This window comes from Barbus barbus (genome assembly GCF_936440315.1).
Source record: "Barbus barbus genome assembly, chromosome: 18".
Classification (NCBI taxonomy): domain Eukaryota; kingdom Metazoa; phylum Chordata; class Actinopteri; order Cypriniformes; family Cyprinidae; genus Barbus; species Barbus barbus.
The window spans coordinates 20,509,497-20,560,193 of NC_136746.1; the positions used below are offsets into that span (position 1 = coordinate 20,509,497).

At 38.5% G+C, this 50,697-nt stretch overlaps 5 protein-coding genes across 10 annotated transcripts; 1 reads left to right on the forward strand and 4 right to left on the reverse strand.

Moving 5' to 3' along the window:
- Window positions 1-14,989: 14,989 nt before the first annotated feature.
- Window positions 14,990-16,498, reverse strand: LOC306884520 (delayed-rectifier potassium channel regulatory subunit KCNS3-like; the record flags this gene model as incomplete). Its single annotated transcript, XM_079440452.1, has 1 exon — window positions 14,990-16,498. The coding sequence occupies one exon, from the start codon at window positions 16,496-16,498 to the stop codon at window positions 14,990-14,992; it is 1,509 nt and encodes a 502-aa protein (XP_079296578.1).
- Window positions 16,499-18,893: 2,395 nt separating this feature from the next.
- LOC306884515 (WD repeat-containing protein 35-like) lies at window positions 18,894-36,410 on the reverse strand. 2 transcript variants are annotated; one of them, XM_079440444.1, is made up of 29 exons: window positions 36,140-36,410; window positions 35,798-35,915; window positions 35,582-35,653; window positions 35,406-35,498; window positions 34,904-35,032; window positions 34,202-34,335; window positions 33,861-34,026; window positions 33,626-33,774; window positions 32,963-33,088; window positions 32,697-32,882; window positions 32,540-32,566; window positions 32,164-32,220; window positions 31,998-32,058; window positions 31,116-31,260; window positions 29,786-29,855; window positions 29,446-29,499; window positions 29,255-29,364; window positions 28,915-29,131; window positions 27,125-27,205; window positions 26,820-26,956; window positions 25,083-25,286; window positions 24,069-24,215; window positions 23,788-23,920; window positions 23,553-23,663; window positions 22,397-22,561; window positions 22,105-22,245; window positions 21,663-21,819; window positions 20,613-20,853; window positions 18,894-19,492 (listed from the first exon to the last, which is right to left on the reverse strand). In XM_079440444.1, the coding sequence occupies exons 1-29, from the start codon at window positions 36,161-36,163 to the stop codon at window positions 19,342-19,344; spliced, it is 3,606 nt and encodes a 1,201-aa protein (XP_079296570.1). In that variant the 5' UTR covers window positions 36,164-36,410; the 3' UTR covers window positions 18,894-19,341. The 2 variants fall into 2 exon arrangements, with proteins under 2 accessions (XP_079296570.1, XP_079296571.1); XM_079440445.1 differs by lacking the exon at window positions 32,164-32,220.
- An 807-nt stretch (window positions 36,411-37,217) lies between these two features.
- Window positions 37,218-41,315, reverse strand: LOC306884522 (matrilin-3-like; the record flags this gene model as incomplete). Its single annotated transcript, XM_079440454.1, has 6 exons — window positions 37,218-37,267; window positions 37,464-37,565; window positions 37,928-38,059; window positions 38,293-38,868; window positions 39,695-40,057; window positions 41,147-41,315. The coding sequence occupies 6 exons, from the start codon at window positions 41,313-41,315 to the stop codon at window positions 37,218-37,220; spliced, it is 1,392 nt and encodes a 463-aa protein (XP_079296580.1).
- A 438-nt stretch (window positions 41,316-41,753) lies between these two features.
- Window positions 41,754-44,347, forward strand: LOC306884529 (mitochondrial transcription rescue factor 1-like). Of its 3 annotated transcripts, XR_013785450.1 has the most exons (5): window positions 41,777-41,841; window positions 42,487-42,914; window positions 43,154-43,226; window positions 43,415-43,742; window positions 43,827-44,322. XR_013785450.1 is itself a non-coding variant. In XM_079440462.1 (4 exons), exons 2-4 carry the CDS (start codon window positions 42,496-42,498, stop codon window positions 43,595-43,597), a joined length of 675 nt encoding a protein of 224 aa, XP_079296588.1. In that variant the 5' UTR covers window positions 41,754-41,841; window positions 42,487-42,495; the 3' UTR covers window positions 43,598-44,347. The 3 variants fall into 3 exon arrangements, 2 of the variants coding, with proteins under 2 accessions (XP_079296588.1, XP_079296589.1); XM_079440462.1 differs by having other exon boundaries at window positions 41,754-41,841; window positions 43,415-44,347; XM_079440463.1 differs by having other exon boundaries at window positions 41,797-41,836; window positions 43,415-44,322.
- Window positions 44,348-44,351: 4 nt separating this feature from the next.
- On the reverse strand, window positions 44,352-49,520 carry LOC306884518 (BEN domain-containing protein 3-like). 3 transcript variants are annotated; one of them, XM_079440449.1, is made up of 4 exons: window positions 49,297-49,520; window positions 48,548-48,602; window positions 47,311-47,465; window positions 44,352-47,146 (listed from the first exon to the last, which is right to left on the reverse strand). In XM_079440449.1, the coding sequence occupies exons 2-4, from the start codon at window positions 48,597-48,599 to the stop codon at window positions 44,894-44,896; spliced, it is 2,460 nt and encodes an 819-aa protein (XP_079296575.1). In that variant the 5' UTR covers window positions 48,600-48,602; window positions 49,297-49,520; the 3' UTR covers window positions 44,352-44,893. The 3 variants fall into 3 exon arrangements, with proteins under 3 accessions (XP_079296575.1, XP_079296576.1, XP_079296574.1); XM_079440450.1 differs by lacking the exon at window positions 49,297-49,520 and adding an exon at window positions 48,382-48,459 and having other exon boundaries at window positions 48,544-48,600; XM_079440448.1 differs by lacking the exon at window positions 49,297-49,520 and having other exon boundaries at window positions 48,548-48,698.
- Between the last annotated feature and the right edge of the window lie 1,177 nt (window positions 49,521-50,697).

A 50,697-nucleotide genomic window follows, 5' to 3' on the forward strand; every position in this document is an offset into this window, starting at 1 on the left:
TCGTCACCAGCACGCTGTCCATCTTGTCCCTGCGCCACCATCCCATCCGAGAGACTGTACTGTATTTGTGTCATCTGACCATTAAATGTTATTACTCACCTGCATCTTTGCTTCCGCCCCGTTCCTTGTGACAACTAATAGTAATAATAATAAATAATAATAAATGGAGAGTCATCACATTTATCACAATTAAAGTATGGAGTAGTGAAGTGACATTCAGCCAAGTATGGTGACCCATACTTGGAATTCGTGCTCTGCATTTAACCCATCACGCGTGCACACACACAGCAGTGAACACACACACACCGTGAACACACACCCGGAGCAGTGGGCAGCCATTTTATGCTGCAGTGCCCGGGGAGCAGTTGGGGGTTTGGTGCCTTGCTCAAGGGCACCTCAGTCGTGGTATTGAGGGTGGAGGGAGCGCTGGACATTCACTCCCCCCACCTACAATCCCTGCCGGCCCGAGACTCGAACCCGCAACCTTTGGATCACGAGTCCAACTCTCTAACCATTAGGCCACGACTTCCCCAAGGATCAGTACCACAAGGATCAGTCCTAGGTCCTCTTCTATTTTCAATATACATGCTGCCTCTTGGTAATATTATTAGAAAATACGGGATTAGTTTTCATTGTTATGCTGATGATACTCAACTATATATCTCAACAAAACCAGATGAAACTTCTAAACTATCTAAGGTAATAGATTGTGTAAAAAATGTAAAAGATTGGATGACCAATAATTTTCTCCTATTAAATTCAGATAAGACAGAGATATTACTTATTGGACCAAAAAACAATACACAGAATCTCTTGGATTACAATTTGCAACTAGACGGATGCGCCGTCAGATCCTCTAAAGTCAAAAATCTACAAAAACAGCATTCTTCCATCTTAGAAACATTGCCAAGCTTTGAAACATGCTACCTGATTCTGATGCAGAAAAGCTAGTTCATGCATTCATGACCTCTAGACTGTAATGCACTGCTAGCTGGTTGCCCTGCATCCTCAATAAACAAGCTACAGATAGTCCAAAATGCAGCGGCTAGAGTTCTTACCAGGTCAAGAAAATATGATCATATTACCCCAATTTTACAGTCTCTGCACTGGCTAATTCAGTTCCGTATCATTTACAAAATATTATTACTTTCCTATAAGGCCCTAAATGGTTTAGCTCCTGCGTACCTAACTTATCTTCTACCACGCTACAATCCAACCCGCTCCCTAAGGTCGCAAAACTCTGGACTTTTGGTAGTACCTAGGATAGCAAAGTCCACTAAAGGAGGTAGAGCTTTTTCACATTTGGCTCCCAAACTCTGGAATAGCCTTCCTGATAACATTCGGGGTTCAGACACACTCTCTCTGTTTAAATCTAGATTAAAGGGGGAAGTCGTGGCCTAATGGTTAGAGAGTTGGACTCGTGATCCAAAGGTTGCGGGTTCGAGTCTCCGGCCGGCAGGAATTGTAGGTGGGGGGAGTGAATAACCAGCGCTCTCTCCACCCTCAATACCACGACTGAGGTGCCCTTGAGCAAGGCACCGAACCCCCAACTGCTCCCCGGGCGCTGCAGCATAAAATGGCTGCCCACTGCTCCGGGTGTGTGTTCACGGTGTGTGTGTGTTCACTGCTGTGTGTGTGCACGTTGGATGGGTTAAATGCAGAGCACGAATTCCGAGTATGGGTCACCATACTTGGCTGAATGTCACTTCACTTAAAGACACATCTCTTTAGCCAAGCATTCACATAATGCATTTTATAATCTTGTACTGTAGTATATCTGATCAAATGTACATTATTATTATTCTTTAGCTTGGGTTGAACAAATTATTTTTTGCTTAGATGGAACAGCAGCTACACTAATTATGTCTCTATTTGTCTCTGTTTCTGCCACGGGATTAACATCCCGTGGTAATTAGGAATGACAGAAGCTTCAGTCTGGATCCAACCCCTAAATGATCTGAGATGACCGAACACCTGAGAAAAGATAATGCCAACCCCTCAGAGGACCTAAGAGGATGTCAACGCTCAGACAACATACAGAATTACCAAATGACCACTGGAACTAGTTGAGACCTTACAATCTGACTTTGCTGCAGTTGAAATTGAACTGCTGGTTCGTTTGGCCAGAGGAGAACTGGCCCCCGACTAAGCCTGGTTTCTCCCAAGGTTTTTTTCTCCATTCTGTCTCTGATGGAGTTTTGGTTCCTTGCCGCTGTCGCCTCTGGCTTGCTTAGTTGGGGACAATTCATTTCCAGCGATATCGTCGACCTGATTGCAATTTTTTCTTTTTTTTCTTTTTTCATTTTACACTATTGACACACTATTTCCTTTTTTTTTTTGGATATTGTGCAGTTTCTTTGACACAATTTACATTGTTAAAAGCGCTATATAAATAAAGGTGACTTGACTTGACTTAATAATAATAATCATCATCATCTTTATTATTATTATTATTATTATTATTGCTATCATTATCATTAATGATACTACTACAACCCGAATTCCGGAAATGTTGGGACGTTGTTAAAATTTGAATAAAATGAAAACTAAAAGATTTTAAAATAACATGAGCCAATATTTTATTCACAATAGAACATAGATAACATAACAGATGTTTAAACTGAGACATTTTTATAATTTTATGCACAAAATGAGCTCATTTCAAATTTGATGCCTGCTACAGGTCTCAAAATAGTTGGGACGGGGGCATGTTTACCATGGTGTAGCATCTCCTCTTCTTTTCAAAACAGTTTGAAGACATCTGGGCATTGAGGTTATGAGTTTCTGGAGTTTTGGTGTTGGAATTTGGACCCATTCTTGCCTGATAAAGGTTTCCAGCTGTTGAAGAGTTTGTGGTCGTCTTTGACGTATTTTTCATTTAATGATGCACCAAATGTTCTCTATAGGTGAAAGATCTGGACTGCAGGTAGGCCAATTCAGCACCCGGACTCATCTACTACGAAGTCATGCTGTTGTAATAGCTGCAGTATATGGTTTTGCATTGTACTGCTGAAATACATGTCGTCTGGAGGGGAGCATATGTTGTTCTAAAACCTTTATATACCTTTCAGCATTCATAGTGCCTTCCAAAACATGCAAGCTGCCCATACCGTATACACTTATGCACCCCCATACCATCAGAGATGCTGGCTTTTGAACTGAATGCTGATAACACACTGAAAGGTCTCCGTCCTCTTTAACCCGGAGGACACGGCGTCTGTGATTTACAACAAGAATGTCAAATTTGGACTCGCCTGACCATAGAAGACTTTGAAACAGTCCATTTTAAATGAGCCTTGGCCCACAGGACACAACGGCGCTTTTGGACCATGTTCACATATGGCTTCCTTTTTGCATGACAGAGCTTTAGTTGGCATCTGCAGATGTCACGGTGGATTGTGGTTTCTGGAAGTATTCCTGGGCCCATTTAGTAAAGTCAATGGCAGAATCATGCCGATGAGTGATGCAGTGTCATCTGAGGGCCTGAAGACCACGGGCATCCAACAAAATTATTCGGCCTTGTCCCTTATGCACAGAGATTTATCCAGTTTCTCTGAATCTTTTGATGATGTTATGCACTGCAGATGATGAGATTTGCAAAGCCTTTGCAAACTGATGCTGAGAAATGTTGTTTTTAAAGTATTCCACAATATTTTTACGCACTCTTTCACAAACTGGAGAGTCTCTGCCCATCTTTACTTCTGAGAGACTCTGCCTCTCTAAGACATCCCTTTTATAGCTAATCATGTTACAGACCTGATGTCAATTACCTTAATTAGTTTGTAGATGTTCTCCCAGGTGAATCTTTTCAAAATGCCATGCTTTTTCAGTCCTTTGTTGCTCCCGTGCCAACTGTTTTGAGACCTGTTGCAGGCATCAAATTGGAAATGAGCTCATTTAGTGGATAAAAGTGTTAAATTTCTCAGTTTAAACATTTGTTATGTTCTATTGTGAATAAAATATTGGCTCATGTGATTTGAAAGTCTTTTAGTTTTCATTTTATTCAAATTTAAAAAACGTCCTGATATTTCCCCAATTCGGGTTGTACTACTACTAATAAAAATAATATCACTAATAATAATAATAATAATAATGCTTGCCTTATAGACTATAGTGCTTCTCCAGAGTACTCTATAAAACATATATACCATAATAATAATAATAATAATAATAATAATAATGAAAAGAATTATTATGATTAGTTGTATTATTAGTATTATTATGATGATTACAACAACAAAAAAATACAAAAAACTAATAATAAAAAATGAAAAACAAACAAGCAGTTCTTATTGAAGCACTGAAACTACATCAAGAAAGAAAGAAAGAAAGAAAGAAAGAAAGAAAGAAAGAAAGAAAGAAAGAAAGAAAGAAAGAGTAAGATTAAGTTACTACTGTCATAGTGATGGGTGTATCAACTGCTTTGTTAACTCAGTAAATTTTTATTGATTGTGTCCTCTGACCCTAAACTATGTGGTTATGACTACATCCGACAGCTTTGGCAGCCTCCAATATTCAGAATTATTGATCAGAATACTTCACATCTAATGAACACAAACTACCAATAGTGCCATGTTATCCACACAAACAGCAAAACACACATACAGCTACTGCACATCATAGCCATTTAAATAGCACACGTATCTCTATCAGGGCTGCTTTATGCAGATAACATGCAGAGAGCAAGTGCAGAGAAGCTGTTTTATGTGCCGTCAGCATTTATTCGCATCTGAAGGTGAAAGACTGATTTATAGAGCTGCTGGACCACCAGAAAGCATCAGTCAGACAGGAGGTCATTTAGCTTCATGTCCAGTTTGGTTAGAGATGTACAGTATATCCATACTTTGCTTGAGTGTGTTTGTATGCATGTGTAAGACCTAAAGTCCAGTTGGATTTGTGAGCAGTGAAAAAACTCTCAACTAACCTTCTCATATCCTTATCATAGTAGTGCAAGATGGAACTCAACGCAGCCAGGATGCATCTGGATTGACCTGGTCATCATTTGCCTGTGACTCATCCTCACTACCATTGAAGACAGAAACAAAACACGCTGACAAAGTGATGTCACGCTTATGTGAGATTTAAGTGGCACAGCCTTCGATTGATCCCGCAGAGAGTCGTGCTGACTGCTGTTTCACTCACCTGCCTGCCTGAACAGTTTCTGCAAAGTAATGCAAAGTTTGCCTGCCAAATGCTGTATCCTCATGGGACAAGAGGAAGAAGGTGTCCTGCTGCATACGTGCACCTGAAACTTAGAAGTGAACATTTCAGTTCAGATCAAATTTGTAAAACAGAATTCAATCTGACAGTTTGATATTTCTGTGAAATATGATTTTTTTTTTTCTGGAGGCATCATTTACTCACCTTTATTCTGTTCCAAGAACATAGTCTTAACTGTTTTTTATGAAAAGAAATTGATGTTTTTATTCAACAAGGACACTTGAATTTGATCAAAAGTGACAGTGAAGACATTTAGAATGTCTTACAAAAGATTTCTATTTTAAATATTTCAAGTTCTTTTGACCTTTGTGGAAATATATATTCCCAAATATATGTTCTTATATATATGTTTCCAAAAACTACTAAAATAAAATATTAAGCAGCACAACTGTTTTAGACAGAAATGTTTCTTAAACACCAAATCAGCATATTATTATGATTTCTGAGGGATCACTTGACATTGAATAATACAGTAATGGCTTGCAGAAATTTGGTCCTTGCCATCACAGGAATATATTACATTTTAAATATATGTGACCCTGGATCACAAAACCAGTCATAAGTAGCACGGGCATATTTGTAGCAATAGGCAAAAATACATTGCATGTCTCAAAATTAGATCAAATTAAATAAGATATTAAATAAAGATCATGTTTCATGAAGATTTTTTGTAAATTTCCTACCATAACTATATTCAGTCTTAATGTATGATTAGTAATATGCATTGCTAAGAACGTCATTTCTCTCCGACACGCAGTAAGAGCCGCTAAACACAGATACAGAGAGAGAATTGAGTCTCATTTCCAGCTCAATGACTCTCGACGGATGTGGCAGGGACTGAGGACCATCTGTGCCTTCGGAAACAAATCCGGAGGTGAGAGCAGATCCGTTGCTGGCCGACGAGTTAAAAACCTTCTACGGCCGCTTCGATTGCAACGGCGGCGGCGCGACTCTGCCGACCAGCGCGTCAGGAAGCAGCAGGCAGAGCAGCGATGATTCTGTAATCACCGTGTCAGAGGATGAGGTTCGGAGGGCGCTAAAGAAAGTGAACGTCAGGAAAGCAGCCGGACCTGATGGGATAACCGGCCGTGTTCTGAGGTCCTGCGCCGATCAGCTCGCTGGTTTGTTCACGTCTATCTTTAATGAGTCCCTTGCTACCTCCGTGGTTCCCACCTCATTCAAAAAATCCATCATTATCCCTGTGCCAAAGAACAATAAACCCTCTTGCCTGACTATCGCCCAGTTGCCCTCACATCTATAGTCATGAAGGTTTTTGAGAGACTTGTAAAGAGCCACATCTGCTCCTCCAGACCTGATACTTTGGACCCTCTTCAGTTTGCCTATCGCCCAAACAGATCTACGGACGATGCCATCTCTCACGTCCTCCACTCTTCCCTCACACACTTGGACAGCAACAATGGGAATTATGTAAGGCTGCTATTCATTGACTATAGCTCAGCTTTCAATACTATAGTCCCCATCAAGCTGGCTTCTAAACTCACAGACCTCGGCCTAAACTCCTCACTTTGTGACTGGATTCAAGACTTCCTCACCGGCAGACCTCAAGTGGTGAAAGTTGGCCAGTTCACCTCAAACTCCATCACCCTGAACGTATAGGAGCCCCACAGGGCTGTGTCCTGAGTCCCCTGCTCTACTCTCTCTACACGCATGACTGCGTGTCCTCTCACAGCTCCACATCTATTATCAAATTCGCTGATGATACTGTGGTTCTGGGCCTCATCTCCAACAACGATGAGACCGCATACTTGGACGAGGTAGAGAGACTCACATCATGATGCCAGGACAACTGTCTCTCCCTGAATGTGAGCAAAACTAAAGAGCTGATTGTGGACTTTAGGAAGAGAGGGTGAGTAGCTTCAAGTACCTCGGTGTAAACATCTCCGAGAACCTGACTTGGACTACACACATCCAAACACAGGTTAAGAAAGCCAGGCAAAGACTGTACCATCTGCGACAGCTGAGGAAATTCAGGGTCTCACCAGCAATCCTGAAAACTTTCTTTTCTGGGACCATAGAAAGTGTATTGACTCAGTGCATCTCAGTGTGGTATGGAAACAGCTCCAATCAGGACTGCAAAGCACTACAGAGAGTTGTGCGCTTAGCTGAGCGCATCTCAGGGTCTGCTCTCCCCTCTCTGCTGGACATCTACCTCAAACGCTGCAAAAATAGAGCTGTCAAAATCATTAAGGACTCTAATCACCCTGGTAACCGACTATTCACTTTGCTTCCATCTGGTAAGCGCTTCCGTAGCCTGATGGCAAAAACTGAGAGACTTAGGAGGAGCTTCTTCCCCCAGGCCATCAGGCTCCTAAACTCTAACTCTGTGTCATAACATCACTTGACTCCATGTAAATATCAATAAGCTATTCATAATTTTTCTCTACCTCATATTGCTGCTAATTACATACCCTGTACAACTTTTTTGCACTTTCCTCTTTATTACTATTTAAGTCAACAACATACTGACCTGCACATTTATATTTACATTTATATTTTTTATCTTTTATTTTATTTTATTCTTTAATTTATTTCTACTTTTCCTTAATATTTGTATTCTATATAATTGCACTGTCCTTGGAGCGGACCTGACCTACATTTCACTGCTGGTTATACTCTGTATAATTGTGTATGTGACAAATAAAAATCTTGAACATTCCATTAATGCATCTCTCTCTTTCTTTTTCTCTCTGCAAGTGTTTAAATACACAGAGCACTCAGAAAGACTAAAAGAACCATTAAAAAATATTGTTTGCGGCATTCATCCCTAAAGATTCAAAGACAGGGTTAAAAGCAGTGTCAGAAGTCTGTCAAAGAGAAGATCAATACTTATACTGCAATTTTTTTTTTTTTTTTTTTTTTTTTATTCAATGCTTAGAAATCTTCAGCAAGGAAACTTTTTAGACCATAAGTGGAGATACTGTTTTTAACTCGTGAAACATGTTGGAATGGAGGAATGGAGAATGGAGAATGCAAGTGCGAAGAGCTGCCATGCAAGGGAAGATTTTCAAATATATGTCCAAAATATATACTACTTTCTAAGGTTCCTGGTATTTTGTTGTTTTTGTAGCTCCACAGTGTGATTTCACACAATAAGGAATATTCTATGTTATTACAGAAGGACAAACATCTATCCTGAAACATTCACATGTGTATAAAGCAACACAAGCAAAGATCAACAAAATCCATAGAGCATTTCCCCTCTAGAGACATGATTTGTGCTTTTAATTAGAGTCAAGTCATCCGAGCAGCGTAGCATTATGAAACACCTCGCACACACTGCAGATCGTGCAGTCTGCAATAATGCCAACAGCTGCAGAAGTGACGCGGCCTTAAAGAAAGAGAAAGTGTTAGTCATCAGTAACCATTTCACATGTGTGTGCACATCACAGTGAGCGTTAACAACTTTCAGACCCTAATTAAATGGGAATTGATCTCAGGAGTGCAGGGGGAAGAGGAAGAGAGCTGTGAGATGCATACTGTATGCGCCAAAATGGGACGGTGTGTGTGTGTGTGTTTGAGCTTAACATTCACAAAAACCAATGACCTTTCGTCCTAACTCACATACTCATACTAGTATGATTACATGAAACATGACATTTAATGTTCACCTTTAAAACAATACATAATTTTCAGGCCGTACTGTGAGTATGTGAAAGACTAAAGGTGAATTTCGACCTTTTTCGTACACCCCATGATGCTGTGCATGGATAAGGAAACTGTAAATAATTAGCAAAATTTTGTATTTTCATAGCAATATTACCGACATGATTTCACTGTCATAATATATGACTTTTTTCATATTGTTACAGATGAATTCAAAGGAAAGCTCATTCAGTCAAACTGACGGATAAGGATTATCTGTAGTGCAATTTTATGATTTGAAATGATTTGTTTGACTTTTTAAATGGAAGTTTCCCAAAATGGAAGTGCCTCCCATAGTTTAATTCGCAGAAGGCTCATTAGAAAAATGACGGATAATTAATAATACAGCTCACGTACACACACCGACAGATGCGAGAGAAACCAACAAACATACACACTAATTTCCATGTCCATATGTTGAATGAAACTGCCCTCACATTGAAGAAAAATGCTTACTGTGTATTCATTTCACAGCCCATTACCTGCTTGAAATGGAATAAACTGGAGAACCCTAACCTCCATCTGCTGGGGCCACCCGGTTTTCCCGCTCTCTTTCTCTTTCTGGCCAGACCTCGACATCATTCCTGATCATTCTCTGAAGGTTATGAAGGAAACTCCGGGATATTTCTCTGAAGGAGACTGAAAGTTAACATGTGAACATGTGCAACCTGGTGTCTCGCAGACACACATTTCCTAATTCTCACTTTGTAAAACAAGGTGCGGATAGCACAGTTACCCAGGTCTCACTTTTCAGAGTGTGAATCTCTTCAGGAACTCCTGTTCTGCACGCCATTGATTTGATGCACACACACACCTACGCCTGTTTTTTAGTGTTTGTGTCAGTGAGTTCTTTGTTGTGTCCTCTGCCATGTTCTAATCAGATATTGGCTGACATTGTTGATGTTTGGCTGTGATAGGCCATTCTCTGATCTTTGACTCAGATAAACAAGCACAAGCTGCTGATAAAGCAAATATTGGATTCTGACGCTATCAACTTTCTCACTTTCACTAAAAAAGCAGCAAAGGCACAGTGTGAGCATTAACCAATGACCCAGAGTTTGTACACTCTTAAAAATAAAAGGTTCTTCACAACAATACCATAGAAGAACCATTTTTGGTCCCACAAAGAATCATTCGGTCAAAGATTTACCTTTTTATAATCTGAAGAACCTTCTTTTGCCATAAAGAACCTTTTGTGAAACAGAAAGGTTCTTCAGAGATGTTAAACCATTTAGACAAAAAAAGGTTCTTCTGTGGCATCGCGAAACACCTTTATTATTAAGAGTGTAATTTATTCAGAATTAGGACATGCTGTCAGATCCCTCTCGGGAAACAAGGGAGCGCGGAGACAAGGGGATTCCAATATATCCTTTATTTTTAACCACAGACAGCCAAGGCGCTTGGGGAGAGACGAACATATACGACGTTCAGACCGGACACAGGGGCTGGGAAACACAGGGCTTATAAACACTAGGAAATCAAAGGGGAAGAACAGAAACAGGTGCGGAGTAATTAAACAGGGCTAGGGACTAATCAACTCATAATGACAGGGAACGAGGAAGGTCAGATATAGACACGAGAGGAGGGGGAAAACAAGACACAGGACTGACACACACATAGTACTATTTAAAGTTTTCAAAAGTGACATTAAAGACATTTACAAAACAATTATTTGAAATAAATGTTGTTCTGAAGGATCATGTGACACTGAAGACTGGATTCATGGCTAATGAAAATTCAGCCTTGCATCACAGGAATAAATTACATATTAAAGTATATTAAAATGGAAAACAGTTTTGAGGTTTTACAATATTATTGTTTTACTGTATATTTATCAAATAAATGTAGCCCTGGTAAGCAAGAGAGTTATTTAAAAAAAAAAAAAACATAAAAACTTACTGCCAACTATTTTAGTATTATATAACCTTTTATTTAGCTTTTTCCAATTAAGGAAAACAGTGTCCCAAAATTAATATTTGTATCATCAACTACTTAACTTTAGACTGGCTTGGCAGTCCAAACCACCATCCACTTGTGTTATATGGAAAAAAAAAAATCTCAAAAAGTTTGCGTAACAAAAGAAAATGATAAAGGTTGGTATGACACAATAGGTTGGGTAAATGATGAATAACTTCTGAGTAAAGAAACTTATTTTGTTAAGCATTCAAACAAGGAAACAAGATCAATACATATACATACTATGTGGACAGGTGACCTCCAGTTGATGAGAACAGTGTGAAGTGTAGAACCGCCCAGCTGAAGACCAAAGGGGGAGATGGAACACTGGTCAAGCATGTGACTTCTTCAACATTCCAAATTCAATTCTAGAACTCCAGGTGATTGAACACGACATCACACCAGCCCAGCCAAAGATCTATAACATCCATATCAGCCCTGCGGAACAGATGGGTCTGGCTTTAGTAAAGTGGTCTGACAGCTGACAGGCAATCTTCAGATTGTGAGAAACAGGAGTCTGTTCTGAGCTGTTAGTACAGCTTCAGCAGGAGTTGGAATGCCGTCAGTTTCTTTGATCATCAAGAAGATTGGGAATGTTGCTTTCAGGGTAGCTGTATTGATTTTGTCATGTCACAGATTTAATTGAATCATTCAGTTTAGCTCATCAGTGTAATAGATAGCATGAACCACTTATGTTTATAATCTATCATACACATTTTTGATTAGTATTATTATGCTGGTGTCTAAATAAACATGCTGTCTTTTGTGAATAACTGTAAAAGTGACATTACTCTTCCAAATGGTTAGTGAGTCGAGTCAACTTGTTGGCTTGTTCACTGTGATACTTCTCATACCTCAAAAAATCACCTCTCTGTTTTCCCCAAAGCTTCAGACACTTCTTTTCACAGCCTTTTTACTCTATTTTCATCCACTGACAGATGATTCCATCCAATTTCCTATGTGTGAGGTAAGAAAGAATAGAAGGGAAAGCAAGAGACGAGAGAAATGGAGAGAGAGAGAGAGCAGGATGTGAACTGACCCATATAGAGGAGATGGTAAATTGCTTGAGACAGGACTTTATTCAGCAATGAAGATGTTATGCTTCCAAACTCACCTGTTACACTGTCATTCGGCTGATGATTTATGCAACAGTTGGATTAATTATATGTTAAAAAGCAGTTTAACTGGACATTTGTAGGTGCTGTTAAGCTGGTTTATCACCCGAGCAAACAAAGAAGTTTTATGACCAGCCATCAACATAAGCAGCTAAAGGTAAAATGTGTCATTTCTGCGGTCTGATTGAGCAGAGGCGCTTTGGCGTGTTAACCTTGTCAACTAAATTAATGACAAAAATGTTCATTGACATTGGGTTTTCTGATTAAATAAAGATGAGAGGAAAAACATCATGATGATACATAACAATTTTGAATTAAAACTTACTCTTGATGAAAATGTCAAGGAGAAAATAACACTGCTAGATTATTGTATTAACAGTACACATACAAGGTTTTTGAAGAAATGTAGAAACAATATTACTGTTTCAAATAATCTAATCATGTCATTGTCCTGCTTTCATCAAACTAAAATTAAATGCATAATTAAAATAATGTAAAGTCACCTGTTCAAATGTTTAGGGTCAGTAAGACTTTTTAATGTTTCTTATTCTCATCAAGGTTGCATTTTATTTTAATATATATATATATACATACTAAAATAAAAATATAAAAGCTCATCCCAAACTTTTGAATGGTAGTGTATTTGTGTATTTCTGCCACAAGACAGACCAAATGTCTTTCTCCAAAAAATAGAAAATGGGGAGAAAATGGAGAATTTCTTTTTGCAGTTGTGTTTGGTGCCAGTAGCGATGCAGAAATTGCACATTTCACTTCTGAAGAACTTTAGCTTTCTCCTGGGTGAAAACCCATATCCTAAACCACCAGCTCATATTGTAACAGAACAAAGATAACGTCAGAGGAACAGTGCTGTGATTGCATATATATTTTGCAACAACATGCTCAGGTTTGTGTGAGTTGTCCAAACCAATGGTTTGAACAAGAAATGTGACTCTTTGCGGTGGCCTCATATTTCTTGCTTGGAGGAGAGAGAGGAGTCACCCTGCCACAGTACACGGCATGTAATCAATTTCTAAAAGGAAATTATTTATTGAAACCTTTTCCTATATACTAACAAACAATAACCACATTTCACTCTGTATTTTTTAAGCACTCTAATTGCAAAATCGCTAAATCCCCAGTATAAATGTAAGAGTGTGAATGAGAAGTGTAATGAAGGACATTTTTCTATTTCCAGTCACATTCCCCTTGAAACTTGACCGAATCTCTGAGTTTGCTGAAGCTGAAAGGGTCAGTTGCACCATTCGTGTAACTCATGAGACATTCAGGTCTACCCCTAAACACTTGAGCACACAAGTGTGACATATTGATCAATGGGCACGTCTCAGAGACCGATCTATCCAAGTTAAAGCCACTTGCCAAATGGATGCCGTTTCAGCAGTAATACATCCCCTGTGGCAGACAGCCCTAACATTTGGACCTCGCTTCCTGCTAATACAGCCTACTGACATAAGTCACTTCAAAAAAATGAGAGAGACAGCAAGATGGAGAGAGAATGTGTTCCCTCCGTGCAGAGGACAAAGGATAGCCGAACCTGGTGCTCCATAAGGCATTATTGATAATACACTAATGCAATAATGCATAAGGCATTATTCATGAGACATATGAGAAGGTGGGACAAACTTACATCTTTTACATTTTAAGCTTTTTAATTAAGTGTTTCTTTACAGTAAGCGAAAATTCACTTAAAAAACTTTTACTCATGTCCTTCCAAGGCCGCATGAATGCCTTTCTTCTGTGAAAAAAAAAAAAAGCTATTTTGAAAAAAATAATTCTTTCCAATCAACTTGTATAGAAATCATGCTGACTCATTCACAAATCAGGATTCAACTTACGTCAATTATGGTTCTCAAATTAATAGTCCACTGGAAGCAAAGGCTTTAAAAAAAAAAATAATAGCAATAATTTTAGCCTGCTGACATAGTACAGCTTCAGAAGATTTAGAGAATTGAGCACAACTCCTATCAACTACTCTTTCGTTGTTTATTTACTTGTGTTTAAGCCCTCTATGGAGCCAGGTGTTTTTATAGTTTATACTATAAACTGCATTGTATTGAAAAGAGCTGCATTTTATGTTTCACATCAAAATAACAGAATATGAATTTCAAACGAGATGGGGTTTTGTAGATTACATAATTTTCATTTCCGGGTGAACCGTTTCTTTTAAGATCCTTCATCTCTCTACAGACCCATGCATTGATTTCAGAACAAAGAGCAGAGACTTAAATGGACTGTACATCAACACTTTATTCAACTGTAACATCTCTTTCCTGCTTTCTTCTCTCCTTTCTCTTGTGGCCTCTCCTCTCTCTTGTTGAAATATGCATGCACTCTTTCCGTCCTTCCCTCTCTGATGGACACATTAGGGAGTATGGTGTACACCAACATGCCATCTGAAGTCCAGCATTTTAGATGATGTCATTGCCTATAAAACATTTAAGCATAGTTCTTTTCCCACAGGCACTGCAGAAAGGCTTGTAATTAAATGAACAGCTTGTCCGAAGAATTAAAAAAAAACACCTGTCAATCAGTGCTGTTAATTGGGTATACAGCATCACTGTTACTGCTAGCCTGTTGTATAGATTAGTGTCCATAACAGGTTCTGATCCATAAATAATGGAAAGCTCGAGATATTTTCACCCTGAGAACTAAAGAGAAAAAGTGCTTTTGATTGAAGTAGGTCCAGGAGTTGCTCAGTAAGAAACAAGAGCCTCGAGTCTTACGGTCCTGTAGTGTTTCCCTCAACATGTGCTGCAAATCTAAACAAGGAAGTTTATTTTTGTTTCTTCTCACCCTATTCATTTGAGGTTGTGCATATTACCATTTATGTCTGGTTTCCTCAAATCTTGCCCTGGAGGTACAATGCCCTGCATAGTTTAGCTCCAACCCTAATCAAACACACTTCATCAAGGTCTTCAAAATCCCCAGAAAAATCACAGGTAAGTGAGTTTGATCAAGGTTTGAGCTAAAATCAGCAGAGTAGTGGCCCTCCAAGACCAGATTTGAGGAACCCTGATTTATGTTGCTTTGTCAGCCTGTGGCATCCCAGTAGGGCAGACAATTTCAACATCCTGAATGCTGGAAGCATCAGTGACGTCTCCCTCACTCCCTGTGCTACTCTTGGAGGACGTGCTGCGCACCAGAGAAGTCATCTTTTGTCCGTAGACGTCTCCTATGTAAAGAAAAGGCATGCTGAGATTTGGCAGTTTTTCGTCCTCTGGTTGGAGCTGGTCGGACTCCACCAGGGCTTTCTGTCTCTGGTAGTACTTGGAGAACTTGTTGAAGATGATGCTGATGGGAAGCGCGACTACAAGCAGGCCGCAAATGATGCACAAGGTGGCGATGAGTTTCCCGGCCAGAGTGATGGGATACGTGTCGCCGTATCCCACCGTGGTCATGGTGATCGTCGCCCACCACCAGCCCACCGGTATGGTCTGCAGTTCTGACTCTTCATCCTCTTTCTCCACAAAATAGATGAGCACTGAGAAAATGGAGATTCCCACGGAAAGGAAGAGAATGAGGAGTCCGACCTCGTGGTAGCTGTGACGGAGCGTTGCCCCAAGCGACCGCAGCCCGACCGAATGCCGTGCCAGTTTGAGGATCCGAAAGATACGCATGAGTCGCAGTATTTGCACGACCCTTCCTACGTTCTCAAGCTCCTCGCTTTCCTCAGCATCCATGGTTTCGAACACCAACGTGGCATAAAATGGAACAATAGAGGCAAAATCAATTATGTTTAGCGCATTGCTTAGGAATTTGCGCAAACATGGTGTGACAGCTAATCGGAGGACGAACTCGATAGAAAACCAGAGGACGCAAAAGGTCTCAAACACAGCAAACACTGGGTCCTCCACTTCTTTGTCATTAACGTCCACCTGGTGGAACTCAGGCATGCTATGAACGCACATGGCTATAATACTCATCAGTACCACACTCAGTGAAAACACCGCTATTATTTTCGCTGAGCATGAGTATCCCGGGTTTTCCAGTCGTAGCCAGATTTCCTTACGCCTCTCTGAGCACCAGGTGCCCTCAAACTTTTCCAGGTCTTTATCAAAAGCCGACAGTTCCTCCATAGATGAATCTAAGCTGTCCTGCAGCTGGTTCTGCAGGTCATCATCATTTCCCCAGTCTTGATCCCCTGCGTACACTTTCTGTTCTTGAAATCTGTTGCTGCAGCAAGCGTCCAGGTGAAGCTCCTTGATGCCCCAGTATTCCAACTCCTGGCTGAAGCTAAACACACACAACTCTTCCATCAGGTGAATCTTTCCAGTATGATAGAAATTGAGCACGTAGCGGAAAAAATCTGGATTTCGGTCGAAATAATACTCGCGTTCGGCTGCTGCATAGTCATCGCAAAGCTGGAGAATAGCAGCCTCTGAGCTGCAGTAGAGAAGTTGGGCCAGTCGCGTGTGGGGGAAGCGTTGGAGGACCACTCGTTCCACTTGCTGCTTAAAGCCGCCAACATTGAGGTTGATGAAGCTCTCCTCAGGGCCTTGGCGGTGCAGGACCTGCCCATACACCATGATGGATGCCAGAACATGAAGTAGTAAGTGGGACTGTTGAGCTAAGCAGTTTTGGAGAGACTCAGCTATGGCTGCATGCCTATAATGGAGGAAAAGAAAAGCCTGATTACTGACCTGTTGCTATTGAACAAACATAAATTCCTTCCTGCTCATCAAAAATGTCATCTTTCACTGTACTGTACTCAACTGTATGACAAGACAAAAACTTAATCCGATTTAAATACGCAGACAGAAAGACAGCTAATCTATTATATACTGCTTCTAACTGTAACAACTGTGATGGGATAAAAGCATTCTGGAGCCCAATCAGCCTTTATAGCTGCTAATGGATATTGATTTTGCACAGTGTCGTAAACAAAACCTCAGTGATTATTATGAGCATTTTTATCACAAACTCTGACTTTCTTTTCCAGCAGTACGGGCACAAAGTCATGTGAAGATTTCAGGACATTCAGTGAACACTTGACAGTTCTGATGTGCAGTGCTTCTATAAAGTTTAAAAAATTTATATTTTTATTCTGAGATGATGAAACATTTAAAATAGGGTCTAAATGTCTGAGACCACTAGTGACCACTACTTTTTTATTATTATTAAAGAAGTAAAAAAAAAAATAAAAAAAAAAAATAAAAAAAACACTATCTTCAACATCAAGCGAGAGAGGCTGAGTTGAAAATGAAGAATTGTTTTGCATTAAAAAAATTATTATAATAAAGTCAGCATATGTGTTTGATTTTCAAAAAGCATTTGGTTTATCCCTCTTTTGCTTTAATGGCAGCAGCATAAACTCAAGTTTGTGTAAAACTCGATGATCACGTTCTCCAGCATGATTTGAGAAACATCCAAAGAGCATCTTGTAATTTAATGGAAACTGTCTGTAAATAGTGAAATTAAGAACGTCACAAATTTACTTATTTGATTAGTGACCTATAAATGGTGCAAAAACTTAAATATTTCTTCTTAAACGTCATATAATTTCCTTTTTCTTTTTTAATGTATTATTTCAAGCTTTAATTAAGATTTTCAACTCCAGATTTTCAATATTCTTCAGAATTTTAGAAGTGTGTATGCATGCAATAATTCAATTTGTAATGCATAAAACGTAAATGAGATTTGATAGCAACAAAAGTAACTACAGAAAAACGGCATTCCCACTAGACCTCAAAACACCAAACTGTTCAATTTGGGAGCAACATCAAATTTCTAAATGACATATTTAAGTTTCTGCGAGGTGCAAGTCCGCGCGCTCTGCCTGGTGGAACTCCGGCTCAAAGGGCAGCAGTGGAGTTAAGTTCAGAAGCAACACTGCGTAACCCAGAATGCACAGAAGCAAATGTCACAGTTTACCTGTCTTCCTTTCTTTTCTGACGGCATCAATGAACTGCAAAGACGTTCGGTGTGGATATTGCCATCTTCCAGCGCCTTCCTTGGTAGAGTCGAGCCCGGTGTGCGCTCGTTCGCAGTGTTTGCCCCATGTCCCGCAGCAGACTGTGTCGGGTGGGACACTTGGCACACAGTGTGCCGCTAACGCACTCTCGGTGCCTCGGGGCAGCTGCGCGTCCGTGCGTCACTGGCCCGTGGCAACTGAAACGCGCTTGCGCTTTGCGTTACAGGACGCGCCTCCACATGCTCCACGGAGGAACAATGATTGAGTGAAAAACAATCGGAGGACAGAGAGGTGAAATCAGGGCTAGAGACCACCCGTGAAGGGCAGTTAAAGGATTAGAAAATTAATAAAAGCCTGAGATTAAAGATCCCTTGAGTTACTGCTGAGGAAGACAGCAGAGGTCGGATGGATTTTGTGAAAAGAAAAGTGTGTAATTTTAATAATTTTTTCAGGACGGGTGAATATCAGCATCGACGTAGGCTACTGCAGTTACTTTAAGGAGTGTGAAGTTATTATATCATGTAAAAAGCGAGTGGTTTGTCAACACGTTGACTTTCTTCAGTGAAAGTATTTCTCCCTGCGCAGCACCTGTCGCACGTGCAGAGAGGAATTGACAGATGATGCCCTCTAGAGGCCGTCAAGAGTACGCCGTTTTAATGTTACTCTGTAAAGTATGTTTTGTTTTTTTAAAATATGTTCACCCTAAAAAAGAAAAATGGAAAGAAAAATAAAACTATTATTTTCCAATAAAAAAAACAATGCCGTCACCTATGCTCAGCGAAAACACTATAAATGTATGCAACAAGTGTGAGAATACATTCTGCCAGAAGCATTATTAGTAGCCTACTCGAGAGCGTCTGTAGAGGGCAGCAGTGCGTGACATACGAAAGATACTATCTCTAAAAGTTTCACTGGACATGTGCCTAAAATTAAATATGCAAATTCTCAATTCAAATCAGAACTGACAAAAGTGAACAGCAAAAGTCCAAGAGATTTGAGGCATTTTTTTCCAAGTCTTTTTGTAAATATAGGAACATTTATTTTAGATTACAAGGCAAATTGGTGTTTATAGCTATTGTTCAATCAATGCTAAAATAACAGGATACACTGAATCCATTTCATTTTTTTTTTTTACTAAAAATCGTTACTAATACACACATACAGTTATTAGCCAGAAGATTAATTCCTAATTTTGCAAAGAGTTAAACAATGTTTAACTCATTTTTATTTAAATTTTCGAATTGAGTGGAATGTGATGAGTCATATAAGAATGTCTTTAAGAATGTACATGAAAATGCCATATATAAAAAAAGAATACATTTACATGATAATTTGTTTGAACATTCAAATTACATATATTTTAAGCCTCTCTTGTGGCAGAGTTTGAGTCCCACAGTGCATCAAAAAGACTGACATTTGAAGGAGCAAGAGTTGAGCTTGGGAAAGAGATGGGAAAATCTAACCAACTGGGGAGTGACAGAGAGGACAGAAGTTGTGTTGTGTGATCTCCTGCTCCACAGCACAGTGCTTACACACACTGCACATCCAGAACTGGTACTCCGATATCACTCTTCCTGTCACTATACAGGTGGGCAACTTGCCCTCCGGCCTGAGAAAGAAAGGAAATAAAAAGAGAGATAAAAAAAAAAAAGACAAAAGTCAGAATGTCACATGTTAGTTTAGCACTATTTTACAAATATAATTGGGACTGTTATTTCACTGACTCACATTTAAGTTTTGTGCTGATTACTATTCACCTTACTACTGGTGTAAATATTGTGGTATAATGGTAAATTATCTGGGCCAGGTTCTGGCCCTTAAAAATCACTTAACTCTGTTATTAAAATAACTTTTATTCTAAAACTTTACCCTATAATGGTGTGTGATGTGTATATGCGCTTCTGGCATTTGCAGAGAATGAATTATAATAGGCTGTTTCAATGAGATTCAATGATACAGTATCGTTCAAAATTTGGGGTAAGATTTTTTTTTTTTTTTTAAAGATGCAGCAAGTGACAGTAAAGGCATTTATAATGTTACAAAAAATTATTTAAAATAAATGCTGTTCTTATGAACTTTCTACTCCTTAAGGAATCCTGAAAAACGAAAATATCACAGTTTCCACTAAAATACTTTGATAACATAGTAAGAAATGTTACTTAGGCCCCAAATCAGCATATTAGAATCATTTCTGAAGGATCATGTGACACTGAAGACTGGAGTAATAATGCTGAAAATCAGCTTTGCCATCACAGGAATAAATTACATTTTAAAATAAATTGTTAAATGGATATTTTAAATTGAAATAACATTTCACAATAATACTGTATTTTTAATGTAATAAATGTAGCCTTGGTAAGCTTAAGAGACTTCTTTCAAAAACAAAAAAATCTTTCTGACTCCAAACTTTTCAATGGTAGTGTATTCAGTAATCTTCCCACTGTTTTACTACAGTTTCCAGGAAGAACTGTGCTGATGTAATATTTTGAATGGTCTGGAAATTTCCAGGCACCCGGCACACCGCAGTGATACGGGCCTACGTCATGCATGTTGACCCTTATGCCACTCATCTCACACTACTTTACACTTGCGTCACTGTGACCTCACAGCTCTATCTATCAGCCGTGACGAAGGATCCGCCTCAGTTATCGGTTAAACGGGGCCTGAGAATGTTTCCAGTGGTTGTTCACTCTTGTAAAGTACATCTGGCTGTTGCCTTCCTATCTTACCCATCAGTGAGACTGTCTCGCTGGCTTTGCCGGGTGTCTCGAGGACTGTGTTTGGTGAAGATCTCCAGGGCCAGGTCTTCATAAAGCTGCCTCTGATCTGGAGTCAGTGTTTCCAGAGACTCCAGCTTAATAAAAGCACGTGAGCAAGTACCAAACGCACAGTTGGCAGATGAGCAGATGGCTAGCAGAGAGTAAATCTCCACAGCAGGGATAATGTCCTCATAGTCACGGAGATGGAGAGCTGGAAATAGAGGATAAAGCAATTATTGCATTTCTTCATATATGAAGAACAAAAGATTTTAATAAGAGACACCTTTGCTGCTCACTGAATGTTAAGTTTCATACTGTACAATATAATGTTGTAATGCCTAAATTCACTTGTAGCATTTTAAACAATTGAGCTATGTGTTTTTACTGTTTTTTTTTTTACTTATTTAGCCAAAATTATATAGAATTTTAATATTGGCCATTTATTGGTTATCTGTCATGACAAAAATAATGATCAGTTGATTAATATATATTTTCAGAATATCAGTTTATCCCTAACTTTAATAGATTTAATTAGATCATTTTAAGATTTTAATATTAGTATGCAATGAAAACACTGCTAACTGAAAGACCCACTAACCCACACAAATACATGCATGCATGCACACCTCTTTTCCAGGTGGTCCTGGATATGATATAATCTGTGGTTTAAACATCTTGTCTAGACCTTCATGTAAGCAAACGTTTTTTGTGAGTGTGTATGTGTGGACTGAATACTATAAAGACTTCTCCGAGTTTGTTTTTTCAGTTCAGGTAAGCGATTTAACACTTTATGAGCGCAGACAAGGCCAGACATACCATGCATGCATTCACACACACACAGATTGTCACATAGATTCCTCCGAATAATTATATGGACATTATCATTTTCAGCAAATGTATAATTTTGTAAAATGTATAACAACAGATTGCACCTCAAAATTTAAGTTTGAGTGACTAAATAATGTAGTAATATTCTCCTAGCAAGTGTGTATATGCTATCACATGGGTTTTAAGTATTACCTGTCCTCATGGCCGCGTCCACCTTGCCTTCGTACAGCTGTCTCTGCGCAAGCAGGAAGAAATGATAGGCCTCTGCCCCACGCCAGGCGTCATCCAGGATACGGCTGTCTGAAGACGTCTCATCTTCCTCTAACAGCCCTGCTAATGCACTGGTAGCCTGAAATAAATCACACACACAAATTACCCACCACTAGGCTGTAAATGAGCCCTTCATCACAACTGATTTCCTGTCCCTCTGGTGCTGTTGGACTCTGAGGCAGGCTGCAGCTGCAGACCACACCAAGAGTTACCAACTACCACAGCTCTGTGCAAAGATCACAAATGATAATAAACCTGTACTTGGTTAGTCCTGTAATGCATTTAAACTACATCCAGCACCTGGAAACAAGTAACAGGAGTTCAGAATATGTACTTTATGAGGATGTGTGAACAGTTAGATTACCTCCGATTTCTTGCCCTTGATTTTGCTTTGCTGTGAACTTTTGATCTGGGTGTGGAAGTTCTCCACCAGCAGGGCGGCAAGCACATACAACTTCTTCACTCGCAGTGGTCGTGTTCTCTTTTTTGCCTCTTCTTCTGCAATCTGAGGTGAAATAAAGTGTGTCATTAAAAATATTTTACGGTTACAAAATATCCTGACTTTAAATGTGAAGAGTGTACATTTTTGCAATTCCATCATCACTGGTTTCATCCCCACTGACAATGTTTTCTCATGCAAGTTGATACTAACATACCTTAAACATGAGTTTGGCGGCATCCAGGAAGTGATGGGCTTTTCTGTAGAGCTCTACAGCCTCTAGAGTTTTGTTTTTCTCCAGCAGATGCGAGGCGTATTTGGACAGCAGAGGCCCAATTTCCTTCATACTGTGGTCTTTGGCAAGTTCAACAGCTTTGTTCCACTGAAATGTGCATACAATTAAATAATACTATTTGTCATATGCAAACATGTAAACATTGATCACAGACAGGTTTCATGAGCAGATGAGAGTGATGACGTTACAGCTGCATCTGGATCTTTGAGTAGAACTGATGATGAGCACTGTGATCTCTCTGAACCTCTCATTTAAACTAATGGCAGAAACATCATTATCTCTAAATGGCCAAAAAAGCCAAAGAAAAGGCAATGAGTCAGAATGTATTCAGTGAAGAGAGGGAGAAAGAGGTCTTTTGAGAAATGCATATTAAATAGGGCTGTCAAAGTCTTTAAAGCAGATAACAGATAATAATTATTTAATTCACTGTGTGATTTCTAAAGACTGATGAGAAATGTTGCAAAAGAAACAGCATAAGTGTGCGTCTGTTTATGTGTTGTTTTCAGATCAGTACGTTTTGGAGAAAATACCTTCTTTATTGAATCATTTGTTTAGAGATGATATCCAGAGAAGTTGAACAAATGTAAAGCTTTATGCAGACTTTGTACAGTTGAATTAATTTATAAAAGACAAAAAAATATTTATCAGTAAGTAAAGGACAGCATCATTTGTACAAGTGTGGCTCTTAGATAAACCCCTTAGATAAAATATATGTAGGAATTAATCCATAAAAGTGTCCAGAAAGTTACTATATTGTTTAATATTACTTTATTATTTTGTGTTTAGATGTTGGAAATATATATTCTGAGTTGTCTATCAAATGAGACAAGAAAAGAGTACTGTTGTTCTTTGTCTTTATCTTTGTTCTTTGCCTTTATTTTTTTTTCTTTAAAAAAGATCCAGATTCTTTAACTACAATGAACAGATTAATCATAATTACATTTTTAAATCAACTGACAACCCTAATATACTGTAATACTAGTATAATTCATACAATTAATATAATATGAATACATGTTATACCTATAACATTCATATCTTATCAAAACCATACAACAAGCTGTGTATAAACACTCACCTGGTTTAGATGCACACAGGCATCCACAGCTGCTTTGGGCTGGTTACATTTCAGAAATGCACTGACGGCCTGCTCACACATTCCCACGGTAACAAGCATCTGACCAATGTCCTACACACACACACAATAAAACACATTTCAAGCCATTAAGACAATCTGTACCAGACATTACTGCTTGGTCTGTTTTGAACAAATTAGAAAGAAGGAGAGAGAGAACAAAGATGAAAGCACCCACTGGTAGCAGTTTATGGTTTTCTGGTAGGGAGTTTGCAAGTCTCTCCAGACCATCATAGTCCTCCAGCATATAATAACATTCAGCCAGACGCTCCTGATTACGACCCTGAAGGTAATACTGCACTGCATTCAACCTGTGGAACACACACATTTCAAGTCTCTATGTCAAAACTCAAACAATTTATCAACTTAAAAGCCTTTGTTTTAATGGCTTATGCCTAAATTAATGTATGACACTGAAACAGACTTTATACAACAGATACCCGCACTTAAACAGCCTACCATTTCTGTCTGTCTGCAAAATAGTCTCCAATGGCGTTGTAGGCCTGCTCCAGAAGAGCATCATCAGAGTCACCTGATCCGGTCTTCAACAACTGCAGAACCCTAAACCAATCACCGAGCTTTATACGCAAACCTATCGCCAAATCCCTAGAGACCAGAGGGAGAAAGATGAAAGATGAGCATTCCAAAAAAATTGATTTCTGTTGCTTTTTCAATTTAGTTAATTAAAATGTTTGCCATAATGACAAACTAAACTACAGATCCAAACCAACAGAGACACATTTGGAAATTGATTTGAGTGTTTTTTTCAATCTAAAAATCATTCATCCATGTAGTTTATTTAATTTAGTACTCCATTAAATTAAAATATGGTAATTTCTTGTTGTATGCCAGAAGAAATATGAATAGCGTTGTTTGGTAAAAAGCCAAAAAAAAAAAAAAATTGGGGGGAAAAAAAAAGTATATAAATGTAGAAATGTAAATTTTGTAATATTGTAATACAGTGTTAAAGTAAAGACTTCACCAGCAAAGAATGTACAGTGAACACTATGTATACTATTGAATCCTTATAACTATTTATATACTATTATATTTCTTGACATTTTAAATTGGCTTTTCATTTTTATCTTTAGCAATGTTTTTATGTGCTTTTATCATTTTTTATAAAAAAATATATATTTATATTTATTTTATTTCAGTTTCAGCTTTCTTTAAGCTTTTCATTTTATATTGATATTCTTTTCTTTTAGCTTCATTCAAATTCTTGAAACAGTAGTTTTAGCTAACAACAACACTGTATATTTCAACTGAATTATTTATCTTTATATAACAAAATTAGAACAAATCAGATTAAAATATTGTTTAAAAGGTTTTGTGTACATTTTTTCTCAATTTAATCAAGTTCATTTAACATTATTATTTTTTAAGTGAAGTGTTCTTGTCCACAGAGATTTCACACAGGATATGAATCTCCTCTAGGTTTATGAATGACAGTATGCATATGTCTGTGTGTACCTGCGGTCCATGTCCAGGTACATCCTCTCTGCCTCCTCAAACCTGCTGAAGTAAGCAGCTACCTCGGCTTGTTTCATGGCTTCACTCTGTAGGTTGCTCAGTCTCTTCACAAATTCAATGCCCTGGTAGTCTCTACAGCGCACAAACGCCTGTTCAGCCATCTTCAGATCCAGCTTCTGCAGCGCTGCTTCTGCCAACAGACGCCTGGAAGTGCATGCACAGATACAACTGACTGAATTTTCAACCGTCAAATACCGAAGGTCTGAAACTTCACAGAGAAGACTTCAAATCCCATAACCGAGATTACATGACACACAGAATATGATGCATTAACTCTGATTAAATTATTTGTTTGGAGTATTAGCATTTGTATCATTTTTTATCTCAACAAAGAGTAAACAGCATTCTAAATCTGGACATAAACAAAATTACACTGTTAATCTTTCAGCTACATACAGCTAAATCTGTTTGACTGATGACACCCCGGACAGTTTTAGAGAGCTGAGCCACAAAAAGTGGCCAACGAGGGTGAAGTGACTCTGTCCGGGATCTTTTCATGCACTCATGGAAAGCTAAGAAAACCTTTGACCTCTGACCTCTGACATGTTGGCATGTTAAGGATGAGCAAATGCAAACAACAGAGCCTTTAAGCTCTCACGCTCGTATTAAAGCAAACACACACAGACTGAAAGAGAGAGCTGACACAGCTCTTGTTTTCTTTACACTATATTCCTGTAGGATTCCTCCTCCACTTCCCATCTGACAGCATTAAAAGCAACTCACTTGATAATGTACTAAAAAGTGAATCTCCATTTCCTGTTCACATTTCACCCCAAAATCAAATAAAAACAAAAAGAAAGCTACCTTTAAAAATGCAGATTAAAGACAACATAGCAAATACTAATATAAAAATATTTAAATATAAAGAGTAATATATAGATATTTTTCTAGATTATGGGGTTAAACATGATCTGGATGTGGTCTTAACTGGTTTTGAGAGATTCACTTCTAAATTATTCAACAAATGGTGAAATTGTAAAGAGTCCTGTCAATGTATGTTAGATCGCTGGGTTTACCTCCCTGCTTCTGTAGCAAGAGTTCAGTCTCAAATTCCTCCTTGTGCTGTGAGAACTGACAGAGCCACTAAAACTCCAGTGGTTCGCTAAATCAATAGAGCCACTCCAAGACTGCCATGCTTTATGACTACAGGTAACATCGTTCTCTCTTTCATCTCTGTCTTAGATGATTTATTTTAAAAAAATGAACACAACCATAAATAATTGCAGAGTAAAGTGCCTGTTTACATCACAGTTCATTTTATTCCAGTTTATCCAGGTTTCTCTTTCTTAAATGGTCAGAGAGGTACTGAAGGACAAAGCTCTCCAGAAGCCAGAAGTGTGCTGTCTTATTGGTTTCATCTTGTCCTGCCAGTGCCAGGATCACCATTCAGATCATAAAACTGTAGCTCACACTTCATTCAGACTATAAAACTGGACCTCATACTTTCCACTTCCAGGAAACGCAGACATTGCCATGTTGCACACTCTTAAATCTCTAAAATGTATAACAAACACAGTCCTGCTAAACACATACACAATCCCACACAGTATGTTTTCATACACTGTTCTGTACTGCCTATGCCTATGCTTTCATTCATGTACACTTTCCGTGTGTAGGTATGCTTGAATAAATAACCAAACTGCCCCATTTATTGTGTGGAATGAGTGTGTGTCTCACCAGAGACGTGGATGGGGATTGTCCTCGATAAACTGAGAAGCATCTTCAATTCCAACCTTTTCAATAAGTGCCCTGCTGTCCCTCAGCGAGCGAATCTCGAAGTTTATTAAGTAATCTTTATTTGGAACTTCTGGATCCTGAAAGATTATATAAAATTATATTCAGTGTTCACAAAACTTTACAAAGTAAGATAACATTTAGTTTGTTCATTTCCATTATAAGAAATCTCAATTTTAAAATTCACAAGTTAAAAATAAATTCATATTCAACTACGAATTGATTCAACCCAGTATATTCCAACCAACCCTCATAATCTCATCCAAAAGAACAGATTTGATCTCCAGATCCTCAAAGTGGCAGATGAAGCCAGACGTTTGAATTGGTTCCTGTGTTCAAAACACAACACAAATAAGAGCTTGTTAGGAGAATACTCGCACTAATACTGCTGCAAATTAAAACAACTGAAGTAACAGATTGCTTAAATTAGTTCAAACTGATTCATTAAGAATGAACATATATATCTGGGTTGTCATATATATATATATATATATATATATATATATAATACATACACACACAGTGGTGTGAAAAAGTGTTGGCCCCCTTCCTGATTTTTTTATTTTTTTGCATGTTTGTCACACTTTAATGTTTCAGATCATCAAACAAATGTAAATATTAATCAAAGATAACAAGTAAACACAACATGCAGTTTTTAAATGAAGGGTTTTTTTATGAAGGGAAAACAAAATCCAAATCCACATGGCTCTGTGTGAAAAACTGTTTGGCCCCTCCATAACTGTGGTCTATCACACCTGAGTTCAGTTTCTCTAGCCACACCCAGGCCTGATTACTGCCACACCTGTTCGCAATCAAGAAATCACTTAAATAGGACCTGCCTGACAAAGTGAAGTAGACCAAAAGATTCTTAAAAGCTACACATCATGTTGAGATCCAAAGAAATTCAAGAACAAATGAGAAAGAAAGTAATTGAGATCTATCAGTCTGGAAAAGGTTATAAAGCCATTTCTAAAGCTTTGGGACTCCAGCGAACCACAGTGAGAGCCATTATCCACAAATGGCGAAAACATGGAACAGTGGTGAACCTTCCCAGAAGTGGCCGGCTGACCAAAATTACCCCAAGAGTGCAGCGGCGACTCATCCAAGAGGTCACAAAAGACCCCACAACAATATCTAAAGAACTGCAGGCCTCACTTGCCTCAGTTAAGGTCAGTGTTCATGACTCCAACATAAGAAAGAGACTGGGCAAAAATGGCCTGCATGGCAGAGTTCCAAGACGAAAACCACTGCTGAGCAAAAAAACAAAGGCTCGTCTCAGTTTTGCCAGAAAACATCTTGATGATCCCCAAGACTTTTGGGAAAATACTCTTTGGACTGACGAGACAAAAGTCAAACTTTTTTGAAGGTGTGTGTCCCATTACATCTGGCGTAAAAGTAACACAGATGTTCAGAAAAAGAACATCATACCAACAGTAAAATATGGTGGTGGTAGTGTGATGGTGGTGACAAGCACTTTTTCATGCAGGGCCATGTGGGTTTGGATTTTGTTTTCCCTTCATAATAAAAACCCTTCATTTAAAAACTGCATGTTGTGTTTACTTGTTATCTTTGATTAATATTTAAATTTGTTTGATCTGAAACATTAAAGTATGACAAACATGCAAAAAAAAAAAAAAATCAGGAAGGGGGCCAACACATTCTCACACCACTGTATGTATATATATATATATAATATTTGTGAATATTGCTTCTAATATGTGAACTGGACCTGTAAACTACCTATCATCTTTCTGTGCATGAAGAAAAAAGCTCTGCTGAATCTCTGCAGTGGGTGGTCTGATCTACAGGCCATGTGCTCTGTGATTTACTGAAGCTGACATGTGAGTGTGCATGTGTGTTTGTTTGAAAACGGCAGCACTTCCTGAACCCTGTATCCTTAAGAGTGCAGTAGCTCTGACAAAACTGTCACCCTTTCTTTCTTTCCCTCCATTTGTGTTTTTTCAGTCATCCCGTTTTCCCATGCCACAATACTCAACATATATGCAGATATGAATATGTAACTCTTTCTCCGTCTCACCTCAGGGTCCAGGTTTCTAAAGACATACATTCTGGTTTTTTCCATCATGGAGAACAGATCTGGGTTGTCATTAGCCCATTTCATATCCCAGACATCCTTGCGCTCAAATTTAGATGGGTCTCCAGCTGTGGACCCGCCCTCTGCATCACCTGACGAAGCCCGTGTCTCTACGTCCAAAAATGTCAACACGCCCGTAATGTCTATAATAGCCAGCCGGCTAGAAAAATACAATTATTTCACTGCACAAGCAGGAAAAAGGAGTGATTAGTCTAACACTGATAGTGCCAATATGGCCTAGAACTACAACTGGAGAAGAAAAAAGGAGAGAGAGAAATCAGACCTGGAGTTACAATTGAGGGACAGTTGATACGGTCTGGAGGTAAGGGAATATTTCTGCAAGAGGCTGATGTTGGGCAGGCTGTATCTCTGTAGGATACCAGACTCACGGCCCTGCGGACATCACAACCACATATCAATCACGCAGAAACTTTGAGATGAAAAAGCATGTATCCTTGTGCAAATCAGACGTACCACTATAAGCATTCTGTCTGATGCTGTAATGCAGCAGATTTGGTCTCTGGTGGCCTGAAACAAACAAAAAAACAAACATCTCACTGTCATGACCCTTTTCTCAGAGCTGTCATATGAAAAAGTGGACTGCAGCCTCCATACTTCTTGGAAATACAAGTTTAGATGACATTTGGATCACTCAGAAGCATCTTATGTGACTGATGTCACATAAAGATGTGTGGATCAAGGAAAACATGATAAACAGACTAGCTGAGCAGTGTTTTATGACAGCTTTTCCCACTAATCCTCTCACGAGATACTGAGAGAGCCACAGGTAAGTGTCTGTGCTGAGTGTACTCACTGTGAAGGCTTTGGCAAAGTTCAGTGTCCCATCCGATGTTCCGCTTGGACTGTCATCGATGTGATAAACCCTAGAGAAAAGAGTCAGCAAGACAGAGTGAAAAGAGACCGGTGTGCCGGTAATAGAATAAACAAGAGAGGCAATGCCTTAGTCTATTTATATCATGTGGAAGGGAAACAGAACACTGGGTCCCGTTCCAGTCTGTGTGGGTCGCAGGATTTCATCACACAGCCATGAACAGAACTTTTCCAAAGTGTTGCCGTCAGCGAGCACACCCTCACACTATCCTGACAGACAGACAGGCAGACAGGCCTGCCCACAGACTGTACGCCTCAATAAGGAACATCACTTCATCTGATGAAAGCTTATTACACAGAGCTGCTACTTTCATTTAGTCTGAGACATGGGACAAAGCATGTACAACAAATTCAAATGCAGTTAGTTTTTGAAGAAGCTATATGTCCACTCTGAAATAAATCTTAATGTTAATTAATATGTTCTTAAAACAAAAGTACCATTTCATTCTTTTTTTTATTATTAAAATTATGACTATCACTATGTCCTCTTTTTATACTTAGCAGAAAATAAAATGATTACTACTGCATTTAATACTTGTGTATTTGTTTTTGACTGACAATGTTGACTGGCAGGCATAGAAAAATTAAGGAAATCAATACATTAATTGAGCAAGCATGCATGAAATTGATCAAAAGTGAAAAAACTTTTATAATTATATGTTTTTATACAGCCATTATATGTTAATAGCAATATTTACATCTATTCCCCAAAGATTCCTGGAAAAAATTAATCACAGTCTCCACAAAAATACTGTATTAAGCAGCACAAGAAACATTTCTTATTATCAATGTTAAAAACAATCTAAAACTGATAATAATAAGAAATGTTTCTTGAGCACCAATTCTGCACACAAGAATGATTTCTGAAGAGTGAGTCAAGACTAGGGTAATGGTGGAGAAAATTCACAGGGATAAAATATATATGTAAATATAAAAGAGTTATTATAAATTGCAATAATACATCACAATATTACTGTTGTACTGTATTTCTGATCAAATAAATGCAGCCTTTGTGAGCATAACAGATTCAAATGCATGAAAAATCTTACCGATCCCAAACTTTTAAATGGTAAAAGAGCTCTTGAATTTCATCAAAAATATCTTAACTTGGGTTCCAAAGACGAACGAAGGTCTTACGGGTTTGTAACGACATGAATGTAATTAATGACAGAATTTTTATTTTTGGGTGAACTGTCCCTTTAAATTCCCCTTTAAGCACTGGTGACCCACTACTGGTGACCTTTGACCCTCACCTCTCTCGACCTTCCTTTTTTGTCTTGGCGACCTGGTTGATTTCAAGAGCAGTGAGTTTCTTGGCCACACGATACTGCCAAACGTAAAGTGCTTCCTTAGATGCAGAAATCACGTGAGTCTTCGTCATAGTGACAAACAGGGGGTCTGTGGCAGTAAACAGAGAGCCAAAAAATAGTGAAAGAACAGTTAGAATGTATTCAAATAATTTTGTGGAAAGTGAAGGAAGAGAAATTCCTTTAAACAGTTACATCATTATTTTTTTTAAAAATCAGGTGACATTAGCTTATCTATACATCAAATCTATCTGTTGAAGGTTTGTGCGATTTCAAAGGCAGTTGAAAATCACACAAACCTTTATTCAGAGCAGGATACAAGGACAGATTTCATCTAAATATATGTTTTTCTATGAGTAACTACAGATTCTGTTATGTGTTGCTGTTCCGACTCTGAAATCTGTCCAGAGATCAGGCTGAATGTCTGGAACAGATCTGCTCTCCCAACCAGGGGAGGAATTTAGCGGGATGCCTATGGGAGTGACAGGAAAGGAGCCGCGATTCCCACCGCAACTTTCACACTGTGTAATTTATCATGCACATCTAGTCAGTAAAGCCGGTTTCTTGTTTAGTAGTTAATCGCCATCACCTGCTTTCGGATGGAGCTGCAATTACTACACAGGGGCATAGTTCACTGACAAGCTAGGCAATATTGCGTTCATAATCGAAGGTGATTCGTCAGCGGCACTGTGTAGTAATTGCCGCTCCATCTGAAAGCAGGTGATGGCGATTTACTGCCAATCACTGAATCGGCTTTACTGACGAGATGTGCATGATAATCGAATTTGATTAATTGCACAGCCCTAGAGTGAAAAATGTTTTACCCACCGATGTCAATATATTTAGAGTCCTGTGGGGTTCCAATGGAGTTACACAACACCAGAGCATACTGTGGACAAAGGACAGACAGGCATCTCTTTACTGCATAGGTACACTTCACTAAATAGCATCACGTAAATATCTGAGAGGCTTTTTTTGCTGATGTTCATAATACCTTTCTCCTCTTAGACCGATCCCTTGAGGTGTTTTGATTGGACAGCTCATTAAATGCCTGCGGTAAAGCAGTTGCATCTGGTGCTTAAAAACAGCTTTCTCAGTTTTAATGTAATTAAATTCTACATTAAAATATTTCTGCTGTCCTCTGTCCTACTGAACATAGCCCTGGTTCAGAGTTGCTATTAGTTGTTTAGTTCTTACTTTGATCTGTATGTTCTGTATCTGTATTTGATCAGGTTTCTCATGGTCTATTAAAACAGCTACAGTCATGTATTATTGTTAAATTTCTCCTGTCTGTAACTTTCTGATGTCTGTGATCAGAGTGCATATGAAAATATTTCATAGCTTTTTACTAGATATAAGAGGTGTCTTACCGTAGCTGATCCAGCCTCAGTGTCCTCCTGAAAAGAAAAAAAAACCAACAGAATTTTATCAAATCACAGATATGACTTTTTATTTGATTTAAAACAATATTCGAACTTACAATATCCCTCTTCATCAGAAAAAAAGCTGAACAGATCCCTGTGGTACCTGTGGATGTGTGTCATCCGCTTTGGTGGCCAAAATGCAAAAATCTCCACAGGTGGTGATGGACATGAGACTCTTGACGTATTTTACAAACTTCTCATTATTCTTAGTGTCCCAGAACACCACACTGTACTCCAGCCTATCAGGCCGTGTGTATGCATACACCACTGTGTTACTGCAGTAACCCCACTACAGAGACAGAATAAGATGTTATTTCAGAGACCAAAAAAAAAAAAGTCTCTTATAGCCATTATTTACAGCTAAATTACCTTGTAATCTGGCCGAATGTTAGCAAAGTAAATGTAAGAATCTACAGCAAGGCCAATTCGGAGTCCTCCACCTTCCCATGATACAGCAGTCATCTGCTTGCCCGGAACCTTCAGAGTCCTCAAGTGCTAGACACGTGGTGACATCAGACATAAGTGCATCAACAGTAATATTGTCATTAAAAAGTTTGGAGTGAGTATGATTTTATTTTTTTATTTTTAAGTAAATAATACTTTTATTCAGAAAGAATGCATTAAATAGACCGAAAGATACAGTAAAGACATTTCTTGTTACAAAATATTTCTATTTCCATCCCAAATAAATGCTGTTCTTTTGAACTTCGTAGTCATCAAACAATCCTGAAAAAGGTATCACAGTTTCCACGAAAATATTGTGGAAACATTGCTAATAGTAAAATGTTTCTTGAGCAACAAATCAACATATTAAAATGATTTCTGAAGGATCATGTGACACTGAAGACTGGAGCAACAGCTTCCGAAAATTCAGCTTTGAAATTACATTGTAAAATAAATTTTAAAAAAATCAAAAACATTACAAAAGTCTTACCAACCCCAAACTTGCGAACAATTGTGTATGACAAGATATATTATCTTTGTAGAATTTGAAATGTGTCTGTATGAAGCATGTGTGTGATCAGTACGCACCTCTCCAAATGGTGTGTAGAATTGAACAACATTCATGTCTTTCTCTGCTCCGCTGTTTCTGAGTGACCCTGCTAAAGCTAGAACACTGCCACAGTGATTCCACTGGATACTGGCCACATGCCACATGCCCGTCTCGATGATCACAGGACCTGCACACACAATCTTACTCAGATCTGCACTAGAATGTATATCACTTAGCGTGCACAAAGAGAGATAAAGAAATGCATAAACTCACTGTCATCACTTTCGTGCCTCATCACTTGGCAGTGCCCGTTAGTGAAGCAAACAGCTAAGCAGGGGCAGTCCGGCTCCAGATACCCCTCTGTGCCAGGGTACCAGTGAATACCTGCTATACTAAGGGCACCTGTTGCATTCGCCAAACAACTCATGGCCATCTTCATCTGGGCATAAACACACACAATAAGAGCAAAGTTGTGTTTTTAATAGCAGTACTACTCAAACTGACTGGATAAAAGTGGAAAACTTCCTCAGGACACCCAGAGTAAAACTAGTAGAAGTAGCTGATTAAAGACACAATGATGAATGATGATGTGTTTCCAGCATCTCAGCACTCACAATGAAGTTCCCCTGGTTGTCGTAGATGTGGATCTCTCCATTGGCCATCCCAAACAGCAGGATCTTACTGTCTGGAGACCAGGCCACGTGTGCCAACTGGGTCCCCTTAAGTTCTTTACCCCAGATCCTGTTCCCTGCAAAATCACAAAACAAAACAAACACACACATTTATATTCACAAAAATAAAATGTACAAGCATGAAAATTCCAATTATATAATAAAACAACAAACACCAATATCTTGATGAATTAGTTGCTTTTTAATAAATAATAAATTAATTTAATATTATAATAAATAATGTGAATAGGGTAAAACAAAAATGAATAGATATCACCACACTACCCCAGTTGATTGATTATATTAAGAATAACAAATTTTGTATTACATTTTCTTAACTGTTATGTATATATCTGCAAATGGCCTTTAAAGATGTGTAGTGTAATTGAAATATACAGACACAAATAAATAAAGCAAATAAATGTAAGTCTAATTTATCTAAAAACTCTTGTATTGTGCCAAGTGTATTTTGGATGTTTTCTTTCCACTAGTCTTAAACAATGCTATGAAACCCAAAAAACACAAAATCACAAATTTGTCCAGTGTATAAAAAAGGGTTTGTATGTATTGTTTTGACTACAAAATAAGATAAGAAAATAAATAAGAAAATAAATATTAATATAATAAAAACAGTCCTGTGCTCACCATCCACTGAGCCCACAATCACAGCACCATCCTCGTACACAATACAGATCTTCAGACCATCAGCATTCCAGCTCATGCTCCTCACCACAGATTTATTCCTGTTATTAATCATTTCTTCATACCATGAACCTGTTTGACACAAAATCACAAGTCAAGTCACTTTTTTTTTATATAGCACTTTTAACAATACAGATTGTGTCAAAGCACTGAACAGTATCAAATTGGAGGATAGAGAGTCAGTAATGTATAATAATAAGATTAAACACTCAATTTTCAGTTAAAGGTATTTCATTATTGAATTCAGAGACGTCATTGTCCAGTTTAGTTTAAATAGTATCTGTGAAATCAAATTGACGATAATCGCTAGAAATTAAGTGTCACAAAAACAAGTGTCACACACGGTTGCACACGCACACATAAAAACAGTGCATAAACAGGTTGGAGTTTTATATTCATTAAATATTAAAGTATTTTCTATATGGTGTGTTAAGGGACTGTGTACCTTTGTAAAGCATCCAGACAATAATGAGTCCATTCTGGTCACTGGTGGTCAGTTTCTGGTATTGTTCATTCCAAGTCACAACCTGCACTGCACCTGCATAGCAAAATGAAAACTCAGGGAGTCAAAACACACAAACACTAGTACAAACTGAGCTGACACATCTCTGTCTTTCTTACCACTGTGTCCCTCCAGTGTTTGATTCATAGAGAGGTTGCTGGGAGCTGCCAAGCCTTTCAGTTTGGCATCATCTAAGAAAAATAAATATACTTAACTATTGGTTGATTGATGGATTTCATTCAAAGTCCTATGTTGAATATACAGAAGTAAACCATTCACATTGGTATTCGTCTTTTGTCTGTCCATATAGAAATACTGGCAGTTCAGGTTCCCACCTGTATAAGTCTCAAGTTTGAGAACTTTTAAAAGCCCATCCTCTCCTCCACAGGCGATGAAACCCTGGTCTTTATTCCAAGATACACACTTTAAAACGGTATTGTTTGGAATCGCAATCTGAGAACACACAACAAAGCCAACGGCCCTTATAAACAAGTTGCATACGCAGATAACAGCTGTCATTGTCATTAAAAACGCCTTTTTAAGAAAAGCAACTGAAAATTACTAACAGCAAACCTGAAAAACAAACGCGCGTTTAATTGGAGAAAAATATTCATACAGCAGTAACATTGTTATAATGCTAGCAGTAATACAGTTATAATTCAATATTTCACGATTACCTTCTTACTGAGATATATAAACATATTTGCTTTAGCTTAGCTTGCTAGCCTGCCTCAGCGTTGTGAACCAATTTTCTCTCGTTTTTTAGGGGGATGCTAAAAGTTTTTGGGTCCCGATGACTTTTTTCGATTTCAGCGTTGTCTTCTTTTAAATGAAATGTTTAATAAATCCGTTCTTCAAGGCATTTGAATTTTCGGTGTATGTTCCATGCATGTACGCCGCAGTAAAACGGTTTGCTTGGTTTCTAGGTAACCAAAACCCGGAAATGATGTTTACTTAAGGCGTTCATGGTATTTGTAGTTCTAATTCTCTACTCGTCACTTTATAGTACACATTTTTAACTAAATCGTTGGTAATAATATTATTTAAATTAATTCCCAATTGATAATAAAATTTGCTTATCTGAACGAATTTTTAAGCATAACAATTATAATTATGGGTAGCAGACATGAAATAGATTATGCAAAGCTGCCACTTCCTGCACAATGGCATGTTAAACTCCATCTCAAAGTAATTTAAACAGCATTTTGGTATTTATTCAATAGTATTCATTAGCTAGTTACAGAAAGTAAGCTAAGGCAAAAACCTTTGCAATAGTTTACAGTCACTGTCACACCAAGCACTTCTATTATTATATTGTATAGTCTTTAGCTAACCCATTACATAATGCAAAGACAACACAAAACAGAAAATAGCATCAAAGAATATTTTTATTTGTTAGAATTTGTTCATATATATTTTATATATGTGTGTACAAGTATTTAAAATAGATAACAACATAAAATGATGTGTGTATACTTTACATTTTACTAATACCTTTAATATTTTCCCAAAATAAAAGGAAATTTACTTAAAAACATGTAACACTTTGTGTCAACAAAGAATTTGATATATGATACTCAAAGATCATACTCAGAACATAATGAAATCTAAAATAATTATAAGCACAATATGAAATAGCCTACGATTAAACAAACAAAATGAGAAATGCATGGGATACATTGTAGGCAGCTAATGAGAGATTAAATTGTTTTTTCTTCTTTTTAGAACAAGCTGTTTAGAGTCCCATCCTCCACTCTAGGCAAGCCGGAGATCAAACTGCTGCACTCTGTTTGAGATGTCATCCAGTAAGTAACAGTTAAGAAAAACATCACCCGTCACGATCATCAGGATTGCTATAGGACTGATTTCCTGATTAACACCAGCTTTGGAGAGAAACCAATATGAATATTAAAAGACATCATAAACCCTGTCCGCTATGTGACTGCTACAAAAAAAAACTCTCTCAGGACATGGAGATGCTGTATTAATCTGAAAGGATATGTCTGCTGGTGAGAGTCTGTATACTGTTGTGAACCTTCCTCTGAAATGCGATCTGAGCTTCACACATGCAGGCATTCTCAGTCAGATCTCCTCTTGCCTCTTCTGTAAAAGAAACAGACATGTTTTACTGTGTACTTAAAATGCTACAAATCTTTCCTTCACGCCTCAATTTATAGCCTACATTGACATAAATATTATCACTGCAGGTTTAATGACAATTTTAAAAACAAACTATCAGAGTACATAAACATAAACATTCCAGAGCACGTTATCTCATTATTTAAATGATTTATAATTCAGATATAATGTCTGAATATCATTTTTATATGGCATTTAGTTTGAGCCAAAAATCATTTCTGTGCACAAAAGTTACTGGATGCATTTCTTTAGAATGCATCAAAAAATATTCTTTACGATATGCATCAAATTTTTCAAATGATTTGATGCATATTTTTATGACAAACCATTGGTCTGCTTAGAGCACGTTTTCTTGTCAGAGTTGATAACATATCCTTCTCTGCACTTGCAGAAATAAGAGGCATTGTTGTTGACACAAATATGTTGGCAGTTGTGCCCAAGTGCACAAGCATCGAAACCTGCAAAATCAGCTTAATTATATTAAACATTATTGAGTCAGTGAGGCATACATTTAATTTTACATTTAATTTTAAATTAAATGTATTTATATAAATATAATTTATATATTTTTAATAATTGCATTTGATTTATTATTATAATACAATGTTTTATAATACATTTTTTATTAAATTAAAATATGATCTAATTGATTATTAACTGTATAAACAAAATAGGATCTTTATTCTCTTACCACAGAGTGTCTCCCTGAACTTAGATGTTAGTTTCTCGATCACTCCGTATGTCTCCACATAGAACACATGGTCATCAAGAGGCTGACTGGCCATCTGTTTGAGAGACCGCATATCTGCTCTGTCCACTCCGACAGCATATATTTCAATCCCAGAAGCCCTTGCTGCTGCTGCCACCTCTTCAACTTTATCTTGCGGCCTTCCATCGGTCACAATGATGGCCACCTTACCGATGTTCTTTTTTAGTGGCCGGGCTCCAGCGCTCTCTGTAAAAACCTGCTCCATGGCGGTTTTGATAGCCAGGCCAGTCATAGTTCCTGTTGAGAGGGGATCTATACGGGAGAAGGCCTGCTTGACCTCGGCCTTACTGAAGTACTTTTTCAGAAGGAACTCAATGTTGACGGTGCTGGCGTAGTTGACCAGGGCGACTCGTGTGGCATCGGATCCGATATCAAGAGAATCAACCATTTCAGAGAGGACGATTTTAACCTTCTCAAACTCTGCAGGACGGACGCTACGAGAACTGTCAATGATAAAAACCAGGTCTAGAGGACGACTCTTGCAAAGTTCTGCTGGAGCTGTAAGACATAAATAATTCATTGAAAATTAGTGTCACATTATTATACAACTGATTAAAAAGTGCAAAGTGTGGTGCTGAAAGAGATTAATATGTAAAAAGTGTTTGTTTATGAAAACGGGAGGCTCCTCAGTTAGCAGTGCAGTGCTGTGACTAAAAAAAAAGAAAGAAACTGAGTCAGTTAATCCCATTTGTGCTAAACAATTGCATTTCTGTAGACAATAAGCTTGGATTTAGCAAAAAATGGCCTCATTAATGCTATTTATCCTGCCTGTTTAATGCTAAATGACCAGAGGTATAACAATATATTGTGTCACAATATATTGCAATACAAAAATGTAACAATATGTATGATATATAGTGACAATATTGTGTATAATAAAGAAATATTATGCAATATTATGGATAGAAGTCTCACATTCTGACGGCACCCATTCACTGGAGAGGATCCATTGGTGAGCAAGTGAAAATCTGTTCTGCTGAAGAAACAAACTACATCTTGGATGATACGAGGATGAGTAATTTTTAGCAAATCTTGAACTATTCCTTTAACTGTTTATCATACATCTTAGAAGTAATAATTAAAAACTGTACAGTTTTAACTGACTGCAACACTACAAGTATTAAGAGAGCATCGCGTTGTAAAATCAGTATTGTGTATCAAACCGAATCGTGGCATGAATATATTGTTATACCCCTATAAATGACCATTCAGGTTTTTATGATTTCTCCTTGAAAGGAGAGAGAGAAAGAAGAGAAAGATTATTAAGAGGGACTCAAGAGGACCAGACTGTTCGTCTGCACCCGGTGGGGTGGGATTGGTCTACCTGGGTCAGTGGAAGGTTCGGCAGGGGCAGGTGTGCCATGAGGGGTACTGACTGGCTCTGGAGTGGTTGTTGTGATTGCTGTGGTTGTTGTGCTTGCTGTGGTTGTAGTCTGTGTTGGAGGTGGCGGGGGTAGGGTGGCTACCTTGGTGAGTGGCATGGGCACTGTAGGGACAGGTAGCACCACTGGAATTCTGGGAGGTGTGGGCACAACTGACCGGACAGGATGGACAGGTGAGATGGGCCGGACAGGTAAGGCAGGATGGTGGTAGATAAAGGGAGGCCCCTTCCAGGGCGGCCGCTGGTGGTGATGCTGATGAGGGTTGTGATGATGATAGCTGTAAAACCTGTGATTAAAGCCATGAGCTTTGTTTGGTTATAGAGAGAGAGAAAGAGAGGGTAAACAGAAACACAGAAATACAAAGATAGAAAGAGAGGAAAAATGCCAAGAATCCATAGACAGATGAAAAGGAAAAAACAGAGGAGAAAGACCAGTTGGGAGCAGGAAAGGGAGATTTAGAACAAGAAAAGGAGGGAGAGAAGCATTAAAGTGAGCCATTACTCTATTGGTTTAAAGCAATATGATATTGATGTGGGTTTAAAGTGACACTTTTTGGTTGTTAGCAGAAGCATGAGCTAAAAGTCTCCATTGTCAAGCAGTGAGGCAAAGTCAGTTGACTGTTCAGAGGTTCTCTGTGAATGGCTGCAACATTTAACATGTAAGCCAGAAGGAAAAAATGGTGTAGCCCCAGATCCAGTTCTCATGTAAAAAAACAAACAAACAAAAATATATACCTGTATATATATATATATATATATATATATATATATATATATATATATATATATATATATATATATATATATATATCTCATTTACGGGACAGAAGTATATAGCTTTGCTATTATTTCAGTTAGTATTTTGAAAGATATGTTTTAAAGCTCACAAATCATGTAAAGATTTTTAATAAGCAATAGAAAACAAGATTTGTATGCTTTAATTATTCCTGTAATGTATTAGCTAACCACTGCTCCCAAGGTTTTAGAAGTTTAAAGGTCTCTGATCCATCATTAAGCACTTGTTGAGAAAGACAAAAAAAAAAAAAAAAACACGGCTAATAATAGGCCTACTGTAAAACAGAAAGTCCATCTGTGTGTAGATTACATACTTTTACGGGACTATATTAGGCTAGGTTAGTTTTGTCCCTGAGGAGCACTAATGCCATTTAAAATACAAACAAAAAGAACTTCTGTTGTTCACTATTTCGCTAGTTTAAAGAAATAATAATAGGCAATAACAATGTTAACATATTTTAAATATTAATTTAAATCAAGGCTTGAAAAGAATTACAAGTGTAGATTTCACATTATTTTAATAGCCTATAAATAATGATAATTCATAATAAAGTTACAAATAACTGTATCAATAAAATGATAATAATAATAAATGATTACCTCCAAAGTTGATGGAGTTGCCGTGTCCAGGCATATTGGGGGTGAAGTGAGATCTCTGCCGGTCTCCATACAGCTGGTTATGGTTCCTTAAATAAGGGCCATATGTACCCTGCGCCTCCATTAAAAATGCAGACAAATAAAAGACAGAAATGCAAATAAAGCATGTCATGTTGATGAAGATGGATGCAGGAATCTCTGTCCTTGTGTTTATTCCGACCCACTGTGAAAGTTTCGACAGGAGGAGGCGCTCACATGATGTTTTAAAGCCGTTAGCCCCAAGACGTCCAACGCGAGCCACCAATCCAGAGAAACAAGTGCGTTTAACTGGGCGGGTGTTTAGTCTTCTAAATGTAGCACTAGAATTGCATAGAGAGTAGGCTACACATGAGTAGGCTACACATAGCGCCCAAAGCATTCTGGAAATTCTGTAAAAAAAAAAAAAAAAAATAGTAATGTTTATTAACTTATATAATTAACTTATATATATCTAAAACCCTAATGATATATAATGTAGTTCTATATAATATAATGCAGAAATGTAATTATGCAATGTGTATAATATAATAATTCATCCCGACTCTAGAGAGCGCTGTAACATTGCACTACTACAGCAGCAGCGACTGCTGGTTTGTTTTTACTGTGCTCGTTGATCAGCTCGAGATTAGAGTCAAGGGGAGTGCTCTCAACTCAGTTAGGTAAAATTATCTTTTTAAATCGTTGTTAAACAAACAAGTATTGTTTTTGGATTTGTTGATGGTGAAGTAACTTACCCTGAAGTATTATCGTGAGCAGTGGTTTGGGGTATAAACAAACACGTTATGAGTGGCTGTCTATGCAAATTCTGATTATATTATCGTCATGAGAATGTCAGATTTTCACATATTGTAACCTGTCATGCTTTTCCTTATGTCTGTACTTGAATATCATTTACATTTCCCTCCTCAGATCTGTTATTTGGATAATTGTACAGACAAGTCCTTTAGTACTATATTGTGTGAAGTTTAGACAACATGAAAGCAACGACATTTGTCAGCGATGTCGAGCTAAATGTCTTGCATTTATTTACATCTAACATAATAAATAAATATATATATATATATATATATATATATATATATATATATATGTATATATATATATATATACGTAAACATAACATTTACAGAATTAGGACTTTACTTAACCGTCTTTAAAGAATGAGCAAGCATACCAGGATACACACTGTTGGTTTAGAAGATTTCCAGAGCATTTAGAGCTGAATCTAGGGACTTTGAAGAATGTAAAGTGTGCTTGGATGTTACCTCTTTTCTCTGATCTTTTTCTCTTGTGTCTGTTTTCAGTGTCACAGTATGCAGAGTCTGTCAGTGCAGGCGCTGGCCCTGCGGCAGCTAGGCAGACTGAACTCCCTGCAGATGCTCACACCATGCCATGCCTCTGGTCTCAACATGTGGTGCCCACGAACATTACACGCGCGTCAGTTGTGGGGTTCAGCCACACACCGGACAGCTATGGGGGTGAAATCATGGGACATTCGGCAGAGCTGGTCACTCCATCAGACCCGATTCAAGAGCACGAGAAAGAAAGGGAAGCAAAAAGCAATGCAGCAGCAGGAGGAGGAGGAGGAACAGGAAGATGCAGAGGCTAGTGATTATGAGGATGAGCTTCCAGATGACCCAAGCCTGCCAAAAGACTATAAAGACCATGAGAAAACTGTCCAATCTCTACGTTTCGATCTGGTTTTGAAGACCGGATTGGACATTGCACGAAAGTAAGTCAGAGAAACTGTCAATCATGTTCAAAGGTTAATTCTGCCACACTGGTGAGTTGCAAACTAGTGTTTTCAGTTCCAATTGCAGATGCAACTCCTAGTTTTTACCTCATAGAACCCAATCAGAGAATGGGCTGATGATGTTCATAAACAAGCTTTGCTCTCCTTTATCTCAGGCTATACATTTATTTTGTGGTGTTTTGGCCAGTGGCAGTGATTAACACGTATCTCTTTCACAGTGGTGTGGAGGATGCTTTCTATAACCTCAAATTGAGACTAAATGGTCAGAAACTTACCAAGAAGAGCAAAATGGTGAGTCGGCACCCTCTAGTGGTATAATCAGAAAGAACTTTCCTCAAAAATATCTTAAGACTAGCTGAACAAATTATGGATGTAATGAAAAAAACACCCTGCTTGTGGTAGTTTTCCCATTACTGAATTAAACTGACTACTGATTAGTATAGACACCTTAATTTAACATTAAATTTGGCCTCCTACAGGTTAAAGTGGGGGATACACTGGATCTGATCCTAAATGAGGACAAGGAAATGGACACAGTCTTGCTGAAGAGAGTGATCTTGAAAAAGGTGGTTGGAGAGACAAAAGATGCAGAAAAGCAGAGAGTCATTCTAAGAACCTGGAAACACCTACAACTTCCCAGACAGGATGTGTACAAGCAGTAAAGACCAATTCTGTGATGTTTGAGAGATGAAAGATCAGAAAATAGGGCAAAACTGGTATTTCCTATTCCACTCTCCAACCATTTGATTCTGAAACTGCAAATTGAGGATTTAATGAGCTGTTTTCTATGCCCAACAAAAACTGAAGGTCTTTCTCACATCTATTCACTTAACAGTAGTTCTCATAACTGTTTCATACTACTTAAAGGTGTTTTGTTTTTTTACTTTACAGGTCACAAATGGAACACAAGCAAATGCTATTATTTAGAAGTGGTTTTGGTTATATGCATTTTTTATTTTTATCTAATATTTACTAGATTCATAAAATAATATTGTGGGATGAATCAGATAGTGTTTGGGTATCAGTTGTTTTCTGATACCTTTAGTTTTCACCATTGTCTTTATGACATTGGTAGATTTTCAATGAGCAGTTTTCAGAAAGGGTACAGAGTGCCTTTGCATACAACTGTACTAAGATTAACAGACAACAAAAAAAGTAAATATTAAAAGGTTTTTGCAGAGCAGTTATGCAAAAATATTTAAAAGTTAGTCAGAACCCAAACACCCAACTCTTAGTTTTTTTCTTCATTATAATGGTCAGTGGTGGAATATACAAAGAACACATTTATTCTTGAAAAACATCAAAGATAAAATCTTCCCTTAGGTATTTTTATGATTTTCTCTGACTGTAAAAGGCTCCTATTGACCCTCACTTATGTATCTGAAGTAAAATAAAAAGGAACATGAAACACATCTTGGCTAGGAAGTGAATTTTTATTTAAAAATATATAACATAACCTGGTGCTATAGTTAAGTACAGATGAATAAGATTTACTTCCTGGAAGGCATGACATACTTCAATATGTTGATAATTAGAAAAAGCCAGTGCTGCAACATTGCTACAACTTAAAACAATATATATATATTTATTTATATATCATCTCTGCCCTCACCTGAAACTAAAGTGACCTATTGTTTTTAAAAACTAAATGTTTACATTTAAATTGATTAAGGCTAACTTTAGCTTATCTATTAATTAGACATTAGAATAACATCAATAATATTTTGGCATATAAATAGTAACACTAATATTTCACTGTCATGTGATAGTGGCTTCAATCACTAACTTTGTCACCAACGAAACCTTCCTGTTTAAGGCCATGGATGTGAACTCGACCAGCCGAACTAGACCTTAAACAAGAACAAGTTTCAATATGCTTCAGCTTATGGACTTGTGCAAATAACAGGTATATTGTGTAAAATATAGGAAAACAGGTCTGCACTTTGCAGGAACATTGTCTAAGAATAAGTCACAGTGTTGTTTGATCTCTTTGCCTTCTTTAGAATGTCACATTTCTTGCGATTGGGGCGCCTGCAGCGCTCGTCAATGCTTGGCACGCATTCATAGTGCCACACTTCCTCCATTTTGTCAACTGGATAGACAGCATCCACATAATGACGAATAAGTCGGAGACGCACAGGGTCCAGCTGTTTCTTGTTGCAGGCCCCAGAGTGGTTGTACTGCAGCCGTAAATTTTCCTGCGTGAAAAGTTCCGGGAAGAGACGGACGAGAAGGCGAGCAGCAAAATTTCCTACAGACAGACTCTGTTGAATAATTTCCCTCACTTCTGCATCCGTGAGCAGGTACTCCGAAGGCACTGGGAAGTCTGGGGTGGACACCGAAAGGTCCTCAAGAGGAATTTTGCAGAAGTCCTTGCTGCTTCTCTCCAGGGGTGAAGACAGGACTTCAAAGTCCTCTTTCAGGCGATCCGAACTAAGAACATTGATTTGCCCAGCAGTTAGCAGCGAGTCTTTTGGGTCAGGCTCTTGGTCGGGTGAACAAGCCTTCCGTTGTTGCTGGTATGAACGCCGTTGGTCGGTATCCCGACGCCTACAGCGCTCATCAAGTTTGCCGACAAACTCAAGGGTCCACACCCGGTCGTTCTTAGCTTGTGGATAAAGCAGCTGGACGTAATGCCGGATGAGACTGATTCGAAGGGGATCCAGCTGTTTCTTTCCTAGAGAGCCACTGCAGTTGTAGTATTTTCGTGCATTCTCGTAAGTAAACAGCTCAGGGAACATGAGAACCAGGAGTCGAGATGCAAAGTTCCCAATTGATAAACTGCTTTCATAGTTATTCTTCAGCTGTTCCTTAGTAAGTAAATACTCCCGAGGAACATCAAAGTCCGGAGGAGGAATCTCCAGTTTGTCAAAATCCACAGGCTCCAGCCACGATTTCTTAGACCTGCGATTTGGTTTCTCGTAATCACACAGATCACTGATCTTAACAATGGAGATGTTATCAGGCTGGCGAGTGGTGTCAAACATCTCTTGGTTGTCACGACTGCTGCCATTGACTGAAGCATTCTCCAGTGCTTCCTCCATTCGTTGTACGCACAGCTGCAGCCAGGTTTCTTCTGGGATATCAGGGAAATTGGCCTCCAAGTATTTTCGTATAATTTCTAGTCTGTCTGAGTCAATGATCAACTGTCCAATGCTGTCGTGGCCCTCTGGCAACTTTCCCTCCTCAAACACCTCCGGAAAGAGTCTGTTCAACAAAAACACAACAAGCTCCTCCGGCGAAGTTAAGTCTTCAGAGTCTGCCTCATGTTGGTCAAACACTACATCTGAACTGACATTGAGATGAACATCATTGTTCTCTCCAGAGTTGAGGGAAAGACTGTCGTCCTGGGCATCTTCACTGATGAAATGACAAGCATGATTTTGTTCCAAGTCAAAACCGACAAGCACTGGAGCCTGTTTGTCGCACATCTGACCACTCTCCATGTCCTTCTGAGCCCAGAAGCGATTCAAGAAATCATTGATCTGCAGCAAGCACTCCATCTGCCAGACATTTTCATTTTTCACCAGCGGGTAGCAGACTTCCACATAGTTACGGATTAGCTGAAGATGCAAAGAATCTAATGTGCGTTTGGTTGTAAGGCTGCATGTGCTGCAGCCATGCGTGCATTCTTTTGCTGTAAAAAGTACTGGGAACAGTTGAACGAGGAGTCTGCAGCCAAGATCTCCCGCAGTGGACGTTTGCTCCATCAACTGGGTGAGTTCTTCGCTGGTCAGCTGGTATTCAGGAGGAGGTTGAAATTCCATGACCATCTCAGAGGGCTTCATCTGCTTTTTGATGCGCGTCACTTCAAGCGAGAGCAAATCCACCTTACTGTGCAGCTGGGTCATGCTGGAATTCAGTGTGTTGAGGAGGAAGAACATCTTCTCGATGAGCGGGTAGAGGTGAGAATCCAAGGCAGCAGGAGACCCTGTGACCCCCACATTAGTGGAGGCCTTAAGCATGTGATGCTTTCTAGAGTTGCCCAGTTTTTGTAAGTGAACACCATTATGGCTTGCTCTGACTCCATCGTGGGCTCCATGCTGTTCCAAATTGGATGCAGCCTTACGCTCAGAAATGCGATGTGTGATGCTGTAGAGTGGTTTCCTGTATGAAGAGATGGGAATCTGCTCCTGTGGAGATAATCTGTGACTGTGAGAACATGACCTGCTTCCATTATCTGAACTGCTTTCAAGGAGATGTTCTCCTGCCTGGAAAGTAAGTGAGATGTTGCTGTTAATAGCTTGTACCAAAAGAAAAATCTCAATCAAATCCCTTCAGCAAATTATATCCCAAATGCAATGTTTAACCAGTAGAAAAATTAAAGTTTTGATTTAAACAAATGTTCCTTTTAATTATAAGCACTTCATCTTACCTGTGTTGTCACCTTGACCCTCTTCCCACTAGTAGGCCCTTCCACCTCAGGGATTACGTGTGTTGCTGATCGTTTTGTAATGCGTTTAAAGAAGCTCTCCATCTTTCCCTCTGTGTTTTCAATAACATCCTCTGCATCTTTCTCGACTTTAACTTCTGGAGAAAAGCCAAGCATTCAAAACTATTCAAGAATGCTGAGAAACACCGAAAGACATAATTTTACAAATCTGTATAACCGTAATGAGGAGACAGAGCACTCTGGCCTAATTTTCATGTCGTATTTGAATCGGTCTCAGTTGATCTGATCACAAATGATCAGCCAAGATATTTACAACTGGTATAGCATGCATCTTCTGTGACCATTTACATTATCTCTTTTTGATGTTTTATATTTCTGTTTTTTACAAATGTGATGTTTTGTCAAGAATTCAAGTTATTTTAGTGAAGCACCTCTATAAACTGGATAACAGAAAGTGTTTCACATGACCTGTGCTACTGCATATTGATATCAGGCATACCAAACAAGTTCCATGAGGTGTTGTGAATGTATACAAATGTGCTTTTTCACTGTTGTCAGCATGAAATGGAAATTGTGATCGCCTTATCTTCCTATCAAGTGAAACGGCTTCTTGAAAGCAAAAAAAAAATTATATATATATATATATAGGGTACTTGATTTTGTCGAGAGAATTGTTTGGAACGTTGTCTTTCGTTAATTGCTGTAGATTGATATGGAGTCACCGCTTGCTGGAAAGTGCATTGATTAAAAGTGCATCATTATTAAAGAGATGTATTCGATGTAAAGATTATGTGGGCACACTATTTAAAAAATTATGTGCACTGAGAAGTTATAATAAATATGGCTACATTCCATAAAAATAAGAATGGTTTACTTAATGAAAGTAATAAAAAACCTTTCATGAAAAGGTTGGTTTCTGTCTAATGTAACCAGCAGCAATTCACATTTGTTTTAGGGCAGTGGTTGATTTTACAGGTAGGCACTTACTCTATAAATGCAATGTCATGCCTTTTTGACAACATCTGAGGTTCTGTCTCCCCTAAATATTTATACCTGTATTTAGAGCTGATTTCTGTTTCATGTTATCCAATCAGTTGATTTGGACTGTTTGTTTCGATGTGATGCATGTTACTAGACAAAGATGTTGTGATGTTTAATGAAAGTTCAAAAGGGCAAAGAAAGGTGAGAATGATTTTAGTGTGAATCGTTATTTACCTACTTTTATCAGGCACTTGTCCGTCTGCATTAACCATGCACACAGAAGAGCTCATGTCCTGGGAAAAGACACACAAGACTGATATTATCTGACAGTCACACATCTAATCTGCCCACTAGCCTATATGTCTTATACACTTCTCTCTTACACTTGTCAGTTATAGCAGCTGTTGGGGTAATGGAAGTTTAGAAATATCTGACTGTCATATTGATAAGATCATAATTTGTTTGAAATAGGAAGCATTGCTTAAAGACAGTGAAGTCAGTATCACAAACGACTGGACACAATCATGGCAAGCGTGTGAAAATCGAGATGCGTGGTGAATGTTTTCCACGGTGAAGTTCGGTGAGGTTGTTTTCCTATTTGTTTTTCATGTCTTGCACCGTGAAGTCTCGCCAGAGCACCGGAGCGGCGCTGCTTCACCGTACCGACCCCCGTCCACCGGCTCCACTTCCTCATTCTTCCAGTGGAAACCCCACGGATCGGTACAACCGCGGAGACAGCCGGACAAGCGGCTATCTACTGCGTTCCTTCTGCGGACAGCATATGTCTTAAGAAAATTACGTACGGTTTTTTGCTGTAATACGAAGTGCTGCCCTTCTCTCCCGTGTTTCCCCTCCCTCCTTCCCTCCCCCGTGCGCAACTCTCCCTCTTGCGTTACGCGGCAAGAAAAACATCCACCGATGAGTTTTCGCTCCGTCTCCCGCGCCACGGCGCGCATAAACTACCTGCGCGGCTGAAATCAAGCTCACCTTTGCGACTCCGGCCAGCCGTGTGCAGCAGGTTAGGAGGCATTAGCCATGGTCGTGTCTTTAAATTCTGTGGATTTGTCCACGGGTAACTGTTGTCCGTGTTTCTCTCCGCTGCTTTTTTTTTTCTCTAGTCAGTGCCCTCTCGCGTGACGTGACGGTACTGTGTCATTTCCGCACAGCTGTAGGTTTGCTGTGGGTTTTTGCCAGCCCACCCCACGTGAATCCCTGAGCTGCTGCGCCGTGGCAGTGAAACACGCGGAGTGCGCTCTGTGGCGTGGGACTTCTCGTGACACAGTAGTCATTTCGAGAGGCCCCTCGAGCCTCGCGCCTGAGTTCCATGAGTGTAAATCACCCGCGTCATAGACGCTTGTGACCATACAAAGCTACATCAACCTACAGTTGAATTTGTTTAGAAAACTTGTAATAACAAGTGAAAAAAACAAATAATAATGCATAAATATGATATTTTAAATGCATTACGCAAATATTGTTTTTATTTTTTAAAACGTTATATAGTGCATTCTGTTTTGTTTGGGGGGGGGGGGGGGGGGGGGTCTAAAACGTTATTGATTTGAAGGTGGTACAGTTAAATGACGTTCAGTAAATTCTGAGTAATGAGATTGGAAATGTAAGCAAAACCGAGAAAAACAGATAGGCTACCACGAATTGTCTGGATGCATTTTGTTCTCACAGAAGGTTTTGCATTTAATAATATTTGGTTTTCAGTTTTTTAATATTTATTTACTAAGTCTTTGTTGATTAATGACTCGACTTTTGTGTTTTCGAGTTTTGTGTTTTTCCATTTTCTTTATTTATGAAACCAAATGTTGTCCAAAAATGAATTTAATCTCATCTGTAACATTTAGGATGTAAGCATGATTCTCATTATCAAATTGAAACAAACAACAAAAATTGAAAATGTGATAAATCAGTAGGCTATAGCCTACATTTTGCATACTAATCACCAAAGCATTATTAAATGCATGGTTCTTTTTCCACCAGCTAAAAAAGTAATTTGGATTAAGGTTAGAACTTTAAGGAAAACTGCGGGTTGTTTGAGTGACGTGTGCTCACTTTTAATTGACCTATAGGTTCAAGTTGCTGTCTGTAATCTTTCATAGGCTATACCAGGGTTCCTCAAATCTTTCCCTGGAGGTTCAATCTGCTGCAGAGTTTAGCTCCAACCCTGATCAATCTTACCTACCTGTGATTTTCTAATGACCTTGAAGACTCTGATTAGTATGCTCATGTGTATTTGATTAGGGTTAGAGCTAAACTCTGCAGGAATGGTCCAGATTTGAGGATCCGTATGGGCTATACCATCATGTTATCTTGAAAAGCCATTATTAAAATTTATTAGAACATTATCAGTGCATAAATAGGTTAAACAGCATATTCCCG

Bases quoted from the DNA above. Each gene is read 5' to 3' on its own strand.
- LOC306884518 (XM_079440448.1), bottom strand. From the start codon at position 48,647: ATGTGTGACTGTCAGATAATATCAGTCTTGTGTGTCTTTTCCCAGGAC. The intron at 47,466-48,547 runs GTAGGTAAATAA...GCTTTTCTCCAG, and splicing joins CGGACAAGTGCCTGATAAAA to AAGTTAAAGTCGAGAAAGAT. The intron at 47,147-47,310 runs GTAAGATGAAGT...CTTACTTTCCAG, and splicing joins GGGTCAAGGTGACAACACAG to GCAGGAGAACATCTCCTTGA.
- LOC306884529 (XM_079440462.1), top strand. From the start codon at position 42,496: ATGCAGAGTCTGTCAGTGCAGGCGCTGGCCCTGCGGCAGCTAGGCAGA. The intron at 42,915-43,153 runs GTAAGTCAGAGA...TCTCTTTCACAG, and splicing joins GGATTGGACATTGCACGAAA to TGGTGTGGAGGATGCTTTCT. The intron at 43,227-43,414 runs GTGAGTCGGCAC...GGCCTCCTACAG, and splicing joins TTACCAAGAAGAGCAAAATG to GTTAAAGTGGGGGATACACT.
- LOC306884515 (XM_079440444.1), bottom strand. From the start codon at position 36,163: ATGTTTATATATCTCAGTAAGAAG. The intron at 29,132-29,254 runs GTCTGATTTCTC...GTATTTTTCTAG, and splicing joins TCCCTCAATTGTAACTCCAG to CCGGCTGGCTATTATAGACA. The intron at 24,216-25,082 runs GTACACACAGAC...TCTGGTCTCTAG, and splicing joins TACCTGGACATGGACCGCAG to GGATTTGGCGATAGGTTTGC.